Below are 72,089 nucleotides of genomic sequence, written 5' to 3'. Positions count from 1 at the left end.
CATTCAGTTTCTACTAAAGCCTGGTAGCAGGCCAACAACTGTTTCTCAAAAGGAGGGCAATTATCTAATTATCTGCAGAGGATAGCAGGGCTTTGCTCCAAAATCTTGAGGGCTTTTTCTGGGAGTCACCTGCAGGGACCTAGCAAACGCTACAAACATCCTCTGTCTCTACCACTGACACTGTAGGTACCATTGGATCTGCTGGATCATACGTTCCAGTGACAGAGCAGCTTGTTTCGCAGTCTGGACCTGTTGCAGAGCCTTCTTCTGTTCTGAGCCCCATTCAAATCTAGCAACTCTTTGGGTCACTTAGTAAATGGAGCAGAGTAACACACCCAAATGAGAAATGTTGCCTCCAAAATCCAAAGAGGGCTACTAGGCTTTGTAGCCTTTTTAGTAGTAGGATTGGCAGATGTAAAAACTTAACCTTCACCTTAGAAGGGATATCCCAACAGGCCCTATACTCCTGGACCCCTAGAAATTTTACTGAGGCAGAGAACCCCTAAATTTTTGTCATATATATTTCCTACCCTTTGTCACATTAGTGTATTACCAGTAAATCTGAAGTAGTTGCTACTTCTTGCTCCTGGGTCCAATCAGCATAATGTTACCAATAGAATGGATAATGTAGAATCTAATAGAAAGGACACGCAGTCATGATCCCTGCAACCTAAATTATGCATAGGACAAGAGAATTATATGCCCTTGAGGTAAGATAGTGAAGGTATATTGTTGGCCTTGCCAGCTGGAAGCAAACTGATGTTGCTGGTCCTTATTGGCAGGGATAGAGAAAAACACATTTACCAGATAAATAGCTGCATACTAGGTACAGGGGGTGTGTTAATTTGCTCAAGTAATAAAATCAAAGCTAGTATAACAGCTGCAGTTGGAGTCACCTCCCAGTTAAGCTTATGATAATACACTGTCATTCTCCAAGCTCCATCTGTCTCTGCATAAGCTAAATAGGGTAGTTGAGTGGGGATCTGGTGGAAATCACCACCTCTGCATCCTTCAAGTCACTGATGGTGGCACTAGCCTCTGCAGTCCCTGTAGCAATGTGGTATTGCTTTTGGTTTACTATTTTCTACAGAGAAGCAATTCTAGTGGCTTCCACTTGGTCTTTGTCATCATAATACCCCTAGTTCCACAGGTCAAGAAACCAATGTGGGGATTCTCCAGAACTGGGTAAATAGTCACAAGATGTGCTTAGAGACCCACTGGGTCTACTGTGAGATGAATCTGAGCCAAAATTTCACCTGTCACTTCACTTGCATAAGCCTTTACTCTGACTTGTGGACCACAGTGACATTTTAGGTCTTTTGGAATTAGTGTTTAAAGTTTAGAGTCAGTATCCAGTAATCTCTAAAAGGTCTCATTATTTTCTTTTTCCCAATGCACAGTCATCTTGATTGTAAAAAACCTGTAGGTCTTTTAAAGGAAGGCTGAAAAAGGATTAGCGGATTATAATTCTGGTAGTGCACCAGAGTCTTTCCCTTCATTTAAAGGATTATAAGTCTATAAACTGGCTCGAATCTACGAAATGACTGAGGGATTGTGATGCTGTCTTAGACTTTTCTTCACTTGACCTGGCACTTCTTGGCTTACAAAGTAAGAATTCAGTAGGCTTTCTATCTATTCCCCTTCTAGAAATATCAGCAGTTTTTGGTCCCTCCTCTTAAATAACTATATGACCATGTGCTCTCTCTAAGAACTAACTTTCAAATTGAGAAATATGAAAATATAATACCTAGCTTATACCTACATTTTATAGATTAAATAAAATAATAAATCTATAAGCATGATACTCATAATAATGAATGCTAAATGAATGACATTATTTTCATGGCAGTAACATGACAGTAATGGGAACATTCAGAAGCAGAATATATGTTCAAAAAGAATTAAAAGGTTTTATTTCTTTTATAAAATTATATTTCACTCTATCATATATATTATTTAGGAGATTTTAGTCCCCCTATTTACATTTAAAGAATTATTATCTAATATATGTAGCAATAAAAGAAAAGATTTATATGTTCTCTTCTAAGTTATTTTAGTGGTGATGTATTACAACTGGTAGAGTTTTAATTTTGACTCATTGTGTTTATTATTGGGAAGAAAAGTTCTTTTCTTATTTTACTTACATATTTTTATGCAAAAATAGTTACATCAATTTCAAAAGATTGTGTCATTTTATGAAGTTGCAGAAGAACAACTATGTTTTACAGAACAGTTATCATCAAGAAGAAGAAATCATCAAGGTTATTTTAGGGAATCGGTTCACACAATCGTGGGAGTTGGCAAGTGCAAAATCTGCAGTGTAGACTGAGAGCCTAGAGACAAAGGGAAGAGCTGATGCTGCAGCTGGAGTCTAAAGGCAGAATTATGAGTCGGGAGGGTTAATTGCTTCTTTTTCAGCATGCCTCACCCTTATCTTAAAACCTTCAATGAATTTGATGAGGCCCACTCACATTAAGTAGGCTAATCTACTTTACTCAAAGTCTACTGATCTTAATGTTACTCACATCTAAAAAATGCCTTCACAGTGGCATCTAGAATAGTGTTTGACCATGTGAGTTGGTCATCTAGAATAGTGTTTGACCATCAAGTTGACACAGAAAATTCACCATTACAAGAACTACAGTATCATGTGATTCTGAGTGCATGGACTAGTCTATTCTCCAGTAATAAGTTGACTTTTAAGAAATTATAATGCTGATAAAACCTCATTTTTGAAGACCCAACCAGGTTGAGTATATTAAGTAATTACTTGTGCTTGAGCCAAAAATTATTTACAGTTTGGGAATCGAAAGTAGCAACATTTCATACACAAGTATATTTTTATACAATTTTAGAGTGAAAAAATTATTTTTTTCAGCTTTGTTGAAAAATCTAAAGTCACTTTTCAATGAGAACTAAAAATGCAAGAACATACATAACTATAGAAACTAAGCTTTCTCCTTTATCTCCTCACTGCTCCTGACACTCTACACCTCTAACAACAAATTTGACATAGAGTGGCCTTGATTTATTTATTTGTATGCTAGTCTATTCTGCTAAAATATTAGCTTTTGGAGAACAAGAATAAAATCTTACCTTTCTTTATATTCCCGGCATGTGTCAGAGTGCTCAGGGAGCCTTTATCAAATGTTTACTGAATTGAATCATACTTTAAGGTTTGAAAAATGTTTTCATATACTGTTAATATTTATTCCAACCACATTGCATTAGTTTTTATTGCTGTCATTAACAAATAAACACAAATTTTGTGACTTGAAACAAAGCAAATTCATTATCTTATAGTTTTGCAATGTGTCAGCAGGTTTCATTCCTTTTTTCAGACTAGGGGAAAATTTATTTTCTTGCTCATTCAGTTGCTGGAAGAATCCAGTTCCTTTTGGTTGAAGGACTGAGGTCCCCATTTCCTTGCTGGCTTCCAGCTTACAACTGTTCCCAATTTCTACGGACTGTCTGCATTGCTTGGAAAGTTGTTCCCCTCCTCGGTCTCCAAAGCCAGCAATGGTATGTTGAGCTTTTCTCATGCTTTGAATATCTGCTGCCTCTTCTGTCATCAGAACTCTCTGACTTCTCTACCCTCTCAGCTTTAAGAATATCATCAGCTTATGTTGTACTCACAAAGATAAGCCAGGATAATCTCCCTATTTTAAGGTCTGATGTCTTAATTTCATTTACAAAATCCCTTTTGCAAGATATTATGTAAGATATTATATTCACATGTTTCAGAGATTAGAGTGTGAACATCTATGTCATTGTCCAGTCTTCCATATGAAGTATCATCATGATTATCCTTATTTTATAGGTGAAGAAACTGATGGAGGAAGGTGATATGATATACCGCATTCTGCATATGTTAATCACAGAGCATAGATCCGGTGAGGCCATCTTCCATCAAGTAACCTTGATGTAATCTTTCTATTGTACCAAAATATCATTTTGTCAATGCTATGGTTGGAATTTTGTCCCCTTTAAAACTTGTGCTAAAATTTAATTGCCATAGTAATATTATTAAGAGATGGAACATGTAGGTGGTGATTAGAGAGCTCCACACTCATGAGTTGGATTTGTACCATTATAAAAGGGCAAGTTCGGTCCTCTTTCCCTCTCTCTTTCCCCTTTACCTTCTGCCATGAGATGTTGCAACAAGAAGGCCCCCACCAGATGCCTGCTCCTTGACTTTGTGCTTCCCAGCATCCAGAACTGTGAGAAATAAATTTCCATTCTTTAAAAATTACTTCATGTCAGGTATTCTGTTTCACAAATTTTAAGCAACAGAAAGTAAAATAAGACAATCATTTAAAGTAACAGTATGGATTTAGCATTGAAATTAGAGTCATCAAGTAAAAACAAACAAAGCCTATTGTTTGATATGTGAGTTAAAAATTATATGTGTTTTATAATAAATAAATGTCTACACACAAAGTGTATATACTTTCAAAATGAAGGTAAATAACGACTGGAAAGAAATGAAAGAGAGGAGGAAGAATATATACTAATGAGCCTTAATCTTTATTTCATCCTTCGTGGCTAAGCCAGCAGCCTTAAGACCTAAAGCAAAATTTATGTTAGAAAATGAACTGTTTGCAGAGTATAAACAGAGACAAAAGTCCTATTGACTGGAATTACTGTCTAAGACTAGGTAGAAAAGTAAGCACTGAAGCCTATGGCATGTACAGTAGATTTGTACAGATTGGCAATTGCTGCTGTATGTTTACAATGGCCACTTTGCATAACTATCTTCTACATAATGAGACTTGGCCTAGCTACACACCTTAAATTTATATCATATTAAGCTATGTTTTTAAAGAGATAGACAGTTTCTTGACATTCTCTAAAGCATCTAAATTCCATTTTGGGCATGAAAATACCAAATCTAATAGCTATGTTTTGCAGTTAGTGTGTGATTTGCTGCTGTTGCCATTAAAAAGAGGGAAAAACACCATAAGCACACTCACAATGGCTTATCCAAGGAGGTACTTTAAGTACTATACAAAACAAAAACTCATGAATTATTCATTTTAAATGTGGCCATTTCTATAGAAGCAGTGCAGTGTCTAGGTACATCACAAACTCAAAAGAATCACAGAGAACAACACAGGAAAATAATCATATTTCTCTATGTGAAAAGAGAATGTAGCCTTAATTGAATGAAGCCCATCTAAAACTATAATGATTAAATGTTGTAAATGCTAATTTCATATTAAATACAATTGTAACTATATGGTAATAATAAATCAAAACTACCAGCCAATTCACTTTTGCCAAGTGAGCCTAGGGAATGTTTTGTAAAAACAGTAAGAAAAGAAAATTGCTAATTTTAATTGTTTTGTTTTTGATTTTCCATTTTAGCTCAGATTAAAAAATCCAATTAATAGACGTGTAAATTTAAAACTATACACTCAACACTTGATTATGTATATTAATGAGAAATCAAAGCCTTGGCACTCAGAAATAACAGCTAATCCCCCTAACATTTGTGTTTGTCATTGGAATGTGATTATATACAAAAGTGTATAAATAGTCTCTTTCCATGTGATAACAAATCAACTGGTTAAACAGTGAAAAATTTATTTAACTAATAATTGCTTTGTTTACATGATGCCAAACATATTTTTGATATATAAAGAATAATTCTATTGCTTTATCAATTTAAGCCACTAAATATTTTAATGTATTCTAGATAAAGCTATGTCCATATGAAAATGTTTCCATATATAGCCCCTCCGTCTCTAGCTCCTGAAGCTATTAGAATCAGCCTTCTATGACAGGTATAGCACAATGAAGGGGAGAAATCTAGAAATATACATGAAGCAAATAATCTTTCCTCACTGAAGCAGATATGTGTTCATATTTTCATAGGCAAATATGAAATAGGCAAAACTATTAATTGTGGTTGCAAATATTGTTATGGTGGTTGTTTCTATTATAATTTTGTTTTAATTCAAGAGTGGTAATATGAACAGCCATAGGAAGTAGCACAGATAAGATGAGCACAACGTTTTGGGAATTAGGATAGCTGGGGCTTTGTTTCATCTAAAGATAGCCTTTTCACGCTATTGGGCAGATCACTTAACCTCTCTGGATGTTGGATTCCTCATTCTTAAAAAGAGTCTTAAACAAGTCTATTATCTCTAAGAAATTGACTCATTCTGGCAGCCAGTGTGTATACTTTCAGATAACGTCAGATCTGTCTGGTTTCTCTGCTATACCCAGCCTAGTCTATGCCACAAATAGCAGTGCCAACCATCTGGGAGCTAAGAAATAAACTTGCTTTTCATACACGACTTAGAGTATTTCTTTTAACTTCCATGTGCATAATAAACATTACCTAGAGTCTCTCTTTAAAGATGCTGACTTGTGCCGAGTGCGGTGGCTCACAACTGTAATCCTAGCACTTTGGGAGGCCAAGGTGGAAGGATTGCTTGAGGCCAGGAGTTCGAGACCAGTCTGAGGAACATAGTGAGACTCTGTATCTACAAAAAATAGAAAAATTAGCCAGGCATATTTGTGCATTTCTGTAGTCCCAGTTACTCAGGAGGCTGAAGTGGGAGGATCCCTTGAGCCCAGGAATTTGAGGTTGCACTAGGCTATGATGATGCAGCTGCTCTCTACCCTGGGCAACAGAGTGAGACCCTATGTTCAAATAAATGAATGCCAATTTCTATGTTGTAGCCTCGGGGTCTCTGATTCAGTACACATGTGGCAGGGCCTAAAGCCCCTGCATGTTAATCATCCAAAAAGGTTCTGCTGCAGGTGATTCTCAGGCTCCATTTTGAGAAACACTTTTCCACACCTAATGGAAACCATAACTGCCAGGTGAGCATCATCTGCATAGTGAGGCATTAATATTTGCCCTTGGGTTATGGTGATAATTCTAATTGAGTTGCTCATATAGTCCTCACTATTTGGCAGATGCTTTAGTCTGGTTTCCCCAGAAGGGAATATTGAGAGTAGAATTTGTGTGCAAAGTTTCTCAGGAGAAAGCAGTTGGGGGTTGGGAAAGGCAGGACAGATTAAGGCCAAGAAACCAAGCAAGGTGTAATTGCAGGTGTAGAGCAGAAAGCTCTGGAGTTAACATTATAATGCAATTTGCCTCATGTCAAATTAAGGCAGCTGGACATTCAAACTGTGGCATCAATCCCTTTTTGGTTACTATATTCCCTGTGGGGACCTTAGATTCTCTGGGACAATTGGCCCCAGCACCACAAGGGTGCTGAAGATGACTGCAGATTCTAGCTCTTAGGAGAGAAGCATGCACAATTGGGAGTGCAATTTCCAAGGATATCTACTTGGGCAGGGATTTAACAGTTTCTACTTCAGCTGAGTACCTCATATCCTGCTATATCATCCACTCTGTTTAACTATTTCGCTAAGACGCTCACCAGCCTCGAAACCTTGCCCACAGCCGGCACTCACAGTCCGCACGATAGCTTGTGCTGTGCTTTGACGACGAATCCCTTTTGCTCTTGTGTGATGAGGAAGCTTTAAAGCACTGAAAGCTTGTTTTACTTTACAGGCAGCTTTACTTGTAAAGTAAATCAGAATAGGTAACATATACATATATGTTTTCATTACGTTATTTTTAAATGTGCACAATTTTATTTTGATAAATGAAAAATTAGAAAAGTCATATCACGGCTGTCGGCTAAAGTCCACGTGCGCGTTCATCTGTGGCTATCGACCATAGTCAATGCTGGTACCGAAATGGTTAAATACTAACTACTTGCCAGCTAGTTCTCAGTTGGTCTGAGAAGTCTGAAAATAGAAATTGAATGGGCAATTCACTTGGAATTCTTTTTCCTATATATTTTTCTGCTTTGTTTGTGTTTCATAATTCTGACCTAGGTGTGATTTCTCAAACTCTATCACAACATGTCATCACGGTTGCCACAAAACATTCAAAAGTCAAACTATAACATTGCTTCTTGCTTTTAGTCAATCTTCATGAATACTAAACTCCAGTTCTCTGGGCACTGCATTCTAGGGGCACACTATCTTGCTGAACAGTCCCGTTGCATTTTGTCTTGGTCCCTCTTAGTCTACCCTAAGATAACTGCCTATTCAAATAATTCCAGTTCAATGCAATTCAAATAATGAAGATTAACTGAAATCCATGAACTAGCTAACAATTAAGTTTAGGAAAAAGAAGTTTTGTAGCTGCATAATGATTTAAAAAATGTATTTAAGTAACATTTTAACAACACTGAAGTTAGAATGTTATAAAATTTCTTACTTATTTACAAAATTAATTAAATGCACAAAAAAGTCTGTTCTTTAAGTCCTATATACAAATATAAATAATAAAGATAGCAAAAATAATTAATTTAAAAAAATCATGTTAGAAATTATCTCATATGCTTTTAATATCTTGCTATTAGGGCTGTTGAATTGCATCTACATCTAGAAGTAGCTGAAAAATTTTTTTTTCAGTGAAAATGTGTGTACAGACAATTTACTTTTCTGTGTCAGTTTTGTCTGCTATGTACAGTGTGAAGATGTTACCAAATCAAAGTGCTAGAAACACATTTCTCGCAGTTGTACTGCACTTCTAGTAATTAGAAATGAATAGTGCTAACTCTGGATATATTGACCTAAAATATTTATCTGAAGGAAGTTTAGAACAAATTTAAGATTTTTTTCTACATAATAACTAATTTAGAGAATTTGGAAGTAATTGTCTGTTTATGTAACATTTACTGTTTTTTATAAGATACTAATCTTCCTATCAGACAAAATAAAAAACCTTGAAAGCTGTGTTGTGTATGTGGACGTGGGTGTATAGCTGAAATTTTCCTCAATATTCGAGGATACATAGAACCAGACAATGAGTTCCAGCTTCTCTAGACAAAAACTGATTTGGCTAATCTTCACAATTGTTGCAAAACAAGACTTATTTTTACCAGTTATTAAAAAAAAGCTTTTACTAAAATTGCAGTTCGAATATTCCTTTCCCACATATTTGAATGATATTAGGTCAAAATTAACTGTTTGTTAATCTAGCAGTCTAGCACATAACTTTTGGGCATCTCCAAATATTTTTTAAGTAGTATGAGTTGAATGACAACTAGAATTTAGAATTGACAAGTGAACCCTCTAGATTTCAAAACAATACAGGTTGAAATTCAAAGTTTCTATGAATAGAAAACAATCTAGGTACAGAATCTTTCCATGAAAGCAGAAAATGGGGATGGAGGTATTGCGGGGATTCTGCTGATTTTGGAAAGCCAGACTATGTGGCAAGAAGAATCCTATTTGTAAGAGAACAGGGTGGTGATATTTATAGGCTACAAAATATTTGAGGTTTCCTTCAATGTATTTAGTTACTATTGCTATGTTCAGAATTTTAGGCATGATCTAATTGACCATTGTGAATGGAGCACTAGCATTCTTTCATATACTGTTGTGTGGCATGCCTGTCCCTGCCAAACTAAAAGTTAATGGCCTCAGATTCTTTTGCCATATGTATAAGCCAGGGTAAACCACAGGGATTGTATTTTCCTAATATTAATATGTATTTTTTCACTGCTCAAAACTAGCCATAATAGTCATAACCTCTAAGTTTCCCTCTTTTGGATTATACCAATCTTTTGTGCCATATAGCCCTAGCAGTTGAACATTAATAAATCTATTCACACACACACACACACACACACACACACACACACACACGCAAAGTGATTTAATTATTTTAAATCAAAAAGCATGTGAGAGCATACATATTGTGGAATTGTCATTAGTTCTAGTCAATTAGTTGGCTTTAAATAAGAAAAGCACACAAAACCGCAATCGATCCACATTATTTTATAAAGCTGCTTTCATGCATTTGCGTTTACTAAGGTTGCTCTTTAAGGACCAATGTCTTTGGACTAAAATTTTTCAAAAAAAAAATCCTTCAAAATCTAAATTTTATTTTAACTGATTTCATGAAGTGAACTTTTATTATGAGTTTACTTGTTGCTGTTATGTTAACAATACTGTGAAAGTCTAAAATAACAATAAAATAATTTGAGCCACATAGAAATTGATATCTCTCCCAATTGAATAACCAATGGTGTTACAGAAATTAACTTGGCTCTAATATTCATTGAAATCTAGATTTATAAGAGCCATTTAGATATGGCCATGATGATGAAAGCTCATAGAAAGGAAAGGAGAAAAAATCTCCTTCTCCTTCATAGGTAACTTTATGGGTAGAATAAATTCTCCTTAGACCCATCCTACAGGGAAATAATTAAAGAAGCCATTTCACAGCTTGAAAATTGTTCTCTTGATTTCAGCTTCCTCATTAATTCAATGATTCATACATAAGAAATAGAATTTAAATCTAAATCAAAGTTTGTACTTTAAAGGAATTTCAAATGGTCAAAATAATCTTTGGAAATGTGAAGTTTGTGTTATCTTTTGAGGAGTTTTTCTACTTACCACAGAAATATATTTTACATATTATTTGAAATTGATATACCCTTTAATCTGTAAAATGGCTATTTAAGTAAATCATCAGGGTAGACATGACATAGAAAAAAATAATAATAAAATAATGACAACATACGTCAAAGTCTAGAGAATAAGAAAATGTAAATAGAACTTTTGTTTTGCATTATCTTTTTAGATATCTTTGTAAAACATACTCATATTTCAATGCTATGAGATTTATAGCTATTAGAAAAGACAATGCACTCTATGATATAGCTAATATATTTGATGTATTTTAAATATTATAGTTAATGAGTATATATTCATGTCACTTACTCGATAGCATCAGCTCAGTGATGATTAGTTATGCCAAAAATTCATCACAAATGACTTTTGGAAAGAAGCACAAGCTATTGATCCAACATGTATTCAAAAATTTAAAAAAATATAGCATGTTTATAGCAAGTAACAGATGTACATATATATTTTTTAAATCAAGATGATTTTAATTGACAATATGCTCAATGATTCAGCACTGTCATGTGGTTCCCCCTGCAAATGTTTATATTATATAATTTTAGTCCACTCTGAAAATATAGGAATACAATGTTTAGATGGTAGTTTCAGAATATGGAGTTCTCTGCTATATACCTATAGTGGATTAAAGATGACCGTAAATTTGTTATGACTTCTGTTGAGAGGTAGAGTCTATTGCCCTTCCCTAGAACACAGGCTAACCTTTTAACTTGCTTTGATCAAGAGAATGAAACAAAATGACAAAGTGTAACTTCGAGTCTGAGTGTTAAGAGATCTAGGGATTCTGCTTCAGCACTCTTAAAACATTTCCTCTTGGAACCAGTTGTCATGCTGTGAGAAAGCCTCACTCCATGCAAAGGCCATGTGGAGGGGAACTGAGACACTCTTGATGATGGACCCTGCTGAGCTCCTCACAGAGGGCCAGCACCAACTGCTAGTCACAAGGGTGTGCCGTGTTGGATGTCTGAGTCCAGTGGAGCCTCCAGATGACTGTACACCAGCTGAAACAGCACGGAGCATAATAACTACCCAGCTCATTCAAGTCAAACCACAGATTTCTGAGAGATAAAAGATGATTATTTTGTTTTGTCTCTAACAGTTGGTGGTTTGTTACATGGTACTATGTAATGAAAGCAGTTTTGAAGGCTAATAGGCAAAATGGGGTGTGCTTAGAGAAGAAGTCTGAGTCTTTACATCATCTCAAACCTTACAATTTTATTTTCAGCCAGCAAACTTAACCCTATTTAAATTTTGCATCATTCTTGGCTATGACTGGCAGCCCGTCATAAGCTCATACATATTAGTGAGGAATCTGAGATTAGTGCCACTGCTCTCAGCTTGGTGTCAAATATGACACAGGTCCTCCACTTCCCTTTAAGCCCTGTTGCGTTAGGCAGGTCTTTGTGGCCGAGCCTCTGGATGAGTTTCTGATTAGCACTCTACTGCTCTTTTGAGATTTCAGTTCTATTCTGAATATATTAATGTGGCCAGGGCTGGACAGCTTGCCTACCTTTTTTCAGGACTATCCTGTAAGCTAAAATTATTTCCTACATTTGCTTTGACTAAATGGTGGTCTAGTCCAAATGCAGTAAGTGCATGACAATACAAAAGCATGGAGTAAAACATCTGGGAATCCATATGATTCAGAAGAATATGAACAAAAAGATGCCAGTAAAGTAGAATAAGAAAATCATGAGAAAGTAGTGTTATTGAGGTCAACGGGAGATGCATTCATCGGGAAAGGTACTCCACAGGGCCAAATAGTCAAGAAGGTTAAAGATGACAAAGAACAAAAAACAAAAATTGGATCCATTAATGAGAAGAGAATAGTAAAGAAGTCAAGAAAGCAAGAATAAACCAATATTTCAAGACAATTAGCAAGAAAAGGAGAGAACATTAGAAAAATAATATCTGAGATGCACAGATTATCAACATACATAACAATTTCTCAGAAAAGATCAGTTATAAATGATCCAAAAATGCATCTGAGTGTAGAATAATGAATTTTAGATTAGTGCTTTACAACATAAAGTATTTCATTTAAGGAATACAATATTATAAATTCCTAAAAGATATTGGCACTACTAGAACAGAGAACACATGGACTATTTAGAAGCCACATCTGGGTAGTTTTCAATTATTTTCATCTGAAGTTATAGCCAAATTCATCTTAAACAATTTTGTTGTATAATATTATGTGATTTTAAGATGTATTTGGTATAGTCAAAGGAAATGTGTAATTAAAACTTGATTATGATTTCATTAAAAATTATATTTATTTTAAAGAGCTCCATAAACTAATCTATTATATCAATATCATACACAACTGATAGTGATCTTAAAATGTAAATATTCAGTCTTTGCATTCTACCTGAATAGTGTTAGGATGCAGAGTAAATAGAATATTTCATTTATTTTGATACTCCACATAATTCATTAACCAAAAATCACAAAGTTCAAGAGTTTGCAAATAATAGGGCAATGTCACAGTATTTAGTTAGGTTTTTTTTTTTTTCTTTTCTTGGGAGAAAGAACTATATAAAGAAGGGAAAACATATGAAACTGAGCAATACAAAGCAACTTACCCTCAAAAATGGTTTATGAAATTCTTTGTAGGTTGCACTGTCTCTAATTAAAAGTGTCCTCTTGTATAGGTTCATTCTATTAACAGTACTTTAGCTAAATTCAATGTGAGTAGCAGTTTCACTTCATGCAATAAGTGTTTTGATGTGAAACTCCCTATTTTTATAGTCAGACAGTTCCTGTTGACTAAAAATTTCAGCAAGTATTCCAGGAGGTCAAGTCCATGAATGTGAGAGAGAGGTGCAAGGCTTCAGCTACCTATTTTGTTTAAATGTATTTGTAAAATTTAGGAAAATACCTCAAGGGAATTCAGACATTTTTCACTTGTTTGTGATTAAAAACAAATTTAAAAAGTCTTCTTTAACTGAAGACACTTAATTAAAGCTAAAGGAGAAAGCTAACCACTTAACAGCAGGGGTACCATGGATACAAATGCTTCATTAATTGGATAAAAGAGGAGGCAAAAAACCTTTCCAAAAATATTACTATGTGTGTTCTGAACACATTTCATTAAGTGCGTTTTTCAATCGTGATCAGCATAGACCTGGGTGAGACCTCCCATAGTCATAGCTTCAAAACAATTTTAGATAATACATCAAAATGAAGACATGAGATGGAAATCAAAATGAGATATTATATTTTTTGTTATAAAAACAGAGAAAAAGAACCTTATATGTTCATGTGTACAGCATACAGCCAACTATAAAGCAAAGACAATTTATTCTTTCCTTCATTCAATCAATAATTATTTCCAATCTACAATGTCTGGGGACCTAAGGGCTAGGTATAGAGTAGTGAGCTATAAAGGCACACAGGGGGTTCCAATTTCATGAGACAAGTGCCATAACACAGGTAAGAGCAAAACTCTGGGAAGACCAAGGTGACACAATTAACCCAGGCTTAACGTGACAAAGAACACTCTTCTGAGGAAGTTACTTCCATTCTTACACCTAAGGATAAAAAGGAATTAACCCACTGAAGAAAGAGGGAAAAGAATGTTATACCCAGAAAGAGTGGCATACACAGAGGCCAGAATGCAAGGAGAACCTGGGATTTCAGGAAATGCAGGTGATTGTGTGGCTAGACAACACCAGAGCTGGGGGGCAAGGAGTGAAAGTGAGGGCAGAGACTGAAGGTAGAGGCTGGGGCCAGGTAACAATAAGCCTCATAAGCTATGCTACTGAGACTGGATTTTCTTGAAAATTAAAAATATGTGTAGTATATGTCAATAGCTGTAGGTTTTTGGACAATATATTATATTTTTAAAATATCTCTACACAGGTTTACAAACTATATGCAAAACACAACTAATGTGCAAAATTCAATTTTTACATCTAGCTAAAGAAAAAATTGACTGGAAATATTAGCAATGATATCCCTATATGAGGCAATTTGACATCACACATTTCATGCAGTGATTATTTTGAGGGTGATATTACTTACCGTCTTGGGCACAGTCCTATTACTTAACATAATAATATCATTTTTAAAAGGCTAAAATGTATTAATAATAAATGATTTGTACTCCAGAACAAGAATTTCCAAGGAAGATTGGAAGCTAATTTTGTCTAAAGAATCTTACTACAGCTGTGAGAAAAGTTTTAAGGCACAGAATGGCAGAGACTACCTTTTATACAAAAGTGCTTTTAATGATTTGCACTCCTTCCCAAAAAAAATATAATAAAAAGGATTTGGTAATGGTGGTATTATCTAAATTATATACATTGCATATCTAAATGATATCGGCAAAGCACAGTTTTGCCTACTTAGCGAAGAAATAAACAAAACGTGGGAATCCTCATTCACTTATTTTTGAAGAAAAGAATAACAAGAAAATGAAAAGAAACTTTCTTTTTGACTCACTCACCAGGGTGTTTTAGGAAAAGTTCTAATTTAAGCTATAAAAGGGGGAACTATAGCAATAGCAGCTAGTACATTAACTTGATAAAATGAAAGCAGCCAGTATACTGATAATAGCAAAGGAAGAGTATGAAATAATAATAAGCTAATGATAACAGAATGAATTCTTTAAGGCATAAAAGGTTTAACTTCTGGTACACTAATCACTAATGGAGGCAATGATAATTTCCCCTTCTAACAAGATGTGCCATAAATATCACCTGATAAGCCTCGAACTATATTTTAACTTTAGGCGTTGGATGTTTCCCAAAGATACTCAGCCACATAATGCTATGTATCTTTTCAGATCAGCTATTGCACATGTGCCGTGGAAGATATTATAAGATTTGTAGCGAATGCAGTTATCCTTTGGAGATAAGCATCGTGCTTTCAAAGGGAGCAGACTTGCTTCAATGTTCTTCAGTTTATTCTTTTTTAAAAAGTTGTAAATATTTTTCTCTTGTGGACTAGGCCGATACTGATTTTATATATTTTATAACCATTACTTATGACATAATCCAAATCTTAGAGATGTATTACAAATTTTTCCACTTCCCAGTGCTGGTTATTTTGATTGAAATTGAGCATAATCATTGAATGGCCTCTTTCTATAGATATTTCTATTATTGTGTAGGGCTTGGAGGCATTACCTTTTGGATTTTGCCACTTATAGTTCTCTTTTTTTTTCTAATCTTTTTATTCACTGCATCAAGATCACGCAAAGACAGGGGAAATAACAGTTTTCTGTCATGACACCAAGACAAACTACTTTCAGTTTAAATATACTCCTGGCTAGAAAAATACAATAAACTATGGTATCTATGGAAATACAGTAAACATTTCTTGAAGTTAAATTGAGGAATTATACACAGACACGAACAGAGAGCATTTGTGTGAGTGATTGCATTTTTTCCTTTGGGAACAATAAGTGTATTTCAAAATTTTCCAGAACAACTCTCTTATGTTGGGAAACATACTTAATTTCAGCAAATCTATTAAAGACTGGAGAAAAGGGAAATCAATGAAAAATGTAAATCAGTCTATATATGAAGCTTGACCTGAAAATATACTTTGATAAGCAAAGTGCTCTGACTCTTAAGCTTTTATGAGAAAATATCTGAAGTCCAAAATATGACTATAAAAGGGAAGCAATTAATTATCTTATGCATACAAAACTATTCTCATGTTCAAAATATCAGAGTATCTTTTATCTGTTTCTGATACAGATTATTCATCATTTGATTGTTATACCTATCCACTACTATCATCAGTACTTCCTGTGATATTAATGACATAAAAATGTTAAACAGTGATTTCTCTTTTCTTTACAATAGTTGTAATGAATGGTATAACTATTTATGGCAGAAACATCAAAATGTCCCTGACCATAGATAGAAAAAAGGGTGCTAAGAAAAACAGATAATTATATCTGTTGCTGAGAAAAATGATCCTGGTTGGCAAAAGCCAAGTTGCTAATATCAAGACCTTAACATCTGTATAAAGGTGTTTTAAAAAAAGGAAGGACTAGAGAAAAAAACCTAAAAACAATTATATTAAGAAAAATAAATTTAAAAAGACATAAAAAGAAAGCAAGGCAGGAAAGAAAGAAGGAAGGGAAGGTTGGGGGGCGGGAAGGAAAGGCAGACAGGCAGGCTTCTATACCAACCAGACACACTGCTGCTGCAGGTGTGATGGTAAGTTTTACGTGTCAATTTAGCTCAGCTATAGTATCCAGTTATTCAAACACTAATCTAGACATTACTGTGAAGGTATATAGTAGATGTGGCTGAAATCTACAATCAGTTCACTTTAAATAAAGGACATTTCCCTTGATAACATGGGTGAGCCTCATCTAATCAGTTGAAGGCTTTAAGAATAAAAACTAATGTTCCCAGAAAAGAAAGTCTGCCTCAACTCTAAAGCATTAACTCCTGCTTGCCAGCCTGTCATACAAATTTCAAACTTGTTAGTCCCCACAATCACATGATTCAATTCCTAGTTATTAATATTAATACATATAGTTACACACATCCATATGCATATATGTTTATATAGATATGTCATATATGTGTATGTGTCATGTTTATGTATATATGTATATACATACAATTGGTTTTGAACCCTGACTGATATATTTCAAAAGGTAACCCTCAATGCTCTCATGCTATGCTGGAAACACTTCCCCTGCTATCAGGATTTGATGAAAATAATGAGCTTAAAGTTTTACCAAAGAGAGACATTTCTGCTAATATGTAATAACTATCTCTGCATGAAATGTTTTAGTTTTCACAGTTGCACTCTCATTAATTTATTTAGTTTATTTTTCAAAATATCTGCAGAATCCTTGTATAACTACCTGACACCATTATTTTTTACACATTTTTACAAAACATATTGAGGGTCAGATATGCTCTCGGACCTCACAATTTTCTGTCCAGAGATCCGAAAGGTGGAGTTTAAATTGATGACCATTCACAACAGTCTCACAAGTACATGGTAAGAACCAAAATAATTACCATTATTTTCCACCATCTTAGGAGACTGATCTGAATGTGCCTATCCAGTATAATTACAGATTGTTTAAGAATTTGCATAAAAGTATACCACGTTATATAAAAACATGGTGAAATCAGTGCTGAAAATATTTATGTGTGATACATTTATATACATACATATTAAAATGTGAACATTGTGTTAGGATATCACATTCTAATTATCAACTGATATGTGAGCGTTCCAGAAGTTTTAAAGTACTTACAAACTGCTGAGTGGCTAGAGAAGCTGTCATATAGGCGTCTGCACTTGAGTCACACTCAAGAACAGGTAGGACTTGACTAACCACATACAGGATTCAGGGCACCGAATCTGGGGAAAGTGAAAAGAAAGGTTCAGTATTGTTAAAAATGTGGGCATATTAGGGGACCATAAGCAGTCCACTGCTGAGGAGGCCAGAGTAAAAGAAAGCTTCACGTTTTGCCACTTTAAATGAAAGAAATCAAACAAAGGAAACCAAAGCACAACTGTGTGCCCACCCTTCGGGCTCCCAGAGTGATCGCACAGCTGGCACTGAACCCTGCCAATAAAGAAAGGTTTACTCCAAAAACAAGTTGGTATAAATTTCAATAAACAGTAACACTTTAAAATAATTGTCTAATCAATATTAATTCCTCTAGTATCTATTTAACAGCATTAATCACACTGAACTCATTTAGTATTAATGTGAATGTCACAAGTAATTCAATTGGATTTCCACTGTAATTCAACATTAATTACCTTAACTGAGCCATTATTTTACTTTACCCAGTAAACATGAAAATAAAAGCAATAAAATAATGTATTGAAGAATTATAATATAGTGCTATACATTATATCTGTGTATAATAAACTATTTCATTCATTGGAAGTAGTTCATTGAAGGGTTGAGTTTATTAGTAGAATATACACCCTTATACCTGCCCACAAAATTATGACACCTCACTTATCTATATTTGTCAGAAAATGAGTTGTCTTATAAAGAAACTTGTCAAATATTGAGATTTCTCATTTAAGTTCCAACACTTGGTAGCATATTGTTTTAATTAACTCCCTATCTGCAAGCAGAGATATGTATATATTTTCCCGCACTTCATGGTTCAAAGCCACTATGTTTTATGTTATTTATTTATGTTTGTCAGATTTTTTTTTCCAGTTCTCTCATTATCAAGTGATCAGGCCTTATATGCCACTTGCATGTAGGTTTTAATTTAACTGCATTATCCCCACTTTTAATTTTATTCTTCCAATATGCTGAAAGCTAAAAAGAAAGGGGGGGAGGGAAAGGAAGGAAGAAGAAAGCAAGGAAGAAAGGACAAAGGAAGAAAGGAAGAAAGCTTTTTACAAATATGTGTGAAGTATGAATCAGTAGGTCCTGAGTGAAAGAATGAGAGCCTCTGCCAAATATAAATATGAACTCTCATGCATTAATTATATATAACATATTTTAGTCTGAAAATCTTCTTAAAATTCCTCTGACTTTTAGATTGTGTTCTAATATGTTAAGATTTCCATATTCTGATTTCAAGTTAAATTGTTCTTACCTAAATCACAAAATATAAATGCTATATCTTGCAATCAATTATACACTTGTGTTTTATATATAAGTACCCAAGACATCGTATTTTATTCAACTTTGCCTATCCTATAGCACCAAGTACAATGTTTTTCACAACGAACATTTCCTGGGAGAAAAAAAAAAAGAGAGAAACAAGAAAAATTTACTTTTTAATTAATTGATGATGCTACATAAACATGTCAATTGCCTAGTAAATCATTCATTGATATACATTTATATACCACACATTATACCAGCGAACTTATAAAAGTTCAAGGAAAATGTGTATTATGGAAAAACTGTACAAAGATTTTAAATTTTTTTGCACCAAAATAAACTTATACTAGCTTGTTTTAACACATCTGAACAGAACCTGGTTTGAGAAACTAAGAAGGATAAGACATCAATTTGAAAAGAGTCCCTATCAGAGCAACATGAATTCTGCCAAAGTTGAAGCAAGAATAAACAAAAATTTATGGTGAAACTCAGGTAGAAGAATGATGAAATCACTGATGTTTTATGAAAAGTTTACGGGGACAATGCGCAAAAGAAAACAGCAGTTTACAAATGGATAACTCATTTTAAGAAGGGATGAAACAGTGTTGAAGATGAAACCCACAAAGGCAGGCCACCCAAATCAATTTGTGATGAAAAAATTCATCTTGTTCATGGCCTAATTGAAGAGGACTGACAATTAACAGCACAAGCAATATTCAATCCAATAGACCTCTCAGTTGGTTCAGTTTACACAATTCTGACTGAAAAATTAAAGTTGAGCAAACTTACCACTAGATGAGTGGCAAAAGGACTGTGCCCGGATCAGCTGAAGACAAGAGTAGAACTTTCAATGGAAATTTTAAACAAGTGGAATCAAGATCTTGAAGATCTGTTTCAATGAATTGTAACAGGAGATGAAACATGGCTTTACCAGTACAATCCTGAAGACAAAGCACAATCAAAACAAAACAATGGCTACCGAGAGGTGAAAGTGGTTCAGTCAGAGCCAAAGCAGACTGGTCAAGAGGTAAGGTCCTGGAAAACGTTGTTTGGAATGTTCAAGGCATTTTGCTTGTTGACTTTCTGGAGGGTGTAACAGTGATAAGATCTGCTTATTATGAGAATGTTTTGAGAAAGTTAGCCAAACCTTTAGCAGAAAAATATCTGGGATCACCAGATAAACCTTCTCTACCGCTACGATGTTCCTGCTTCTTCCTCTCATCAAACGAAGAGAGTTGGGAGAGTTGCAGTGGGAAACCAGTAGGCCTCCAGCTTACAGTCCTGATTTAGCTCATTCTGATTTCTTTTTATCTTCTAATCATAAAAAAATCTGTAAATGACACCCATTTTTTCTTTAGTTAACAATGTAAAAAAGACTTCATTGACAAGGAACCTCAGTTCTTTAAAGTTGGATTAAATAGCTGGTATTGTTACTTATAAAAGCTTCTTGACCTTGAGCTTATGTTGAGAAATAAAGTTTACATTTTTAATTTATCTTTTAATTCTGTTTTTTCATGAACTTCTTGCAGTCCCATTATGTAATGCCGTATACAACATGATTCTCTAGTTCTTGGAAACAACACTTTTAAAAGATACTTCAGGATGAAATCTTACATGAAGCCTCGATATCTAAAACAAACAAGAATCAGATATTTGATTGAAATGGGGGTCATGGAATCAAGAGCCCTACAGCTAGACTTTTCTTTAATGGTGGCAGCCCATAGGGAACTTCCAAGGAACCTCAAGGTTTAAGAGAAATTGCTTAAAAAACAGGTGGCAGGGATATCAGATTCAAATCTGAGTAAAAACGGAGCTCTATACTTTACTGACTATAGTTTTTTGAGCATGTAACTTAACTTTTTTGAGTCTGAATTTGTTTGACTGTAAAAATGAGACTAAATATTTCTACTGATGAGTGTTACTATGAGAAACAGAATAATAGTTATAAGTACACTATTATTTTGCATGGTTAGTTTGTCATTCATTCAATAAGTATTTATTTAATGTCAACTTTGCTCCAAGAATAATTCTAGGTTTTGGAGATAAAGCAGTGAACAAAGCAGAGTAAGGCCCTAAGAACATGGAGCTTATAGTCTAGCAGTGGAAACAATGGCAGATAATAAATAGACAAATGATACATTGTTTTAGATAGTTCTAAGTATTATATAAGTGAAAACAGAGTATAATACAGAGTTATTTTTGCATGGTATTTAGGTAGGTAGTTCAGGGAAAACATTTCAGATAAAGTGAGGTAGGGAACCATGTAGATGTAAGGGGAAAGATTATTCTTGGTAGAGAGGATGGTGAAAATTCAGGCCCTGAGGTGGAAATATTTTTGATGTGTTGGAGGATCACCTAGGAGGCCAATGTGGTTAGAGAGGATGTAAAGATAAGAGCTGAGGTTATAACACTATCAAAGACCCTGATGAAATAAAACCTAAGCTAGACGATATTAAGACCTTTGATTTGACTTTGAGTTATTTGGGAAGATAGTGGATGATGTTGAGCAGAGATGTGAAGTCGTTTGACTTGCAAGTTGAAAGAGTCACTCGGACTGCTCTATGGGAAAGAGATTGAAGGGCAAGGCAGCAAGCATGAAGGAGCAAGCATGATCCAGGAGGCACAGCTGATAGTGCCTTGGACTTAGGAGATTAGGATGGAACTGAAGAAATGTGTAGTTGGAATTGGTATGTATACATTTTCTTATTACACAACAAGTTATATTTCATGATATAGTAAACACATACATGTACACACACACACACACACACACACACACACACACACCTCGAACCAGGACAAGTTTCTATTTGTATTCTTACTTGTATTGGTGAAGAATTCAAACTCTAGGAAAATGATCCATCTTTCCATTTTCCTCTTTGTAGCATTGTGTTTCCACTGTCATCCTTCCTCATACAAGTGTACTCCTGCTCCAGTATCAGAAGCATAATTGGAATCTCTAAGCCTTCATTGCTTTATTTGTAAAATGCTCAGCATTGCTCTCTAGGTGAGAGTGAATCTAATGAGAGAGTAGAAAGTGCTTTGAAAACTATAAAAGTGTCCACAGTTGTCAGGTGCAATCAATATACTACAACTTGTTACATTGTATTATATTTTATAGGTTATGTAAAACATCTTGTGATTTTTGTGGTCCTTATTACCTGCTAACACCTCCATTTCTACTTATTTAAATTTCAATCTGCTATTCCTTTTTCACTATTTAGCTGTGTATGAAAAATAATATTATTTGAGCATCAGTGTACTTCTATCTCAGGAGAATGTTGTGGGGCAGGCTGTAGATGCATCTGCTGAAGGAGTCCTCTTCAAATCCACAATAACTGTGACATTGCAATGTGATATAACACATTACAGATGAAATAGTTATTGTCTTCCATGCATATATGTACGTTGGAAAATATGTTTCTTCATTGTATTTTATAGTTTGCCAGTGGTGGCTAGACAGTTTTTGTTTTGGTCTGGGGTTGGGGCTATACAACTTTTATAATGATCACCTTTGTATTTCCTACAGTTTCATTCAATTTATATCATTTTCTCTGTTTTTATTGTCATGATCTACTTATTAGTGTTGCTCTTTGACCCCTGAATTCCACCAGGCTTCCCAATATGATGCATATTGCTTATTAAGATGATTCCTATAATCCAGTCAGACACTGTAACAACTTGTTTTTCTGCAGGTAGTGATGGATACTTTTATGTGTTCTCTGAACAATTTGGTCAGCCCTATTTGTAGTTAATGAAAAATTTATGAAACACTAGCCAAGGCAGATTAATGTCATGAAATATTTTTTCCTTTTTTATTGCTTTTGATTTTACTGCAAACCTGCTTGAAAAGGAGGGATCAATTAACATATTTGACTATGTTACTTTTTGGAAAATTTGCAAACATTTTCTAGAGCAATTCATTTATAATGACTTCTACTTTTAGGATCATACCCATTAATAATCTTTTCAGATTTTACATCTGCTTTTGCTTTTCTCACCAAAGAGATTATTCAAATTCATTGAAATATGTATAATATATTAATGTTGTTTTATTTTTAAATAGCATAATTGAGATATAATTCAAATGCCATACACTACACAAATTTAAAATATCCAATTCCATGGTTTTCACTATATTCAGTTAAATAAACATCACCATAATCAATTTAGAACATTTTTATCACCCCAAATCTCTATATTTTTGAATAGTTACTTTCTACTTCTCCCCAATACTAGTTAAACACTTATCTACTTTCTGTCTCTAAAGATTTGTTTCTTCTGGACATTTCTTATAAATGGAATCATACAATGTGTGATCTTTGGTAATGGATTCTTTAACTTAGTTTGAAGTTTCAAGATTCATCTATGTTGTAGTATGTGTCAATACTTCCTTCATTTTTACTGTCATATAATATTTCATTGTGTAAATACACTACATCGTATTTATCCATTCATCAGTTGATAGACATCTGAGATTTCACCTTTTTATTATTATGTATTGATAACTCTGTGTTTAACCCTATGAGAAACTTCTAGATAGTTTTGCAAGTGGCTGCATCATTTTACATTTACATCAGCAGTGTATGATGAGTAGAATTTCTTTACATTTTAGTCAACACTTGTTATCTGTCTTTTAATTTTGGTCATTCTAATGAATGTATCTCATTGTGGTTTTGATTTCCATTTACCAGATGGTTAATGACATTGGGCATCTTTTCATATGCTTATTGGCCCTTTGTATTTTTTTTTTTTTTTGCCATTCCTTAATCATAACATTTTATTGTTTTACATTTTTATGGTAGTAAAATACATGGAACATAAAATTTACCATTTTAATTATTTTTAAGTGTACAGAAAATCAGGATATCTATTCATATGTTCTCCACTTTTAAAAATCATTATTAGTCTTTTTTATAATTTAGTTGTACTTTATATATTCTAGATACAAATACCTTATCATGTATTTTATTAGCAAAATTTTCCTCCCGTTCCATGGGTTGCATTTTTATTTTCTTATTGGTGTCTTTTGAAGCACAGAAGATTTTAATTTTGGTGAAATGACATTCATCTATTTTTTTTTCTTATGTTACTTCTGCTCTTGGTTTCTAAGAAACCATTATCTAATCCAAGGTCACTAAGAATTGCACCTATGTTTTCTTCTAAGAGCCTTAGCTCTTACACTAGGTCTTATAGTTAGCTATTACATTTTTGAGTTAATTTTTGTATGCAATATGAGTTAAGTTTACAACATCATTCTTTTGAAGACAGGTATCCAGTTGTCCCAGAACCATTTGTTGTTATTCATTCCAAAGGAACTTTTATCTTAGTGTAAAGATAACTGGATTTGGGGGAATTTAACAAACAAATTATTATCCTCATTTTATTTAACAAGCATTAATCACTGAGTTTACCTATTTTGTGTTGGATTTTATGCCAGCAATCACTAGGGCTCTTCTCCTCAGGGTGATTGCAGTCTAATTAGTTGTTTTATGGATTATTAGGCCTAAATAAGATAACATTTTTCTATGCCACACATTATTGACCTTTTTCTATATCCTATAACCTAAGTTGATATAAATTTCTCTTTCTAATTCTTTCTTATTGACATGAACTCTTTGCTGTTATAATTTTCTGCTCTCTTCTTTCTTACACACTTCTCATTAAATGTGGTATATTCTAGGTGTTGGAATTGAACTATTCGAATACCTAGGATCCTCTACATGCATGCTTCTTTTTTCTTCCTAACAACTTGAGAAATTATCTTCATCCAAATGTGAATACCACACTATTTATTATTTTACTGTTTTTTATTCTACCTTTTCTCTTTATATTGTTTTCTTAAGAAAACTACCTCTTATTAAATTAATTTTTTAAGGAATAGACAGAAAACATCTTCAATTTTCTATGCCCTCCTAAAAATCTTTGGTGTTCACAAAAACTACTCAGACCATCAAGTACAGTTATTTTTAGTGAGACTGAGAATATAGGAACTGACCTCTACAATATTCCATTATGTATGGCTCCATATATGCCTTTGAGTTGATTAGGACAGGTGTGATACTTGAAACCATAATGAGAAGGTTGAATTTGCAATAAGTATTTTGTTTTATTGTTTTTCACATCATCTTCAAGGTACTCTGGGCACTTGGTGCACTATACAAACAGGAGCAATAACAGTAAAAAGGATGGATCAAGATAGTTCCAGGACACTTGTACAAACTGCTCTCTACCCTGATAACTATATATTTAAATTCAATATTCAACTCCCCCAGATTGGTTTGGCTAATGCCTGCAGTTGTTATGGAAGCATCTTTGTGATTTCCTGAAAACTATAAAAGGCTTTGTCTAGATGAGCAGCTGTTGGTCATAGGGCATATCTAACTCTAACATCAGCTTTCATGAACTCAGAGGAAATCCCTGCTAGATACCTTAAAAGAAAAATCAATTTCTGTTTTAAAATCTAAACCAAAGTAACTAATGTTTGATGTTGCTGTTAAGAATTTTTAATTTTCGTGAAGCCCCTAGGGATTCTTTATGAAAGCCACTCAGAACATAGGTGCAATTTATTGTCTGCATTGAATTAAGTCAAACTCTTTACCTTCATTTGCCTTAAAGAGAAAATACCCTTACAATAATTTATGTTATATTCATTTCTGACCAATTATGTAGTTTGAAATAAATTTTCCCAAATCACAGAGTAGCTTCTGCTTAACTCAAAGAGAGATAGAATCTATGCAAACATTACCAAAATCCAACTATACTAAGTAGGCATTCTGTTGGACTTTTCAAATCTATTGAGCAAGTGGAGAGTGGACTCTTCTAAAAGGAAAAAGGAATACATGTTTGCTCCTCTGTGGCCTTTCATTGGAGGATCAAAAGAACAACACATGGAGTGAGAGTTTTAAGCAAGGCTGCAGCATTCTCGTGTACTTATTCATTCTTGAAGCTATGAAAGTGGAAGAAAATTCAGTAAGGGCGTCCTGCTAGACACATGTAAAACCTGATTCTGAGATTTAAAAAAAAACAAAAACAAAAAACAAAACCTGTAGCAATAACAGGAAGATGAGCTAATAAGAGTTTTCTTGAACTGACTTTACTGTGGTATGAAAACCAGCTCTTCCACCTTCTGCAGCTACAATTGGAAATTAGATTCTCCTTCCATTTAACCATGCACTACAAGAGACCAAAATATGTATGTAAGAATGCACAGTAAGCACACCAAGCCCCTGGGGTTGGAGATTATGAGAGTGAGCTTCGAGGTCTGTAAAAGTTTTGTATTCAATGTCTAATGGCAATATTTATAGGATGTATAACATTGGAAAATCACACTGAAAGTTCTTCCATATCTGTAAAATAGGTATCATAATAATATACATGTTTTAGGATTTGTGTGAATATTAGAGATAATGTATGTATAGTACACAGCATCATGTATAGCATAATGTCAAGTTCACATTAAAATGATATCTTCAATTATAGCTGCTATAATTAATTAATATAGATGTGTTAAAAAATCTCATAGCAAAATTATCAGATTCTTAAGGTAAAAGAGAGAATTAAATACAACTGATTTACCCACTAAAGAGCAAGAAAAACCACTGACTTTTTTCTACCATCTTTCCATGAGTTTATATAAGATCTGTAAGACCTCTGTGACTATGTAAAAAGAAAATGTCTGTCATACTATTATACATTAACTGTTTGAAAAGTTCAAAAGAAAAAGGTCAAAAAGTGTGCCCAATGCAAATGTAATGTTTTCATTTCTAGTTAGTTAATTAGATATACACTAGACTGTTGTAGCCTTCAAGAGCCTTCAAATGCAAAAGGTATGATTGCAAGCTTTCAGAGATTCGGAGAATGGATGATTGACTTTCTTTAACTAGATTTAAATTGTACCTAGCTTCTGCAAGTCAGTCACATGTATTGATTTAATAATTAAATGCCATATTCTCATTCCCTGCTCTACCCATGCATTTTTCCTCAGGCAGTAAATATGAATGTTGAAGAATTTTAGAGTCTAGACTTCAGTGGGTAGTCAAAGTTGGTAAAAGAAATGTATGTCATGCCAAAACAAATCTAAAAGTATTTGCAGTTCTTGTAATTGCAAGTTTAGCAAGTTAGTCCTCCCTGGACTCCTCAAATGTCAAAGAGGTTTCTAAAGGACAAAAGTATGTTTTTTGTTGGCTTCTATTGTCTTAGTAGTTGTTGACATTTTTCTCATAGAGTAATAGATTTTCAAAGCCAGATATTTATATCTTAAAATCCCATTATATCATTTTAAATAAAAGGAATTGAAACCTTGAGAAGCTAGATAAATCACTTTTATTACATATTCATTTGCTCCAAGACCATCATTAAGGTAAAAAAAAAATGCATAGTACTCTTAAAGGATGAAAATCCATTCAGTATACCTTCATAAACCTATTTTTATATATCATATATATTTCTTGGGGATGTATATTAAAATTGTAAATATACATACATGTTTATAAATCTCAAAGGGATATTTACGATATACAATATTATAATATTGCTCAGTATTATGTTATACATTGTACATTATGTATTAAACATTCTACTCTATATATTTTATATAGAGGTGTGTGTATCTGTCTCTCTCTATGTATATTTATATATGTATTTTTTGTGCACATGTAAGTACAAATTCTGCCCTGCTCTGGCATGTGCTTTTGAGGCTGGCAAAGGTCAATTTGTCTTAGGCACATTGTAGTTTCCCAATTGTTATGTGTCTTCTGTGGGGTCAGACATTATTTCCTTCTATGCATAGGGGCATATTGCCTAAAACCATCTCTACCTGAAATCTTACTAATAATGACAGGATAGAGTGTAGGAAAATTTAACCCAAATATTTCCAGACCTGTGATATTTATTAACATATCACATTCTATAAGTATAAATACATACACACTTAAAAAGCAAACAGAACCCCCACTTAATTCTAATCTCTATCCAGTATTATTTACCCAGTTAAAGAAGCCAGAAAAAGTATAGGCATCATTCTAGTCATTCCTTCATCTTTATTCCTTTGATTAATCCTAAAGTGTGCCTTCTTCACCTACTAATAATCACAATATTTCCCAGTTACTAAATAAAAGCATGCAGACATATATTATGGAGGAAAATACACATATGTAGGAGAAGGAACATGTGTCTGTACCGCATCAGGCTGGTCAAAATGACCCATTCCATGTATAAATAAAACACATAAAATACCTATTCATATACATTTTAAACACAAATACAGAGTGTGAATTATATCTGGGTGCTTACATACTAAAAATGATTTAAGTCATGAAAGTTTTGCCTTTATCACCATTTCAATGGAGTCACTGAGTATAATCCTGAAGAATTAGAATCCAAGTTGGTTTGTTTTTTTTTCAGTAGCAAGCACACAGGAAGAGCAAAAAATACTGGGTAACTAGAAGTAGAAGCCAAAAAAGGAAGAAGGAGCCCTGAACCAAGTGGCAACTCATTTTAATGGGAATGGGTCTGGATATCGAATTAGAAGACCAGGATTCAAATCTCAGTTTAGCCACTTACTCACAGTGCAACTTTAGAGAATCCATTCAATGCTAGGCAATGTGCAAACATGACTACAACACACCTTTCAAATAGAGACACACTTTGAATAGATTATTACAATGTCATGATAAAAATGCTTCAAGAGAGAAAATAATAATGTAGAAATATGGAGAAGAAAACAAAACATTCTCTTGAAGAGTTCGATATGACTACACAAAGTGGACAACTTACAGAGTAAGTAGGCATTTACCTGATGGGAAACAGAAGGAACATTCAAGACTGAGAACTACATGCAAAAAGCATGTAGCAGTGTATGAGCGAGATAAGAAAATGAATTTTAGAAGGTCAATGGACCTGGAGGACACTAGTTACAGGGTAGTTGAGACTATGGGCTCAGAGAGTTGGGAAAAGTTGGATTTGGGAAGTCTTTGACTGATATGCATCCAGAGCCTTTGGATTCTATCTTATGGACACACCATGCCATATGAAAGGTCTTTTAGTAGAGAAACTACATGGTTTAATATGTGTTTCAGGAAGACAACCTTCACTAAAGTGTATAAAAACAGCTGCCACTGTAAAATTATATGGGGGGCTTTCAATAGGCCAGACAAGATTATGTGGGACATGTGAGAGACTTGCTTAAAACAGGCACTTAAAAGCCAAATTCCAGGAATGTTTGTGAGGTGGAATCCAGATTCAATAAAAATTTTGAAGTTTGCAGTGATGGGTAAGAGAAAAGGAAGACTCAAATTATTTCAGTTTTTGTTTTCTGTTTTTAACTTGGGATACAGATTGAATGGTGATGGATTTTGAGAAAAATATTGAAAATATGTGAAAATTATGAAATTTGTGTTCTATTTGTTAATTTAAATTTTGACACATTGAATCTGATCCCCAGGTAGAGGTCAAATGTAGATAGTTGGAAGTATAATTTTTGAACTTAAGAGAATGGCCAGGGTGGGTTTAAAGTTTTAGAAGCAATCAGTTTATGAATGGTAGCTAAAGCTCTGACAGAAGGCTAGGATCTCCCAGGAAGAATGCGTAACAAAACATTTAAAGGGGTGAGTTCAAGGGAATACCAGCAGTGAAAGGATAGGCAGAGGCAGAGGAAATCCAACTGGGGTTAATTAGTAGGATAAGAGGCAGAAAGATTTCAGCAGCTCGTTGTAGATAAAAGGCCAAAGAGAAGAGATGTTTCCAGTAGCAGAAAGTAGTCAAACGAAAAGTGTTGCAGAGATCAGTTGAGTTGAAGACTCTAAAGAGATCCTGGGGGAAAAAAAAACAACACCCAGACAGAATAGTGCTGGGGAAAGGCAAAAGGTTCATTATGCTAGAAATGTGTCATTTTATTGGAAATCATGTTAATAGTTCTATATATGTTACGAGTCATATTAAACATAATCTCAGTAATTATGACAAATGTGCTAGGGCTGGAGTATGAAGCACTGAGTCAATTTTCTAGAAGCATCCTTAGTGTCTCAATATGTGCCACAATTCTCATATTAATAAGATAACAAATAAATATAATCTTCCTTACTTTTATATATCATTCTTTGTGTTTCTTTGAAAGGAATGATTACTAATCATTGATTAATGTTGTTATTAGCATTATTATTGGAATATTTAACATTCCAGTAACGTAAACAAAGCAGTGATAAAATGCTAACCACAATGTTACCCACTTCCATGAGATCCTATTTCCACGAAGGACTCAAATATTAGCACTTGGTTTTTCTGTGCAAGCAGGTTTGCTATTGTGGCAGAGATGCGATTTGAAAATCGGTAATAAAAAAATGAGTGTTCCAGATATTTGTGCCATAAAAGAACTTAGAGCTGTGCTCATGCATGAGAAAAGGAAGTCAGAGTATGAACTCCACAATGTAAGAAAAACATCTTATTTCTTTTTACTTACTATTAACTAGTTAAATATATTATCTCTTTGCATGTGTATTTACTGCTACATATTTAATGAAAACATATTGAAAATAATTCCTTCCCTCTAAATCTAATTTTAGAATTATCAAAAATTTAACTTGCTTAAATTTGTCTCACCTTGAAGATGTCTGATTTCATGTACAAATTGGATCAGAGTACAGAAAATACTCTATGTACAGTATATATTAAACCTCCCTAAATATAGCCTATAGCTTTGTTTTCCCCTGATTTGGGAAAATAATATAATAATTCAAAATAGTGATTATTTTCTAATGAATATCCATAAAATACCCTCTGTGTTGCCTCTGGAAACACACCATCCGTGTGCATTGGAAACATGCTAGTTTGTCTGTGGTTTTCTGGGAAGCTTTGAGGTTTTCACTTTGATCTCTCCCCTCACACACTGAGATTTTCTCCTGACTCCACTAGCCCAGACAGAATTTCTCCCCTTGATCTCTAAGGTAATCTTAAGCATACTCTTGACACCGGCATCACTCGGTGGTAAAAGTTTCCCTCTTAACCGTGGCATGTTTACTCTTCGGTTTCTGTGTTGTTCTTTGCTCATCTGGACTCCAAAGTGGCTTCTTTAAACTTTCCAACCCAAGGATAGTTTCCCAGTGATTTAGTTCACATGTTTCCTGCTTTGACTAAAGTATTTTAAGGTTCCATTTTTGTCTCCTCAACTCTTTAAACCTTTTTATACCGGGGAAACTAGACTTTCTCTTTGATCTGTCAAAGAATCTGTAATATCGTTGACCACAGGGTGAACTCTACTCAAAGTGACTCCGTATTTTTGTGGAGCTCTCATTCATCCCTTTTCTTTATTCTGCATCTCCGTCAAGGTACCCTAGACCTCAGATATCAAAGTTGTGGGGGGTTATTTTGACTATTTAACTCACTGCTATCAGAAATTAATCTGTCATCAGTCACTTCCACCTTCTTGTGTAATTAACGTAATGTGTTACCTCAATTAGGGATATTTGTCATTGAGCCTTGTCTTTCAAAGGAGGAAAAAATAGTGGGAGTTTGTTTGACATAGAATATAATAACTTAACAAACTGTTGGCACTTTTGGCTGAGAAAGCTACCCAAATCCTATCAGCCTATAGAATAATTTTCCTTTTGCTATCCATAAAAGGAAACAGGTCATTACAAGGGAAGAAGATATTCATTAATCTACATCTGTGTTAGTCTTTCAGATAACTTGATAAAGGATATGGAACATTTAACCAATAATTCCATGTACTTTAACCACTGCATAGAACTTTTCATAGATACTTTCTGACAACTGTTTCTTCACATTAAATCTGAGTTAAGTGTTTACATTTTCATCGCAAATTTAATAAATAAACTCAAATTCAGAAAGGTTAAAGTTTTCCAAAGGACGTCAGTTAACAGCGATTGAACGTGGAACTGTATTGTAGGTCTTCTGTCTCACTCCTCGTTTGCTTTCTTCACTGTCCCAGCTGCCACGCTTATGATTCCACCATCTCTCAAGAATCTATCATTTTTCTAGTTACTTCCTTTCAACCAATGCTTTGTCTTCACCATGTAAATCTCAGATAGCATTAAATGTGTTTAATATAAATTGCAGATGAAATTCAAACCTAAATATTTTAAATGCAATTCAAAGATAAGTTGAAATAGTTTACTTGGCATTTATCCTAGCCAAGATATAGCTCTGGTCCCAAGAGGTAATGCCAGGCCACAATTATACAAATGCCAATGTTAATTCTCTTAAATTATTATTCCTCCAGCACTGCTATTTGACTACTAATACTGGCTCTCTTGTCACATTTGCCTGCCTTCTGTAGTTCATTTTTGAAGCCATTTCTTTCATTAGCTACAAAATTTTACTTCGATCATCTGAATATTTCAAAGTTGATGGGGATTTCTCTGCCACCAAGGGTTCATTTACAGAATCATTCATTATTATAGTTCCAAACAGGAAGGTACCAAATTTAGAAGATCTCTAAAAGTTGTCATGACTTCCAAGGGATTAAATGTAGAATTTCTACTACTAATGTCTAACCTAGTTATATTCAATTATTTGTTTATTCTAAAAATATTTATCATACTATGTTCTCCCAGTTTCCAAAAAATATCCATTAGAAATTTATTTGTAGATATCTCATTTTTTTCAATTATGGGTCTAATACAAAAATCAATAAGACATATTGCAATGTGAAGTTATAAGTAGGCTTGTGTTTAGTGCAATAAAGAGGAAATCACATGAATGTATAATCCTCTGGTGAAATTATGCTTCTGAAATTGACTTAATTTTATATATGATTAATCTATTCTTTACATTTTTCTTTAGTTTGAATTTAACATGGAAGGATAAAATATGCTGAGCTACATCCAATGCTGAACTTTGAATATATCCCTTGCTCAGACAGATTCATTATAATTCCTCTAACCTTAACCATTGCCCTGAATCCTAAGTTTAGGCCTAGTTTCCACTGACAGTAAATAATTTCATCAGATGAGTAATGATTCTTGATGTATATTGCACTAGTGATCTAATATATATGTTATTATCCAGACCAAGGGGATCTTGGGGTCTCACTATATCCTCCCAAGTAGTATCCACTCCTCCACCCTACCCTACATTCTAGACCAGTTTGTCAGCAGTTCCTGTGTAACGGACACCTTTACAACCAAATTGATGCTTCCAGCTGAATTAATGGTTACATCTACTTAGAATTTTAATAGCAAGCAAGCTTTTCTTTTCTGTCCCTTTCTTAGATATAGGCATATATTTATGAGTACACATATATCTTTATATAAAAACGAAATTTTTCCTGTGTTGTGCACATTAACGGAAGGGAACCTAGGTAGCGACAAAATTTTTACAACCTCAACCAACATCATTTACTGTTTTATTCTAGTATAGATTTTTAAAAAAATAGGCTTTGCAAAGTACTATGGAGATTAGAAAAAGTTCAGAACCCTTCACTTCAAGAAGGCTATGAGTTAGAGGAGGAGGCAGCCACAGAATAAGGAAATATTGCATGACTACAGTTGCCAGTTAATTATATAGACAATTTTGTTTAGGAGCTTGGAAATTACTCGAGGTTTCATGGAGAAGGCTTATAAAGGAGATGGAATTTTAACTGGCTTGAAGGCAACTGTGAAATACAAAATAAAAAATCTGAACTTGGATTTTAAATCTAGTCTCTGTCATTTCATAGCTCTGTGCCTCAGGAAAGAAATTTAGTATGTACAAGCTTTAGTCTCTTAATCTTCAAAATCAACCATTGTTTCAGAGATTCATTTGGAGAATTCATGTGAAATCATCAAGTGCAGTGCCTTGTAGATAGTAGGTACCCAATAATACTGCGTGAGGACGAGTGGAACTAGCATAAGATAGAAAGAAAATTTCAAACAAGGAAAGTGAGGTAAGTAAAATAGTAGCAGTGAAAGAGAACAAAATATATTCAGAGTTTATTAAGCATGCTGGTTTGATTGGCATAGAAAGCCAATATCAAGAAAAGATAAGGGGCCAGATTATGAAACCCTCCCCCAAGGAAATTTAGACTTTGACCTTTGGGCAATGAGAGTGACAAAAATATTTCCACATACACAAACACCCTCAAAGCAGCACTGTGAAAGCTCAATCCAGCAGCAGCAAACAATTTATTTTCCTATGAATTGTGTGTTTATTTAACCTCGGTCTTCAATTATAGCTCTCACAGTGGTCTGATGAGGCAGAATTGCTGAAGTTAGTGCTTATTTATCATTCAGTCAAGAAAACTAAGGACAGCAGGGAGGAGCATTTTATCTGAGTCTTTAAGGAGACATTCCAGCATCTCATAGAAATCACATGCTGTATTTCAAGAGATCTGTGGGGTTAAAAGTTATACTCTGAGAATACAATAATCACAATAGATGAGTTCCTAAAAGCACATTTGAAAATCAAATAGGATACTGTTTTTAAAAGCACTGTAAATCTGTTGTCCATACTAAGAATTGTACTCTCCTAAAATATCCAATAGGTAAGTCAGAGTAAACTGTGGCACCTAGAAGAGTATTGCCGAGATGTCCAGGAAGTTGGGAAATGACTCTTGCAAAGACTATCTTGGGGTTTTATTCAGTAATATGCCCCTGATCTGTTAAGTATTTATGCTCAACAATGACAGCTGCTTTGATGAAGATGTTGAAGAGAGAGAGTGTATGTGTGTGTGTGCACATAGGGGGGATGAGGAGATGAAGATTACAGTGATTACTCTTTATAGCACTATGCCAGTGACAGTGCTGATATTTCTGAGATGAAGCACCATATATTATAATTAAATATCAACCATGATTTCTGATGTCTGCCTTGGTCCTTGAAAGAGTTCATGTCTTTGGCACAGTCACATTCTTAGTTACTTTCCAAAAACTCTAATGAAGAAAGTGAGAAAGATGTGTTAATATTTAATAAGCCTACTGATCGATTGCTATGCCTCCTAAAATGTTCATCTCTTTGACTGGTGGGAAATGAACTTCATTAGGCTTTCTCTGCCACTGCCACCTTATAGTTTCTTGTTAACATTTTCCCTTTGGGGTCCCTGAGAAAAAATGCCCAGCTTCTTTCCATGAATCTCTGCCAGCCGTACTCTCCTGCACTATTTTCCATATTCATTTGCTGAGAAAAGGGGATGTAAATCTCATTTTGTAAGAAAAATATTATCAGCTCTTTGTGATCTAAAGTAAAATTTGTGAAATGGTATTTTTATGATTCATAGAAATAACCAGTAAATTGATTTAATATATGGAAGCTAGTACTATATTTAGTTTCAAGCTATGAATAACAAAAATATTAAACACTTTTTCATATTTTAGCTTCATTTTACATGTTTTATTTGAAAAAGCAAAGAAAATGTAGAACTCTGAAAAAATGCAGAAACTACTAGCAAAAGATTTGTTCATGTAAAATAGTTATTATAAAATTTCATTTATTTAAAAGACTTTTGATAAAGGAGGAAAAGGCAATAGATAGCAACACTTATATAATGCTAGTAGGAAAAGAAAAATAAACATTATGATTAATAAAACAATTATCAATGCAATAATTCAAGACAATGTGGTATATAGTTATTTTAGATGGTATAGTATATGTATAAATAAATGACTCACATAGAAGCAAAACTTAACAGTAAAAAAAAAAGGTTAAATATATAACTTAATATGTACAAGGAACTTGTTAAAGATTTAATGTGCATTATCTCACTTAAGTCTCATAACAAAGAAGTGATATATACTATATACTACTTTTATTCCTATTTTACCAGTGAGAAATCTCAGGCAGAGACTGAATAAAAAACTTTCCTAAGTCCACACTGTTAAAAAATATTTTTAAGTGCCCCAAAGGGGATCTAAACCAAAGCATTCTGCTTCGAGAGCCCCAGCTCCTAAAGAATATATATTCATGCAGACAAGGCCAAAAAGGAATATGGTGGATTTCCCACTTCTGAAAATTTACCCATTTCCAGAGAAAGCAGAAGACATCATCCAAATAGAAAAACTAAATAGCAAAGGAAAGCTTTATTTTAGAATCTGCCAAAATTAAAAACCTTTCTTCTAATTAGATTTCATTTCAATTATTTCAATCTGAACAAGAATGTGATTCAAACTAAGAGGCAGAGAATGGCCAGAAGTCTTTCTAGTTTCTTTATTCCCTCTCTAAAACAATGTCAGTAATATTCAATTATTAAAGAACAGTTTCAAGCCTGGTATTTGCTGATGGTGGAATTTTCTTGGTTTCCAAGCTTTTAAGAACCCTAGCTGATACAGACAAGTTTCCATCACAGCCATGGCTACATAATGTGCAGGGCCAGTAAAAAATGAAACTGTGAGGCTCACTATTCAACTATTAAGAATTGCAAAATGTTTGCAGGAGAGCATTATCCAAACTGAGAGCCCGGTGATTGCATAGTTTGTATAGTTGTGAAGCCTGACTACTTACAGCCAAATTCTGAGGGCTACTCTGTGAACTCTTCAAAGGGGGGAGGTTTTTGACCATTTATATTATGCATCTTTGGCCAGAAATTGTGAATGTTGGTTACATATAATCTTAGTTTTATTCCCTCATTTGAGGTAGATTTAATTGTGGCATTCAATTATAATTTTCCTACTTTATTCAGGACACTGAGGAAAAATTACTTTATATTTTCTGAAAGAAAAAAAAAAAAGAAAACCCTGTGATACCTGAACAATCTTTAAATTGAAAAACCTTGAATAGAGCACATGTTCTTGTTATTTTTCTCTATTTTTAGTGTAGTCTATTTCTGAAAAGGGGATACAGAGACCTTTGGTATACCTAAGCAATAAAAATAATTATAGTTTATCTATTCCACTTTTTTAATAGATGGGGGTCTTGTTTTGTTGCCCAGGCTGGAATTCAGTGATAAGATCGTAGTTCACTGCCTGGAACACCCAGGCTCAAGCAATCCTCCTGCCTCAGCCTCCCGAGTAGCTAGGACTACAGGTGTGTCCACCTTGCCTGGTTTATCTAATTCTTTTTTTAATATAGAAAGGAGAAAACATCATTACATGTTGATTTCATAGTGTATCCTTCCTATATGGCAGAGAGAAAACTGTAGGAGCAAAAATGAAGGCCAATAATAGCAGACCTTTTCTTTCTATACCTCACTCAAAGTTTTCTCTGCCTCTAATTTTACTATCTCACTATTTTCAAAGTAGAATAGCAGGATTGAAAGTAGATAATCCTCACAGGGAAAATAGTGAGCTTGTGAAAATGGAAAGGTATCCACCTACTGCATTAGCACCTAGCATAGGGTCCACACAGAAGCTAGTCAGTAAATATGTATGAATGCAATCATTTTGTTAATAATATGAAATTGACCAAATATAAACTAATGAGAAGATGTTATTGTAAATTAAAATACAGAGGAAAGAGTAAGGAAAGGAAAAGCTGGATTCCTCTTGAGCAGACATATTCATAAACTAGTCTTTATCTAGTAACTACTAGGAACTAAGCATTCACATCCATTGTATCTGTCAGAGTTTACCATATGAGCATGCATACTCTGTACTAATACTTCCAACGAACCCCATTATCAGATTGTCTAACATACCTGGCTCCACCTAGAGTTGTGCTCTCAGGAAATCCTGAATAAAATATTACTGCTACAATACTGTTGAATCTCAATAAACACTTCATTTGCATTTAAAACAAAACCCTAGTAGAAGTTAAGACTATGTGCTAGGAGGAAGGGGTGAAAAAGAATGTTGGATGAAGGGGTGACTTATCTGATATTTACAAAGAAGTACCAACAAAAACCATATTAAAATAGCACCTTTCGTTTTGACCATTATTTGAAGATGAAATATCAAATTAAACCACTGAAACTATGTTTGTGTTTTGAAATCCACATCAGACAATATATATATAGAAACAGTTACCATATTGCTTCAATCCCTTCTTGAATTATGTTTCTGAGGTTTAATTTGTAAGATTTGTGCATTTCTCCTCTCTTAACCTTCTCATTCCTCATGAATAATTTTTTGGTAGAATTCTATGTTTTCTGATTATATAGAGACTTCACTTAGTTGTGTCCTTTGTTGAATGTTGAATATTTAAATACAGGTTTTACTTCAACTGCAAGGTTTTTCTTGTAGCTATAGTTTTTGATTTTGGAAAGAATAAATCTCTTCCTAAATGGCTTATGTTTATCTTTAGAAGCAATTTATAAGAAAAATAAATCTGTCATAATCAGGTCGCCCAAACATAGTGCTAAAAGCATTCTAATATCTAATAAATTCTGTGAAATAAGAAACAATGCTGATTTTGCTCTCAAGCATTACATAATGGTCTTATATTAAAATGTCAATTTTAGTGTTAGCTGACTGCCACATCTTAGAAAAAGAATAATCTGAACTGAAGTAGATTCAGCATACATACTGTCTTATAATAATTTCTTAACAGTTACCTGTGACTTTTAATAATCTTGCCATTGATTAACCATGTCTACTTGAATTAGGTATATCTGCTTTATTGTGCAACTGTCTTACAGGCATCTTTGGAGGCTTTAAGATATACTTGGGATTTGAGATTTTATTATTTTGAGCTTATTTTTTATAATATAGTATAATGCAGCCAGAGGCAGCATTGACATAAAACAATCAAACATTCAGTTATTTTTGAGGAATAAGTTAATTACATACTAATGCTGACTGAGCTTGTGTTTATGTATGTGTTTAATTCTTTTCCAAAGGGTTTATGTATTACCACAAACATATAGTTCGTGTGTGTGTTTTGAAACAATTCAGTACCAAAAATTAACAAGAACAATCTTTTTTCTGTCCCAATTGGCTTTGTCTTCTTCAAGGATTGTTCAGTGCTACAAATAAATTTTATCCATTAAGTAAATTTGCTCGATTATTTTGATAATAACTGGGTGGCAATTAGTATTTCCTGGCTATAATATTAATATTATCTGAATCAGATAGTAATTTTATGCAATGAGTGGCTATTTGGAATACACATCATTTTGCTATTAACTTATTATAAACTGAAAAGGAAGTTTTCATTACCTAAGGCAAAATTGCAAGTAATTTCAAGAATCTTTTAAATTAAAGGATAATGGGAATCCTTTGAGATACTTCTGACAAGGGGCATGTTCTCCCAGGGAGGGTCAGAGTTCAATTCCTGAACTCATCCATCACGTTCTGACTGGCAAGGGCTGAATAGCTGTAAAGACTGCACAGGAGAAAGGGCACCCTTTCTGACCCCCTAAATCACTTTCACACACACAGTTCAATAAATACACACATCCATTCACAAACAGCATACAAAAATAACTACGCACTTTAAAAAGGGCACTTGTGATTAGGAAAGGCAAATTTTAAGATTCTTGGAATCCTGTGAGGTTCATATACTTGAGAGTTTAAGTGCTTATTTTAATTACATAGCAGGAAAACAGCATTTCATACCATTATTTCACTTACAAATAATCAGTTGAAAAACATTTTATTGATGTTATTTTATATGCAAAAATTTTGAGAACCATGAGGGATAACAAAAAAAAAAAATGTTTAAGTCAAGGCCCCTACCCATACTCAGTCAAAACATTTGTCACAAAGGAACCTGTAATCTAATGGTAATTCTTAACTAAATTGGGAATTTTGTATTAATTTAAGGTGGTTCCAACTGTTGTGCTCACTCATTTTTTTTTTTCTTATGATGTAGCTTTCATGGTAAGGAATATAGCTTAGGTAATTTTCCTTTGAAGAACTTTAACACTGTCTACTTAGCCTGTTTCACTTAGTAAAGCATATTGTGTGTAAATTAACTCTATAATTCATGTCTTAACTAAAATGCAGGCTTCATTATAGCAGAGACCAACCTGTCTCCATAGCTGATGTCCAGGACAAGCACACTGTAAGCTCTCATTAACCATTTGCTAAATTAATTAATTAAATAACTACTTCCAAAATCCTGGTCAGGAAGGAAGCCTCTCCATAAAGGAAAGCAACTGGTTGTGTACAAAATGGCATTCCTCTCAGAAGTGCTAAATATTCTTTTCAGACAAAAATCAATGAACATCTTTCCTACATATGAAAGCGGTTTAGGACTATGTAACTTTTTGAAAGACCAAGTACAGTAACTGGGGTTTATGAAATTAAACCTGATTTGTGGTTTAATCAGGTTTATGAAATTAAACCAATCTGGGGTCCACATTTCATCTTCAGTATAAGGGAAAGATTAGACCAAGCTTCCCATGGTCTTGATTGGCATTGACTTTCACTCATTTCATATTCAAAGGGTCTATCATGATGCTGGGCATTGTAGGAGTTTAGCACATTTTTTCTGAAATTAATTTAACCAAATTCACAAGTGCTTTATTGCTCACCAATCTTTTATTTCAGGAGATTGTCTTTAAAAGTTGGAAGATCGGGAGGATTCAAACAAGTGAATGATTGCATTACTTAAAATTTCTTTTAAAAATAGCCCATCAAGAAAATTCAAATATACCATAAAGAAAGCACCATGATCTCAGTTTTTCAATGAACTGAAAATATGAGTTATACAAAAGGCATTATATATAAAGAAGTTTTATTATCTAGGCTCTTCTTGGACAACTTTTTTTAAATTAGTTACTAATTAGGTAGGGAAATTATCACTTAGCATGTGTTGCAATAAAAATATTAAAATTTTAAAAAGATATCAATACTTCTGAAGAGGAAAAAGCCACAATGATAGTGGCTCAACATAAGTTTTCAATGTTTTTTAACTTAACAAAATCTTGATCTTTAGCAAAAATATTTAATTTGCTAACATGATAAAATTTGTAAATTAACTAATGGAATTGGCCTTTGCTACTCTCCAAAATACAATGTTCTTTGGTTGGCCTAAGCCACCAATTGGCTTAATAAAAAATCTTATGTAATAAAATTTTTATTTAGCATACTTCCCAGTCCAGAATTTCAATTATTATCTAGAATATTCTACCTTAAAATCTGTAGAAGAATAATAAGATTCATTATAGGAGAAATAAAGTCAATAGTTTGACTAAAATATGAAATCCTTATGTTTTAAAATATGGAATCATTTGAAGAATCAGCATAGCCTATGTAAAAATCAACAGTTACAAATATTCTTACTCAAATTTCTTCTTTCTTGTACCTTACCAAAGTGGGTAGAAACCTATGTATGTGTGCACATCTCTATACATGCACATCCTACCTTTTCCGACAAGAGGCTGATAAAATAACTTTTCCGTTGAGGGGGTACAGCTTTCATTCAGCTGCAAGGTTATAGCACCCCCTAGCCCCGCCTAACAGAGTGGCAGTCAATTCTGGCAGGAACTGAAGTGTGAAGGAGCTATAATATATGTAAAACCCAGGTATTTTTCAAAAGTATTCTTCATAGAGGGAGGTATTTTATTTTATTTGGTCAAAACTGCTGTATCTATTAGAGTTTAGAATTTCTAGTTCTGACTCTGAATAGTACCAATTGCCATTGAAGTATAGGAAGCTGATTTATTCTAAAGATCACATTGAGCATAAATTTATCAAACAGATTTCCACAGGTCCTCTAAATTTTCCCCCCCAAATCATCAAAGAGCCAGATACTTGGAGTACAAGTATGAAATATAGAACATAGTTGTGACGGTTCTTGGCAAATCTTATGCTAATAGGCAACAGCTCTCTGGGGGAAAAATGTACATTATTGAAAAATATATGTGAATATGACACATATGGCCACCAATCAGATGACATTGTTATTAGTATTATTTTATTCATATATGGTAGATTAAGGAAATAGTTGAAAGATGAAGTATTCAGATGCTCTTGTAATGAATTTAAACTGTTTTGCTTGTCCCATCTTTGAATCTTTAAGCTTTCCTTATTAAGCTACAATGACTATTTCCAGCATTTCATAATAGTGCTGATTGCATAGCACCTGTCAGTAGGAATTCAGCAATATAAACCTTAAATGCTTTGATGGGAATGTAAATAGAATACCAATTTGCCAATGCAGCACTCAAGTCTGTAGTATCTGTGGGGTTCACAGGATTCCAATTAGTCTGACATTTTTTGCAGACTTCAGGAAAAGAACTATTGCAAAACTTGGAAGCAAACAAAAGACAAGTTTCCTCACCTTATTTGGCCCATTTTATGATTTATTCCTGTCTTCACTACTGGGATGCTTGAAAGTCATCATTCTTAATTCTGAGATACTGTAAATCTAGATACTGTAAATCACTTGGTCAATGTACATTAAATTTAATTTAGTCTGACCACTGCTACAATTCAAAGACCAGCAAATTGATTGTGTTACTAAAAGGTGATCACATTGATACTGCCATTTAATGAACTCCATGCTTGTACATTGCTCCTAATGCACACTATTTTAGATCACTTAGTCAACTCCACTTTAATTGAATTTATCATTTGAAACCTTGACTTGATGCTAATGGTCCAAAAATAGCAGAGTCTTTCCAGAGTAGTCCTGTCTACAAAATGCCATATATTGATGTTTTCCTGCAACAAACACTTGTCTTTCTTGTCTTTTTTCAGGGCCAGTTGTCAGTTATTGAGGCTCAATTATAAGAAAACTTGCATTTAGAAAAAGATATTATTGACCTCTGCAAATTGACTGGCAGCATCAAAATTTGAAAGTGGAACTCAGGCAGGCTTAATGGGATATATGCAAATTCTTTCCAAACACAGACCAGAAACTGTCATATGGCTGTTGTTATTTTAAGATACGCATGATCTCCTCTTTCTGTTCTATCTCCTTTTATTTTCACTAAATGGAAGCAGTATGTTTGCAAGACTAGTCTGGCTTAAGAGAAATGACAATAGCATTTGCTGGGTTCCACCATGAGGAATCATTACCAGTGCCAGTTGGTTTCATAAGCCAGCCCCAGGGAAAAAAAAAAATGAAACTGATGTAAGGTGACATTAAAACAGGAAAAAGGAGTAGAGAAAAGACGTGATTTCTGTAGGTTTATAAAATCAAGGCAGCATTGTAGAAATTGGAAACGAGCAGAGAATAGTAACTGATTATGCTTTAATTTTTTTTTAACGAAAGAAGAACCTAATTTAGTGTAGCATTGTAGTTCAAAAATAGCTCCGCATAATTCATAAGGTGCTGTACTTGAGGAGAGCTAAAGTTCCTAATTATGATAATGCCTTTTGATAACTTTTATTGAACATAAGCATTCCCATGATTAAATCTCTTAATAGGCAGCTCTCTTCAGTACTGGCTGCCATAATTTCAAAGCTCTGCTAGACACATTTCTGTACAGAAGCAATATGATGATATCTAACACTACTTGCCAGAAATCAAAAAGAAGAATAAATATGTGGAGAAATAATATAATTTACAACAAGAATTTCCAACTGAAAAATTACCATCTATACAAAATTTTGAGACAAAAAATAAGGGATTTGTCATCATGGGCTATATTCAGATAGCCCAAGTGAAATATAAAATCAAACATATTTTTTGAAATTACCCAACTTTTTCAGCCCACCTCCTTTCTTTTACCTATATGTGTCCTGTTATGTTCACCCTCACAGGACACATTAGCTAATTTTACCTTTCACCTATACCCCCTACAGTTTTTATAGAGAGTTTATTAGAGCCCCAACTTCCAAGTAATTAAAAGTTGTCTATGACCAGTAATGTGTCAAAACCTCGGAAAGACTTATCAAAACATTTAGATTCTTTGCTCCAAAATGAACTTCTGTAAGGAATTTTAAAGGGTCTGAAATTTTACCCTACATGGAAGCTGACAAGTGAATCTGCCCCAATTTCATAAATGCTGGCAGAAAACACAAGACTCTAGGATCAGAGACATAGGATTTTATTATTCATGGCACAGAAAGCAGTATGAGCTTCATGTTCATGTTAATTCCCTTGGTACTCAAGGTCTGCAGGATGACAAATAATGGTCCAGGTGGATTCTTTGTACAAAGTGGGTTTGCATCAAAGCTGAGCAACCAGGAGTTTAGGAAATCCCAGCCTTATAATGGACAGCAAAGAAATCTGCCTAATTTTCACCTAGAGGGAAAAAATTATCTTTATCACACTGGGCAGCACACAAACCTGCCCTTTGCTCTGAGGAACACACTGTACCATCTAAGCTGCTTGTTATACAAGCAGTCACACAAAGACAATCTGGGACAAAAAGAATCAATGCCTCTGTTTGCACAGAAATATGATAGGCTTGTAGAGAAGCATCTTTCATAGAGTACATTTGCTGTTCTATGTCATGCATTATCTTATATTTATTTATTCTTTATCAACATATCCAGCCTCCCCAAGACAGCTATAAGCTCTCATTAGAAAGAACTCATCCTCACACCAATATATGTACATACGTAATGCCTAGGATAGGTCCATAACATCATTTGTGCTCCATATGTATTTAAAAACAATTACTGATGATGAAGATGATGATTGATTTGTGCCAATTGATTGTTGGTAGAAATTATATTAAAACTTTGAAAGATACAGTCCATTTTCTAGAGATATTTCCCTCAAGATGCCAATATCTGGATTTTTACAAAACCATAAAATGTTAGATGGTTGACATTATGTAGAATACAGAACTAAATGGTCCACAAAGTCACAAAGTCTCACTCTTTAATTCTTTTCCCTTTCTTTTTTTTGATGTAATGTGGAAGTCATCTTTGTCCACGAAGCTGACCTGGAAAAACACATGCAAGTTTAGCTAGAAGAATTTTATAGATAATGTATAGATAATGCCCTAGAGAAGAGAAGAAATTTTAAACAAAGGGGAAAATGAGGTTAAAATGAATTCCAAGCCTAAAGTCATGTTCACTTTTTAGCAGTCAATAGATAAGAAATTTGGTTTGCATGCATAGACAGAAACTTAATGCCCAAAGAACTTCACTGATAAAACTGCCTGGAGTACATTTTGTTGATACACATACGAGCTTGAAAGTTTCATTGTCTTTAACATACTGCTGAGGGCTCATATAATGTAAAAAAAAAAAAAAAATCCTGTTAAAATCAAGCTTTTTTAAAAGAACATTAGAGATAAACAAATAATTGGATATATATAATAAAATGATATGGTTCATCCTTAAAAATAATAAATCATTTATCAATTGAATAACAGTTATTTAGTGAAACAAAGCAGGATACACCATTTTATAAATAGCTTTAAATATATCTTCATATTTAAGGTAAATATTAAAAGAATATCAATATACTTTGCAAATATCATGGATTTTACTTTGTATGATAAATGAAAGCTCTGTTACAGTCTAAACCAGGAAAGGGCCAGTTATTATAGAAAATAAAAGAATCATTTGAGATGTAAATATCTGACAAATAAGGTATAGCAGAAAAGGAAATGGAAAGGGGTTTGAAGAAGAAATGAACAGAGTCTAGTTGTTAAGGTAATTAACCTTTTTTCAGGATCATTAAAAAATGTTTTTCCTGCACACTACCAATTTTCTTTCAGGTTATAGAGGTCATTGTTTAGCAGAACAGGAGGGGAAAAAATTGAGAGCTAGTATTCATCTACCTAGTGCAAAGGGGGCACAAAAATATTAACAATCGTGTTGGATTCTTTGTTTCTGAATGTGTCTTCCTATACTGGATTTCTACTTTAAGCCAGGGAGATACAACTACACAAACATCATCCATTGTGATATTAATTATGGTGAAAATTAGCAATATAAAATTTGAATATGTCCCACTATGTTCACAATACTTCATATAAGAAGTAGTATTCTTTTTATCAAACATATAATATATAAATATAATGAAGCACTCTAAACTGATATTGTACAGTTTTCAAGTATCCAAGATATTGATATTCAGATACAGATATTCAAGTATTTCATATATTTAATGAGGAAACAATTCCAATTCACCTCCACCAAGTACTTGCTACTTGGGACCCCCTTAAGCCTTTGTACAGAACCTATCAGATTGCTTCATAAATATTTGTTAACTTACCTTTTCCTCCTGAAACCTCAGAGCTCTTACCAGTAAGTAAAGACTCTACAAGGAAGAAAATCTTCCCACCTTGTAGAATTGTTTTGAATATTCAATGAAGTAGCCTAAAGGACATTGCTGAGCTTAATGCCAGGCATCTATGAGGATTTCCTTTTGTGAAAATATAATTTTCATACTTTCATATTTCACATTTTGTGAAAATATAATGGTAAAATCATGACTCTCATCAAATATAAAATGAACATCTATCAGAGATTTTATTTAGCTCATTAATTAGTCAGGAAACAAGAAAGATGTTAAAACTGATTTAAATAAAATGTCTGACAGAGATTTTTATTCTCTACTGGACAAAATTCATTTGCATTTCTATAGACGAGAAACATTTTCATTGTTATCAGTTTGTTACAACATAGCTTCCATCCCTATAGAGTTGTAAAATAGCCTAGTCAATAAAAGACAATCAAAGGTACACAAGCTCATAGAATCAGATAACCCCCAGAGAGTTCGGTAGACAATGTTCAGCACTCCACTGAAAGGACTCCCAGGAATTTCACTGGCAATTTGCAAGTCAATTTTTTTGACAATCATTTGCCCATTTCCAAGACAACTTTTTTCTGACACTTCCTTTTCCACAAGATTCATTGATTCTAGGACTAAGACTTTATTAATTTTTGCATCCTCAGTACTTAGTGCATGCTTAGTACTCAAAAAAAATTCTGGTTTAATTGATTTTTAAAAGCATTCACATTTATACAGACCTTTATTATATACAGAAAAAGTTTTCCCATGCATTCTATAATCCATTCAATTATCTCACAGAAAGCACTGAAAGAACAGTGGCAGTCACAATCTTATTTTCAATTCAATTTAATAAATATTTAATGAGCATCTACCACATACTCACTAAAAAAGAGAGAGAGAGAAAGCTTACCATAGTGACTTGATTTGTATCTCTTCACTTTTTCTCCTTGATGATATGCTGGACTTTTCTCCTTTATAACCTCCCTTTAACATCATTACCATGGAAACACTTCTGGAGCTATAATTCTGCTTTTTATAGGGAGTTTCTAGTCTGAGTACCAAAAAACAATATAAGAATCATAACTACCTCCTCCTGGTTTATACTGCCATCCTCACAACAGCCTTCCCAACAAGCTTATGAGATATTGTAGATTGCTCCAAGAAATAGCACAAAGCAAAACAAGACAGAGGACAGAGTTGTGAAGTCCTGTATAAAGGACTCCATCTACTCTTTTGCTGTTCAGTCTCAGGGCCACTTTTCTGGCCCACCCTGACTTTTAGTTTTCCTAATGAGTCAACACATTTTTCTATCTCTTGGAGCTTTCACCCTTAAACATTGCTTCAAAGTAGAGAAAGTGCGGTCTCTCTTGCTTCTTCCAAAGATAAGCAAAGATTTTTGGAAGGAAAAGAAACTCCTCCTACTAGTTGCCTAGGACAGACTCAGGCGCTTTGAATACGTGAGGCCTCAATTTGGACTCATTACTTGAAAGAGGGGCTCAGAGAAGCTAAATAATTTATTCATAATTGAAAGAGTGGCAGAGGTAGGACTGAAGCTCAAGATTCAAGGTTTGCACAGAAAGCATAGTGTTAGCAGCTTAGACTTTGGAGTGATAAAAGGACTTCTGTTTGTATCAAGGTCAAGCACTCTCTGTAACTTTGAGCAAGTTACCTAACTTCCCTTAACCACATAGATCTCTTGTAGAAATAGTAATAGTATGTACCTCGTAAGTTAGTTTTCAGAATTAAATTAGATACTGCCTGAAAAGCATGCTATTAGTAATATTTTAACTTTTAATATTATTATCTTTAGCTATTGTAGTTTGTCAGAGCTTTTCCCGCTAATTAATACAAGGATCCTGACAGGTAATAACAAAAATAATGCACATGAAGGAGTTACATAGGTTAAGACATTTTAAGGCATTCTTAAATTCTGTATGGTTATAACTATAAACAAATATGGGTTTTTGCTTTTAAGATTATTTTAAGCAGGAGGTGGAATTCACCAATCATTCTGAGAACTCAGCTGCCTACCCTGTCAGTGGACTGTTAAACTTGGGAGGATCCCAGTTACTTTTTAACCAGTTTTGAAGGCATTGTTTAATAATTCTTAACTGTATTTTTTAATTTTTTGTATTATAAAATGATTATTTAAACATTCACTTTTCTTATGTCTCAAAGAAAAATGAATCTAATCTTTCAACTGAATCTAATCTTTCCCCCATCACAGCTCTCCACCCCAATTCTTTTTTGATTTTCACCTTTCCATTAAGTGATACTTAACTCCATATTTTAGAAAATGCCCCTTCCTGGCCCTGGACCATTCATATGATCACTTGACTCAAGTGCGTAATTTTCATTTTTAAGGAAGTGACCCCCATCTTAGTCGTGACAGCTCTAAAACAAAACAAAACAGAAATCTCTTGTGTACACACTTCACTTCAGAGTTGAAAAATACTGTATATTTCAAACATTTCTTCTTTGTCTGCACTCCTATGGTAATCCTCTGTGCATTTCCTTCCTTAATTGTGCTGAAAGAGGGGACGAGCTCATCTGCGTCTGAGTGTGCTCAGTCCTCGTGGTGCCCCACATCAAAGTAGGATTTCATAGCACTCAGAGTTTCATTCCATAAAAGTCAGTCAGGCCAGAAGTTTACATAGGTTTGAGCAGTAAACTAGTGGCCCTATTAATTTGTTTCAGTTTATCGAGGATTCAAAGTATGCCAGATATTCCTTTTCCACTGTTGATAAATCCTTGTCTCCCAGGAATAATTTTTGACTGATGTTTATGGACCCTCATCTCTTCCTCTATGATGGGCAATTAGTAATCCCTTATTCAGTCCTTCAGATCTACTTGTCATAAACTCATGTAAAAAGGGAAAATTGACCCATGCCTGGCCAAAGACAGAGACTTTGTCCATGTTGTAATTTATAAATCCTCTTTGGAAAAAATTAACATTCTTGATAAAAGGCTTATTAATTTACAATAAATTTTAATGGGAGTATGACCACTTCTGAGAACTCAGCTACCCATTCCCCTAGTGGAATGTTAATCTTGGGAAGAGTCTAATTATCTTTAACCAGTATTGAAGGCATTGCTTAATAATTATTAACTGGGCTTTTTTTTTTTTTTTTTACTTTTATGTAGTATAATAATAATTATCTAACCATTCACTTGTCTTACAGTATGTCTCAAAAAGTAAATCTAATCTTTCAACTGACCTGCTTTAAGTCTTTTCTTCTGCACCAAGATGGTAATAAAATTTTGATGCACATACAACACTAAAGTGTCTGGAAAATGTTTTACCATGTTATTTTTTTTTACATTTTGTTTTGTTTTCCATCCCTTTCCTTACCCCACTGGCTTACAAATTCTTTGATGGCAGAGGATATAAAATTTTTCTTTGACCTTTTAAGTCTTGGTACCTAGCACAACATCTAGCATATAGTAAGGGGTAAATATTTTTGCTGAGTAAATGAAAATCAAACAAAAAGAATGAGAAACGGACAGAGAAGTAGGGCATGAAGCAATATTGAGCAAACTGAGGAAGGAAATAATGTTGGTATCCCAATGTGTTTCTGACTAGCGGGCATGCTATTCTAATAAACAGCCAAAGACATGACGAAATTTCAAAGCACAAAGTACATACCGAAAAAGTATATAAAAAACATTTTGTTGGGTTACAAACATGGGAACATATTGAGGATGGCTATTAAGCCTTGAAAATAATATAAATACTGCTCATGGTTTAGGCCAGAATAGGGAGACCGTAAATACTCTAAGACTTTCTCAAAAACCAGAAGATAAAACTACTACTATAGAGGCAGCACGGGTTTAGAAAAACTGACATATATATTGATTTGAATAAGCACCAACTAGAACATTTGATTTTAATGTAATTTTAACCACCATTGTTATTTGGTGAACCCAGATTTCTCACATTATCTAGATATTCAAAGGAATCCTGAGCCAGATTAGCATGAACAATAAAATGTACAACCAGAGACTTAGGTTGGAAATGTATATAGATGCAGGAAGATGTCAGTGTTCTCCAGAGCTATTTTATAGCAATCTTGAATGCAGTGGTAATAGGCAAGAAAAGCAAGGGAACTACTTTAAGATAATACTGAAATGTGCCTTCCTGCAGTCTGCCTTTACCAAGGTGTGTGGCAGCAACAGAGACACTAGTCAGGCTGGCAACTTGCACCCAGAAGAAACAGTTTTTTGTTTTCTTTTTTTTTTTAACAAGCTGTACTACAAGGAGATATGGTTGTTATTAACTATAGGTCATTTAGATAGAAGCCAGAAGACACAGATGATGTTCAGATTTTTGTTATGTTCAGTGTGGAATAGCAAACACCTATGCTATTTTTTTTTTTTTTTAATTTTAGCACCAAACCAAGCCAAACCAATCAAAACAAAACAAAACCATGATGGGCCATTTGACATAACTGTAGATAATTCCATATTAGTACTTTATGCTTGGCACTGTTATAAATGTTTCATAATTCATTTAGTTCTCAAAACAAATCTTTGTGGTAGATTCTGTCATTATCCCTATTTTGTAGATGAGGTAGCTGAGGGGTTACATAACATTAGGAATCATATAATATTCCCAAAGTCACACAGTTAGCAAAGTAAGCAGCCAGGTGGCCTAGGCTATAATTTATGTGCTCTTAACATATAACACACACACACACACACACACACACACACACACACACATATATATATATATATATATATATATAACATATTCTTGCCCCTCTATTTTACTTAATGATCTTCTTCCGTGGAATCTTTATTTTACTATTTCATGTAACTTTGCAATATTTCTCTGAGTTTTATAAAAAGAGATTTTTCTCAGAAATCATGGTCAACTTGTTAAGATCTGGGAATCTGCTCTGTGATTTAGGGTAAGAACAGTAACTGTTAGAAGTCTTTGCTCTCATCTATTTAATGATAATGACAATATTCCCTTCTTTGTTGAGTTACTATAACAAAATTAAAATGAAAATTGTCTAATATTGTCCTTGATACATGGTATATCTATGGTCATGTCTAGGTTTACATTTATATGTAGATTTAATCATAGATATATAAGTATACTGATAAAAATGGATGCCTGTTATTATTGAAATGTTATAATTATTACAGTAGAAATGAGGAAAGTGAGGATCAATCATTAAGTTACCTTTGTTAGTCACAAACCCCTTTGACACAAAAATAGAAAAACAAAATTTTTTATAGATATTCTGAACCCTAATACACTAGGGTTATAATTAGGAAGGCCCAAAAGACAAAGTATTGGAATTAAAAAGAGTCCAATACCTATAAATAGATAGATAAGAAACAAATCTATCTTCATTCTTTATTATATATCTTTTAAATTTTCAGAAGTTTCTTTCTTTACTCATCTACTCTTACATCCTAAAACTGCTTTAGCACATTGCCAAAACTTTGTTATATGTCTCATCTATCCACAGGTTCTGCCTCTTTGTACTTTTTCTCTATCTCCTTCTTTCATTATGTGGATCTCTTTATCAGGTTCATCTACCTAGCTATTCTCTCATAAAGCACACACCAATATTTTTTGTTCTATCCTACAGTATGCTCTGTAATAAATTTGACAGCTCCTACAGAAGATCAAGCACTTCTCCAGACACATTTATTTACATTGTCTTGTGCGAAAATGTTTTGCATTTCCTTATTATTCAAATTTTCCGAGTTTAGGGCAATCTGAGACAATATCCATTGTTCATGTTTGCTCAACTGCTAGTTTTCAACAAGTTAAAATATTTAAAACCATAAAATATAACTATGGTCTCTGGTGGACTCTTGTATTCTTGGTAGATCTTTTCTCTTATTCATGTTCATCCACTTACACAATTGAACTCAAATGTCCTCTTGCTCAACCTCTGTAAGTATGCATTGGCCAAGATTCTCTCAAACTTATTTAATCTCATTATGTATAAAACTGGTTTATATGTCTGAAACACACATTGTACCAAATAGTAACTATTAATACATTGCAGCATATTAAAAATTAATTTTTAAGTTAAAAACAAAAACCTAGAGCAACAGCAAAACTAAGATTTGTTGCTCCCAGGCTAGAGTCTAATTCAGCTGCAACAGCAAGATTGGATGAATGTTTTCTAAAAACACGAACTCCCACAAGGTACAAAAAAGCTTCTGTAAGTGTGGGTGAGCTCTGTTCATTGACTAAAAAATTCTTTGCATTTCAAGGAGTAGTGAGCTATAGCCCTGAATCATGAATACAGAAATTTCCCAAGTTGCTTGTGATAAACTCATTTCTGGTGTCATACCCACTACTTGACACCAAATAAAACTTTTCTTTCATATCAGAGTTAAACTGTAAATAATATCTTGCTTAGTCTTCTGCATAACAGGCTAGGAAGTCTAGCTGAGTCTATGAGATGTCTTATAATCTCTGTGTTCGGCTATTGTCGCAAGCTACTGTGCTCTAGGGGTTCATGCTGTCAGCAAAGGAAAAAAAAAAAACTACATTTGAATTACATTATTGGATTCGATCAGGGGACTATATTTTGTCTGCCCAGAAACTGACACATATTGAAAAGGTACAATTTACATATATAGAAGCTCTAGCAAACTATACATTTTTACTATGGCTGTCAGTGTAAGTCTATATATCTGAAAGTAATGTCTCCACAAAACAATAGGTCAAAATAGGTAGTTTCAGGCAGAGACATGTGAATTTCCTGAAGTGTTGACTGCTAAGTTGTTATTTGTTAATGGGATCCTTATTACTTTAAAAATTTCACATATTAAACAAACAATTCTTTATCTTCAACCTATATTTTCCATTATACATACTAAGGAGAAAATTTTTGGTACATACTACTAAGGAGATACATACATACATACTAAGGAGAAAATTTTTGAAATGTCTATTAGGCTTGTACTGTGAAAATGTATTTCTGGTCATTTCCAATCTCTGACTTCTAACACAATATCCAATGTTTCATAATTCTAATTGCTAGAAAATGTTGGATTTGGTAGAACCTATGTAAGTGTATAATAGATAGGCAGTTAGTAGCAATGTTCTTTAAGAACCTAGGAATTTGAAAATTTAAAAAAAATTGATTTTAAGTCCTGGCTTCAATGTTTATGAACCACAGGATCTTGAAAAAAATAGGTTCTCAGAGTCGAAATTTTTGCATAGCTTATATGGAGCAAATGAAACACTATATGAGAAAGAATTTTATAAATTATGATACAAGTGTTGGTAATTGTTATCACTACATCTTGTGGAAAAATGCTTAGAAAGTTTGATTTCTAGGCCTTACTTAACATATATAAGAAAAAGACAGATGGAATTATCCATTTGACTCTCATATATTGAGTGTTTTCTGTCATATTAAGTACTTTTATTTTGTATGTTTTTAAAGACTTTTAGAAGATAACATAAGAGCAAATGTGTTAAACCCTGAAGATTCTGTTATTCAAAGTGTCAGCAGTTCATAGTCACACTAACAACCCAATAACAAGGCTAAGGAAGTGTTTTATTCTTCATGTAAGTATTTGACTTCATTTCAACTTGACCCAATTCACTTGACACTATTTAAACTCCAGGTGGCTAGTTAGTTGTGTAATTACAGTTCCATGGTTTCAGTTTAATACTTTGGACTCAATTTAGTTGTACAAAGAGAATGCAAGATCACCACATAGATTAGTTCTGTAAAGACTTTTGATCCTTTTGTATTTTAATAAATTTTCCAAATGCTATTATTCTTTCTCTTAAAGACTTGATTCCTGAAAGCTTTTGCTCTTTACAAGCTTAATATCTGCTGAAGAAAGCTGCAGAAAATGTTCAATAATGGAAATGCTAAGCCTTCATTTTCATAATCAACATAAGCTTTGAGTCTTTATCAAACCTTTATCAACTGTTCATTACATTCTATCCTTTAAGCTCATGCTGACTTCACTATTGAACTCTTCGTTATAAAGTTTATATTAATATTTCTTTGTTTTGCTTTAGCAAACATTTTGTGTGCATGTGTATTTTGACTTTGGGAAGAATTATTATTTTTATTTTTTACTATTATATGGATTTTAGTGGTGCTCCATGTTAATAATAGTTTTCAATTCAACAATATTCACACATAACAAGGAAAGGATGAAGTCCATAATTCATATTCCAGTTAGGTTAGAATTTGTCTATAGTTAAATTTACTTCAAAAAGCACTTAGCAGTGGTTGTTTTCCAAATGACTTTTAAGTATTTATTCTTCATTTATCTCCACCTTAGTTTATATAAATGAAAGTTACCTTCTTGAGATTTAGTATTTTTAGCACTTCAAGTTATTAGTAACAAAAATGATAAAAATTCTTTGAATTAAAATATCTTTGTGTTCATACATTTCTTCATCCACCTAATTGTTACAACATTCACTTATTTGGGAGTCTACTCTGCACTAGGAACCACACTGGGCACTACACATGAAAAAGATAGGGCTGAGCAAGACATACCCTATACCTTGCCCTTACAGGACTCATGGTTTAGTGAGCAAGATAAGTTATTAATATGCCAAAGTAAGGGCCTTAAAGAATATGACATGTGAAAAAACTGACAAATCTGTGACTTTCTCTGGCTCAAAGATTAGGGGGAAATTTCATGGGGAATGATATTTGAGCTGAATTATGAATACATAAGACCACCAGACCAAAAATATTTTTTAAAATGTAAAAAAAAGGAAATAAATAAAAGGAGAAAAGGTCATTCCAGGCAAGAATATGTTGCTGCCCTTTGAATAGTATCGGCCTTGGCTCTTCCCTAGTGTAAAGGAATTAGCATGTTCCCGTTTTGTTGCGTGTAAGTCTTTGGAAATCATTTCTGTAGAGCTGGTGTCTCACAGGAGCTTGAGCCCAAGGCAAAAGCATGGCTTTATATTCAGAATTTTCCAGCTTCATAGATGCATAGTTTGAAGAATTATTTTATCTGTTTAAGGTGGTTGAGAAACTAGAAGAAGAAAAGTGATCATTAATAGTTTTAAATAATTTAGAATGTATTTATTATTTGTAAAGTTATGTTATGGATTCACCTTATATGCAATGCCATAAGTTATTGTCAATCAAAATAATTTGTTTTTTACTTTTGTGTGTGTGGTATAGTATTTTAAACAGGAGTGTTATACACTATTTCTTTTTTGTGTTTGTGGGATACCAAAATTCAATCTAGTACCCATATGATGAACTGTCATTACCTAATATCTCATGTATGTAGTAATTACACAGTTTTAGCTTTGCATCTCTGCACCTGCAAAACTTACTCTTAAACTGATGTTAAGGTACTAAGAGTATATCTTGAACTTTGATGACCTTGCTCCAGGTTTTCTACCAGTTGCATATTCTCAGCAATTCTTTTTTCTAATGTGAGCTTTACTTCTAGTTTTTCAGAAGTGTCAGAAAATCTTGTTTGAGTATATAAAGTATAATTTTAATGGAGTTGCCTTTTGGTCATGGTTTGTAGTCTATGTTTCCATATGTGTGCCAATAATAAGGGTATTTCCATCTATGAGCACTGTCCTAGCTTGGTTCAGTGTGACGAGTGCTCAGCAATATCTGTCAGGGTTGTATTTCAATGATATCCTGACTGCTAACCTGAGCAGACTATGCTAGAATACACAAAGTCCCAAGGACACTTGCCTTACATACTTGTGCTAAAGGCACATCTTGCTCATCTGCACATCCTATCATTTCATAGTCAATTCATTTTTTTTTTCTTTCCAACTTTTCTAACATTTTAATGTAGTATTTCTAATGATATGAATGAAAATAGATCTGCAGTGATGAAGTAGCTGATATGTAGAACTGCTCAAGTAAAGTTTCCCCAGAACAGATTGTTTTCCCTCCTTTTAACGAAATCAATAGCCCAGCTGAACGTACAGCCTTTTATATCCCCAAAAGATATAGCAGTTTTTAAGGCATTGCCATATACAGAGGAGTGTTCTCTAGTTTGATATCATGGCTTCTTTCAGAATATGCCCTGATATGCAGCACCCCATCCTTGAGACCACCAGAAAATGATGAGAGAAAGAGGAAGTTGACCTCCTTTGTTTATGGACCTTCTCTGTCTCACCATGGAATGCTCTAAAATTACTGGCATTCACTGATGAATATAAAGGTACAAAATTAATATGTAAATTATACCTAAAGAAGACAATCCTGATTTATAAGTTCACTCCTCAGTGTTAGGTACTTTTATGATTATATTGCAACAGCAGAATCCTATAAAGAATAAGTCTCACTATCCTTTTTACACTTGTGGAAGGACGGATGCTAATTCAGGTTCAGCTACTTGCCCATGTTCTTACTGTGACAGAACCAGAATTCAAACAGTCTGTGCTCTCTCCAGAAAAGCATCACTCTCTCGGTTGGGAAATCCTATAACTAGACTATTATAATAATGGATTAGAAAATGATTCTATGTTCAAAATCAATGAGGAAACTGTGTGTGGTGAAGAATGTCAGGCAAAAAAAAAAAAGATACTAGATGAAGAAAAATTTCAATAAAACTGCTTGTTCAAGGACATTTTCCCACTGAAATGTAATATATATATCTGATGTCAAAATTCTTAGAAGAGCAAGACATTTATTTTAATTTAGCCAAAATGTAATGAGCACCTATGATATGCCTCTAACATTGTGATAGATGATGAGACCCATTGAATCCAAAGTGAAATCATGGTAAGCTATGGAGGCTTTGCCTTCAGACCCAAGCCCCTGGGGAAAGGAAATTGCACCTTAGGTCTCTGAAACAGAGGAATAAAGCCACAGCACCATTGAATTCTATAAATAAAGACCATAAAATTCTTGCTTCTCTCTGACTTTTTTAAAAAACATCCACAGACATTATCTTTGCATCTTTATGACTGTAACAAGGCCTACCCAAATATGGTTCTACTGACCAAAATTTCTTAACTTTTAGTGCTATTTGCTGAATGGAAAGGTTCATGGAATAGCATATTTTTTTATATTAATAAGTTAGAATTGCCAGTAATTTTTCTAAATCTTCCTTTTTGACAAAATATATAAATTGTTTGATGTAGCACATTCTCCATCTATACAGTCTGTGTGCCATACTCAAGGCCATTATCTTTGTCATCCAGACTAGTATATATTTTTATTCATTTATCCCCTGATAAACAAGAGTTGAACAAATATATTCTACACTATAGAATTAAATACCTCTGACTCCTCTGCTTCATACTTTACATTCATATGATGAGTAAATTATTTTGATGCTACTTTCAAAATCTATGCAGAAACTAATCTTTACTTCCATCTATACCACCCTGGCATAAGTTGTCACCATATATTGTCTGAACAATTTCTAGTAACTTTCCAATCAACTTGCCGACTTTTACTTTTGTCTCCCGTAACAGTCTATTCTCAACCAAATAGCCTACAATCTTCAGATCACTTCTAGTCCACTTTCATCTACTTCCTGTTTTATTTAAAGTTAAATGCTAGCTCTTTCCCAAGGCCTACAATTTGTGTAGCATCTGTTCTCCTCCTATATCCTATATTTTGGACCCCATCTTCAGCCACTCTTCCCCTCTCTCATTCTACTTTAACCACAGTGACCTCCTTACAGTGTCTCTAACATAGCTAGCATAATCCTACCTTAAGTCTTGTCACTTTCCCTTTCCTCTCCTGCAACACTCTTCTCCCAAGTATTGAGATAGCTTATTCCACCAATTTATTTATACTGATAGTCAAATGTCACCTTATCAGAGAGTCTTCCATGACAGTGCTACATAAAATGCCACCTCTTATTCTTCCTTTAATTCCCTGACACCTTCTTTTCTCTTCTTCGTAACACTTAACCCCACCTGGAATATTATGTAGTTATTATTATTTACTTATTTCTTGTCCATCATTCTCCATTAGAATAGAAGATTGTTGAGGATAGAGACATCTATTTTCTTCACTGCTGTTTTTCTCACATTTACAGAACCTAAAATACTACATGACATATATATTAATGTAATATTTAACATTAAAATAGGGTTAAGAGATGCATTATATGTAGACTTCAAAATATGAATAATGATGCACATTTTTAATGTAAATAAGGATATTTATCTAAAAGTGCTTCACCTTTCCCAATAAAGGGCAGTTTCCAAATAAAAGTCAAAAGTCTGATGCAAAAATCATCTTTCAAGCTAAGAAGTTTCTTTCAATAGGTCTTTCATCACTTCCCTATATAACTGAATTTTGCAGTTCAATCTATTTAGGATGAGAATCCTTTATTTGTTGGGACATGCTGTTTGAGCATTGAAAAGTATTAATATTATAGGTTTGGTTAATACAAATAAAAATTGTTTTATTATCTAAATAAGCTCTCTTTACAAAATATCCAACTTTTTAGAAACTTTAAAGGAAGACATTGGTTGTATATGTCCTGGTTAGCTCTCTGCATACACATTCTTATAGATGTTTATTCAACCATTTCACATGAATAAAGATTAACACATAAAGTAAAACATCTACTCTATCACCCATGAGTCAGGATATCCAAGTTATTACCCTCTCAACTCAATTGTAATAAGATTCAAATTTGGGTTAATTTTTATTTTTTAGAAACTCTCTAGAAGTTTAGAAACAAATAGAATGTAGGCTTCTCTCAAGTTTCCAGAATATTAATAAAAACATTCTGTTGCCATAAAGCTGTAGGTATATTTTGAACTGATTTTATATCAATCTTTTATTTTGAATGCTCATAACTTTGACTTTGGCACAGGCTACAAGAAATACACTTTATAAGTCTCTTGCTCCCAAGTCTCTAAATTGCACATTCTGAAAAACTGGCTATTTCTGCACAGAACACAGAGATTGAATGCAAGGCTATAATTCACTTTCAGGTTTTCTGCTGATGACATAAACCACCAGAGCTTGTTGGTTTATGAACAGCAACAGGACACAGAGATTGAATTATGGCATGTGTCAGTGATGAGAGATAAAGAATTGGCATCCACAACCCAAACATAATAGTTTCATTCCATTTAAATTTGAGACATAGAAAAACAAAGATTTTTAAACATTTAAGGAAGAGTTCATCTCTGAAAATTTTTATAGTTTATAAAAAGATAACTAGCAAGAACATTTTGAGAAAATATTACATCTATGCTCAAGAGAATATAAAATATAGAGATGATGCAAGAAAGTCCATAGGAAGATCTGGCATTTTATGTAATTGAGATGTTTCTGGATTTGCTGAGAAAATTACCATTTCTTCCTTCTGGAAGTAGCACCTTACAAAGCATTATATTAGCTCATTCATTGCCCTGGCTTCTGAAAGTGCTATACTTATTAACAGTGTAAGAAGATTTTTCTTTTTTATTCCTCCATGCCTTTTGAGAGGAAGAGGAGAGCCAGAATAAGTAAAAGATACAACACGCTATTTTACAAAGGTAGCCAGTAAAGTCCATTCTTAGAGCATTCTTTATTTTTCCAGTTCCCACAATAGTACAGGCACCAAGTTTAACAGTCAGCTGAGCCACTAAACTATGCCAAAAAAGACACTGATCTGTAAGCAAAGAGAGTGTCCCAGTTGGGTTCCTCTAGAGGCAACTGTTGTTGAGGTAACAATGTTATCCTGAGGTAAACGTTGTAGGGTGGGTATGTTATTGTGGAGTTACTGGGAAAATGGGCAGGTGAGAAAAGAAGTGTTAAAAAAAAAAGAAAGGCAGCTACTAAGTGGCAGGTTATTAAACTTTAGTGGTTATGGGAGCTTAATCCTACAGGGAAACTCTGGGCAATGGTGTAAAGCATCCTTTCATGAAAGGGGTGACGGGCCTGGCTTAGTATACACCTTACAGTCATTGGTTGAATATTGCTTAGGGTGGAGGCAGGCTGTGTTGATGTAGAAAAAGCCTGCACCCCTAGAAGAAAGATACTGGCAATTAGAAGTCAAGGTTACAGGGCTACAGACGTCACTGTAGGTGTGTGCTATGAAGAGAATGGTTAGGGACATTGCTACTGAGGCTGGGAGCCAGGAGGGCTTGATTTCTAGTCCCAGCTTTTCCACTTCCCAGTAATGTAATTGTGAGCAAGCCCCAGTTTCCCTGCTTTTCTGCAATAGAAATGGTTCAGGCAAATCACTGTTAAGGACCTACCCTTTGTTATATTTTATAGACTTTGAATTTTTCCATGTTATCAAATTATTAAATTTCTTAGGACCAAGCATATATGCTTGAGGATCCAAGCCCTGGCTTGGAATCTACCACATGACATTGCTGGGGCTCAGAACAAGGTATGGCACTTTGGCATGCTGAGTACTTTCAACTGAAGGACATCATAATGACCTTGGAAGCAAGGTGTCTCTGACCTTCTCCTGCCCTCCTGCCTCCTGTTCCTTTTGTTCCCCTGAAGAGACTCATAGGAACAGGAATTCTTCTTCCCTAAATTGGGTCATAGAAACTAAAATTCCTCTCTGGCAAAGCAAGCAATAAAAGCTATAAAGGTCACCCTTTTCCCATTCCTTTCTTCTTTGAAGATCTTAATTCCAGAGGAGTCCTGCCCTATACAGGAGGCAAGGACTGCTGCACAGAAAGGCCGAAAAGAATTTTAATAGAAAGGCCTTCCTAAGTTCCCACCCTCAATTACCATTAGATCATACCCTTTTTTTCAAATCACATTTGTATATGACTGTCTATTCCTCATCCAATCTAAGCAAAAATAAATAAATAAAAAAGAATAGGTTTCCCTGGGTCTTGCTCTTCATTTTTGAAGGCTCCCATGTTGCATAAAACTTTGATTAAATGACTGTGTTATGCTTTCTCTTATTAACCTGCCATGACTCTTTTGATGGGTGAAGAAAAGTATCACAACTTCCTGCCTCTAACTCTTCCCGCACCTCACACACCCTTCTCATACCTGCCTCCCCACATGGGTAAATGGCACCAACATCTACCCACCTCTTTAAGATTCTGATTTCTTCCCACCTCACAGCCAATCCATTAAAGGTCATCTTGGTCCTGCCCCTAGAAGGGATTCATGCATCATCAGACCTAGGAGAAAACAGAAAAAGAGACAGTAGCCCAAAGAACTAAGAAATATTACCTCCATCTGAAATATAAATGCATATCTTAAGTAGTTCCCATCTGTAATAGTTTCTTAGAAATCTTTTATGTTTAAATTAATTCTTGCCTATAAATAGATCATTATAAGAGCTGTGTCAATTTTTACTATTCCCATTTTATAGATGAAGTAACTGAGGCGGTGAAAGACTAAGTGCTTTGTCAAAAGCTGCATAAAAGGTAAGCTGCCAATTCAGGACAGAAAACTCTATGTGGTATTTGGGGGTGACCATAATCTCTCCTGGAGTACTATAGAAACATGGAACTCTGAGCAGTGTCATGAAACCAGGAAGTCAATAAACCAATGAAAACATATGGAAAGTCAAAATAAAGAGAAAGGATAGCTTGCAGTGTAATTTCATTTTGTTTATATAATTAACACAGAGATGATTTAACATATTTATTCTTTTAAAAACTGTTTACTTTTTATAAATCCAAAGAGATGTTGTCAAGCAACAAAAATACAGAAAAGAGAAATAGGTAAGAAAAGTCACACAAACATTGATAAAGGTTTTTCAAGCACTTAATATGTAAGAAGGAACTCTAACTCAGAAACAAGGATGTCACGTTTATCAAACAAACACAATCCTTTATTTGAGAGAATTACTATTACTGATTTTAGGAAAATGAGATTATCCAGTTTCTGACACTCTGATTCTATGTACAGCAATCAATGTTATGAATTATTACTCTTTTCTTCAACAAATATTAATACTTAAAATCATAAAACTTAATACGTATCTGTGCATTATCGCTAGTCCTTACAGTCACTCTGTCAGGTTGGTACTCATTAAACTCATTTTGCAGATTAGAGATAGAAAATTTAAAAATGGTACTTTTTTCATTTCATCACACTCCTTTATTTCCCATACACTTTTACCTAGAGAAAATGTGTCCTCTAGTGAGACTGAGTAGCTAGAGAGAGGTGTGCCTCTTAGAGAAAGAGAGTAGCCAGGTAGTTCTAGTCACAAATTAGTACATTTACATTCTTTCTTTTTATATATCTTTTAGGTGTTTTGTGAAGAGTTGCCTGGATTCAAAATGAAGTCAAGACATAGACTTGAACAAATTGCAACCTAAGACCACAAATGCTGTGAAGGCATCAGTGATAGCAGCCATCCTTTGCTGAATGGCATCCCTAGGATCCTGTACATTGTTTCAAGCTGTAACCCTTCCAATGCTGGAGTTTTGTTTTGTTTTGTTTTGGTTTCATACTAGACAATAAGGCACCCAAGGAAAAGATAAGGTGCAGTTGAGACCATATAAGACATAAGGGTTAAAGTAACCTTCATGTGAAAGGAATTCTTGGCTTGTCTATTAAACATCAAAGCACTGAGACCCAAAGGAAATGTTATGGGGAGGATTACCAGACAAAATGCAAGACACCAGTTACATTTTAATTTCAGATGAGCAATGAATACTTTTTAATATAAATATGTATCAAATATTACATGACAACAGTCCTATGAATGTCCACTATTACCATTGTGCTTGGGATATACATATATTCAAAAAGTATTAATTGTCTATTTGTAATTAAAATTCAGCCAGGCAACCTGACTTTTTATTTGTTAAATCTGGTAGCTTTAGGAATGGAGAATGGGCTAAAAACACATTTGTATGGAAGTGTGTAGGTGAACAGTTCAGTGGATAGATATGAAGCCGGGTTTCTGGTGGAAATCCAAGAATCACTATAATTTAAATTTTCAAAGCTGATAAAAGGCAATAGTATAAAAAGCGATGTTTCAGAGCATCTTTTGGCTTTAGGGACTTACATTTGAATTCAGGCTTCTCTAATGCACATGCACTTGTGTGACCTTAGGCAAGTCACTTACCCTCTCTGAATTTTGCTCTCTTCATCTCTAAAAATGGCTATGATAAGCCCTTGGTGTTTTGCAAGAATTAAATGACATAATGCACAAAAATAAAATTTATCATATCACTGGACAAAACATCTGCAACATCAGGATATTATTGTTCATGGCTATTTTATTTTTTAGCATATCAGAGGAAAAAACAACAGTTAAAAACATGGCAATAAAGCACATTGTTGAAAACTGCAGGTAAAACAACACACTAAATATCAAATCCTTGATACATTAAAAAAAGCCATCCAAGAGGAAAGAAGTTGAGGGTTGGTAGATACAGAGAAATTTTTACTGGGAAAAATTTCCCTGTTTTTTATCTTTTGCCCTGCATGCATTGTTTATTGCACATGTTGAACAGGAGACCAACTGTCTAACAGTCCCCATTGAACCTCCAGACCAGGCTCTCTCACAACCACAACTGAGGTTAGTTTCATTTTGGAGACCTCTGAGGAGCACAGGAAAGCACAGGAGAGGTTCAGGGAGAGCATGGGCTGCAGCTTCTCAGATACTTAAGTGCTTGAAATAGAAACAGAGAAACCAGAATAGCTATATACTGAGCTCATCTGCCCCATCATTGTATTTGTCACAAGGAGAGTCAGTTCATTTTTGGTAGCTTCTTTCCTAAGAGTGTCATCCTCCCCTCAGTGACATATCAGCTTCTCAGAATTTCATCAACAATGAAATAGCCAGAATTGACCATATAACTTTCACTCCCAAAGAAGAAGCATTCTATGATATTGACAGCAGCCACAGGTTAATTAAGAATTCTACTCATGATGATGTCAAGAATGCTGACATATTTTCAATACCAACTGTCATTATTCAAGCCAAAAGCAGAACAGATGTTTGTTCAATAATACCTAGATACGCCATAGATTTGTGCACGATGCTTAATATCAACTCTAAACATAAACTTTAGTATTGGAATAATATGCTTCTTAGATCACTGCTATTGTTCTCAGATACAACTACATTCCTTGGATAATAAAAAAAGAATTTTGTTACTTAATCAATGAGTGTTGCATTAAATTATGAATAACTACACCTTCATTTGATTGTAGCTAAAAAACAAGGAGAAATATAAAATGCAATCAGTTTACTAAGGTGGAAGCCACTCAATACTGGAATGTTGGAGACTCGCCTTTTAGTCAAGATTCTGCTTTAATAACAGATATAAAAATATCTGGCCTTCAGGTATTTCATAATAATTTCCAGTGTATGAAGAATCTAAGTAAAATTTTGAGTGTTTTGGGCAAGTAAACATGTTTTGAAAGTAGATAGAAATTGGTCTCATTCTTGGCTATGGCAATCACCTGTTTTATGTTTTACGTTGCTTAGCCACTTGGAGTCTTATTTTTCTCTTTAGAAAAGTGAGTACTTTAAGAGCATATAGTTGAGTAAGTTTTTGTGAGAACCATAGATAAAACATTGACTGTGGTAATAGCATATAGCATGGGCTTAAGAAGAAGTGTTCCAAGTCCTCTCTTTGTTCTCCTTTTTTGTGTTTCTCTCCCATAGCATCTTTGACCAAAGTTTATGATTTAGCATTCATGTTTGGTGTTATTACTTTATTTAGATTTAGCAATAGGGAGGAATTCGTGTATATTTATATCCCTATGTAATTTACTTTTTATTTTGAAATATCAATTGTATACTTATGAGGAGAACAAAAACTACCTTGTGAGTAATAATATTATATACATAGGATAAAGAACCCAGATAAAATAGAAAACTAAGTAATAGTTTACTGAAATTATAAGTTAGAAACAATCACTTGCCCATTTAGGAGAGTTAAGTAAAAAGACAGCTATTTCTGCCTGGTAGTTCAGAGATAATATCTTTGCCTTGGTGTATGAAACTCGAAGGTTTTGTAGATTTGAAGATGGTGGAAAGGTTATCATACACAGGGAAAAGTGTAGCGGAGACACTGAGTTTGAAAATAGTGTAGCTAGAAATGCACAGGAATATGCAAACTCTCCATTTGGCTGTAGTATAAAATACACGAAAAGGAAGTATGGTAGGTAAATCTGGAAAAACAGCTTGGCAAGAGCTTTTGAAGAGCCTTTAAAGGATGAAAGGAGTTGGAAATGTTTTCAGTTAGCAACGTGGAATCATCGAAGATTTTTCAACTGGGAGTGGGGAAGTGCATGATCAGAATTTGTGTTAGCATTATTAGTCTGGCAATATCAAATTATATACATTTGGGCAGAAACAGACTGGAGGCTGAGAAAGATTTTTAAAATGGGTATTTGTAAGTTAGAATAGACAATAGTAAGTCCATACACTTGAGCAGTAGAATTCACAATGCTGTCTCATTTAGCTAAAATTGCAGGCTTCCATGGTGGGAATGTGGACTGCTGGGAATATTCCATTTACCAAGTAGACAGTAGAACTGTGGTTATTAGAGGATGGGAAGAGAAGGCAGGAGGGGAGGATAGGGAGAAATTGGTTAGTGGATACAAAATTACAGCTAGATAGGAGAAATAAGTTCTAGTATTCCACTATATACCACTATAGGCTGACTATAGTTAATAATGACTTATTGTATATTTTAAAATAGCTAGAGGAGAGGATTTTTGAATGTTCCCAGTACAAAGAAATGATCAATTGTTTAAGGTGATGAATATACTAATAGTCCTGATTGGATCATTACACATTGTATACATGTATCAAAATATCATTCCGTACCCCATACATATGTACAATTATCCATGCCAGTTAAAAATTTTAAAAATTAAAAAACAAAGATGCTATAGATGAATAAGAAACTTAAAAACTCTTTAAGAAAAAACAATGTGTCTTAATTAGTTTGGGTTGCTATAACAAAGTATCATAGACTGACTGGGTGTCTTATATGAAAAACAAGTTTATTTCTCATAGTCCTGGAGGTTGGAAGTTTGAGATCAGGTATTCTTGCATAGCAGAAAGAGAGCTAGAGAGCTCTCTGATTAGGGCACTAATCCCACTCATGAGGGCTCCACACTCATGATCTAATTACCTTGCAAGATTCCACCTCCTAATGCCATCACATTGGGAGTTAGGACTTTAACATGAATTTTGAGGATACACAAACCTTTAGTCTAAAAAATGAGAAATTTTAAAAATGAAATATGAGATATTTATTGCCATTCCTTAAGCACTCTGCATGCCTTAATTACCCCCCAAGAACCATTTTCTTTCATATCTTTAGGCATTTTATTGTTATTTTTTCTTCTTGTAATGTCTTTTTCTACTTCCTCTTTTGCTGAAATCCTACTTATTCTCTCAGAAACAACTCAAATATTTCTCCCTTATGGAAGCTTTCTATGACTCTATATAATTATTCTATTTATCTTTTAATTTTTTGTGAATATCTACCAAATACTAGGTGCCATTGTAAATGTAGTACCTATTCCTCATTCTCAAGGAGCTTGTGGTATACCAGAGAAGTTGGATAAGTACAAAACTATTACAGGTACTCGTTCACTCATTGACAAGTTGATTCTGTATTGAGTTACTACCATGAGCCAGGTACTATTCTTTTTTTTCTCCCTTTTTTTTTTTTTTTTAGTGCTTGGGGAGAGATGTAAAAGGTACTATTCTTTTAAATACTAGAAATATAGCAATAAATAAGGGAGATAAGATTCTTGACCCAATAAACTTTATATATTATTGTAGCTTTGGGCTGTTAGTAGCTGGCATAGAGATTTTTTAAGAAGTCAGGTAAATAAAACTATATCATTTGGTAGTGGATGTTCATATAATAGTATAAGTTCAAATTCCTTGAGTAGAATGTGTATTCTGGTTTATACAAGATGGTTAAGAAAGACATTTAGGTGGATGTGCTAAGATCTAAGTAATACAATGGAAGAAGCCATTTTAGAATGAATAGAAAAGGTGTACAGGACAAGGAAGTCCCCAATACAAAGGCCTCTAGGTAGACTAGTTGAGTATATTTATTTATTTATTTTTTTTAATTTTTTTTTTTGAGACAGAGTCTCGCTTTGTTGCCCAGGCTAGAGCGAGTGCCATGGCATCAGCCTAGCTCACAGCAACCTCAAACTCTTGGGCTCAAGCGATCCTCCTGCCTCAGCCTCCCGAGTAGCTGGGACTACAGGCATGTGCCACCATGCCCGGCTAATTTTTTTTTCTATATATATTAGTTGGCCAATTAATTTCTTTCTATTTATAGTAGAGATGGGGTCTCGCTCTTGCTCAGGCTGGTTTCGAACTCCTGACCTCGAGCAATCCTCCCGCCTCGGCCTCCCAGAGAGCTAGGATTACAGGCGTGAGCCACCGCGCCCGGCCAAGTTGAGTATATTTAAAGGAAAAGAGTGCAGTTAGATTTGGACAGTGAGAGAAGGAAGAGAGGGTTTTGATAGGAGAGCACAGAAGTAGGGATGGGCCAGTTCATGTAAGGCCTTGGTAGAGAGTTTGGATTGTTCTCCTAAGTGTAAAGAAACGTCATTGAAAGGTTTAAGTAACCAAATAGGATGCTTATGTCCTTAATGATTGCTCAGGATGCTGTGTGGAGGACCAACATTAGAAGGAAAGAGTAAAAACTGGGAGATTATTTAGAAGGCAATTGCAGTAGTCCAGACAAAACATAATAATGTGGTTTGGACTTGGGTGGAGGCAGTGACAATGGAGAGAAGAGGAAAAGTTGTAGAAATATTTTAGAGGTTGTAATTTGAGAAATATTAGAGAGGAATCAAGGAATTTTGCTTAGACTGTGTGTATGATGCTATCACCATAGGAAGGGAGAAATGGTAATGAGACAGATTTTAGGGATATTTGATAATTATTTGGGGGCTTAGATTATCTTGATACTTCTGTTAAAGAGCTGAGTGGCAATGTCAAATTGGAAGTTAGAGATGTAAGATTGGTAGGGGAGCAATAAGGACTAGAGATATAAATTCGATGGATATAAGTTACTAAATGCATTTGTAACCAGGGGGTTAGCTAAGATTAACAATCTATAATGCAAATAGAGAGAAGAAGCCTTATGACTAAAACTTGCTTAAAGCCAAATACTTAAAAGTTGAATCAAAGAGGAGCATAAAACAGTCTGAAATGGAGTCTGAGACAGAACTAATACTGAGGAAGGAAAACCATAAAGTTTGGCACTGCAGAGACTATTGATTGACATTGACAAGAAATTGCTTCATTGGAGAAGTGGGAAGAAAGGACTATATAGAATGAGCTGATTATTTGAATTTAAGGTAAGGGAAAGTATGCTAGAGGAGCAAAAACAATTATATAGTACAATACCATTTTTATGAAATCAGTGTAGTCTTTGTTGTGGCACTTAACTATGTTATAATTAAATTAATTTTGGTAGAAAAACAAGATGGTAAGAGGTTACTAAGAAGTGGGTAATAAGAAAAAGGAGGCCATAAGTATAAACTATTTCTTCAAAGAATTTGGTTGTGAGAGAAGTAAGATTATTCTAGTTTGAGAGACTGGCAGAATAGAGGAAAAGTAGTATTAGAACTGCAAGCATTTTAGCCTACTATGTGTACAGGTATAGGAACTCTGACAGCTCCATTGTCAAACAGCATAATTTCTTGCCTGATCAGCTGTAACAAATTCTTGCCTGCTCTTTTTGCATCCATTCTTGCTACTGCTCAATCAATTTTCTAAAGTGCAGCCATAATTATCTTCAAAGTGTTCAAATCTGATAGAGTCATTTGTCTTATCACCCTTACATAAGGATCAAGTCCAAAGTCATTCACGTAGTAGATTGGACATTGCTAATCTTTTAGATTATTAAGGCCTTAGTGTCTACTTCTTCTCCTTGAGAGCAATTTTTCTGACTCATGGAATAAGTTATGTCTCCCACCTTTATATGTCTCAAGACTCCATGTGTTTTTTCATTTCTATTATTGTTATGATCATTGCATATTTTTTTTATCTCTTTAATTTCCCATCTTAAATAACAAATGGTAAACTAAATAAGAGCAGGGACCATGTCTATCTCACACAGGCAGATAACAAAGTACTTAGATCTTGGTACCTAGATAATAACATGCTCAATAAATATTTGTTCAATGAATGAATGACTAATCCCATGTACAAGGATCAGTTTATAGTGTAAGAAGGGGAAGTGTGAAGGTCAAAGCAGAGTTGGGATGATGTAAGAGCCAGGGCACAAGGGAATAAAGTGAATAAATATGAGGTAAGAGCACAAAAAATGTAATTTTCGTTTCAAGAAGATAATTCTACCTGACTCAGACCATATGGGTAGCTCCTATTTACGCTTTAAGACCCACATGGGGAGGCTTTTCATGATCCTTTGCTCCTCATTCCCATCCAAATATAAGTAGTCACTTTAATTATAATGATGTTGTTAAATAGTTTAAAAATTATATTGATGAATTATTGCATTGTATTATAAATTATCCTTGAATTGCTTATGAATACCTTCATGATAAAGACTGTAACTTACTCAACTCTGTATCTTCATTATTTTGCATAGGCCTCAAGTATAGTGAGAATTTAATTATGTATGGAGAGAATAGCGTGACTATTTTTACTAAAAAATCACAACAACAAGACTGTATGTTGAAAATGGGGAGGGCAAGTCCAAGGTTAAGTACTTGAAGAGGGTAGGATCAGTTTCTAATAGTAGTTCTTTGAATATGGTTAGTAATCAACTAGAGATTAGTAAAAGCATTAATGAGCAGCAGAGGATGAAGCTGGGGTTGGATATCACGAATATAAAATAAAATAAACTGGTCTAATTTTATTCATTAATACTTCATTGAACACATATAATTCATAACATTAAGTTAGATACCAAACATCAAAAGATAATATAATTTCTATTGTTTCTTCCTAGTTCCCTCTTCACAGTCTCCCTGAGAAGTTTTACCCTACATTCCTGCCTGGTTTCTATCCAACAGGTAGAAATTCCTCCTTATCAAGCACAGATTCCATAGTTAGTCATTCCAATCATGATTTTCATAGCAACAGAGACTCCCTTATCCTAAACAATTCTTACCAACCTGATGATGGCATATATTTATGAAACCCTACTAACTGCTATTTCTCCTATTGATGCTGGGTTTATGGGTAGACATTATGAAACTATCTATCCAATCTGGAGGCCAGATCCTAAGCCTGGATTTTATGACATTAAAGTGGACTACTGTCCTGATCATGGGACACCTGTCTGAGATAAAATCTGGTAGATTTATCATCAGTCCCTAATGATCATGCCAGCCTCCTAAAATTGGATTTCTTGAATATCAATATTGGAGTAAATTTTTCTATACCCCATTGAAGATAGAGATTTGAGCTCCTGTCTTAAAGCCATGTAGTTTCATCATGTCTACCCACAAACAGTAGGAGAAAAGTAATTAGTAGGGTTTCATAAATATATATCATACTCAGGTTGATAAGAATTGCTTAGGCTAAGGGAATCTCTGCTGCTAAGAAAATTATGATTGGAATGGCTGGCCATGGGGTCTGTGCTTGGTAAGGAAACATGGGAGGTGGAATGCTAGATAAGCAGAGAAGGATAAAAAGAGGAAATACTGAGCAGGTCCAATAGAAGTCAGAAAATAGCATGGAATGTTATGGCTCAAAAGGGAATTTTTAAACAGACCTTTAAATTTTTAGGCTTCATGTTTAACTCTGATTTTAAAAAAAGTTGTTGAAACATGGCAGAGTCGCCAATGTGTTATCTCATTGAGGAAACCAGAAATGGTCTAAAATAAAATAGCTTCAAGGAGAGCTTTTGGGCAATCATTATGTGTGACAATAATGGAAACAAAGTAGAATATATTCACAGATTTCAGCTTTGATGGGAAATGACAAGTACAGATGGACACAAAAATAGTTGCTCTGCAGCTTTGAATCTAAACTTACTGTTTAGCTTTCTTTAAAAAAAATGTTTAGATCAAATATACCATTTTCAAAAATCTACAGAGCAGTGGAAGGGATATATTATAGAGCTGGAAAATGGCCTCAGAAACAATCAAGCCATTTATTACTAGAGTCAAAAGATTTGGGGAGATGTTTTTGGAAGAGTGTAAGCTTTCATTATGTTTCCTATCTGAAGTTTATATACAATTTTTGTTAAATGGATAACGACAGTATATGAGCAATCTGTGATATCAAACTTTCAGTGAAGATAAGTTAAGGAGAGATAAATATTTGAGTAACAACTTAGCCTCTGGACAGGTAGGGTGTGTTACTGCTTAAGTATCTTCTTACAGAATGCTAATATAAGAATTAATGTGCCAGAAGGGCACATTGATATCTCAACTTTTCTGTGTTTTTTTTTAAACCTGTAACTTCCTGTACAGTCAACATGATAGGACAAAAAGCATTTTGGACATGAATTTAATGCTGTAAACAGTGATTTAGTGGTCACTTGGAGTTTTAAAAACCTTTCTATTTGAACAAAATAAAGAAAAAAAGGAAGAATTCAGCCATGTTTGTCAGATATAAACAGAACAACCCCACATTCAGGTCATGCTGGATGTTCTGAACAGGAAGGAAGGAAAGTAGAGCATCATTTTAGTTCATGGACTAAAATCTCTATTTTCAATGGGGGATAGAAAAATTTAGTTCAATATTGATATTCAAAAAGTACAATTATAGAAGACTGCCATGGCTAACAGGGAATGATAATAAATCTACCAGATTTTAGCTCAGACAGGCTTTCATAGATCAGGACAGCAGTCCACTTTAATGTCATGGGATCCAGGCACAGGATCTGGCCTCCAGTCCTATCCTGTGGGTAGAAACTAGACAGCGCTATAGGGTCAAACTTCTCGAGGAAACTGTGAAGCAGGAACTAGGAAAAAAGGCAATGAATCAATGTAAGCACATACAGCAGATATTAAATAGAAAATTTACAAGATGATGCCTACATAAGTACCCAGTGAGTGATATCCACGAAAGGCAGACAAAACATTAGTGGTAAAGAAAGGATATTATTACAGATTATAATAATAGAAGAAGGATAGGTGGGAAGCAGAATTCACACATAGTAACAATCATGCATCTACCATGTGATATTCATTGTTGTAACATTTCACTCTATGCTATTTTGCAATACTTCTAACTCTGGAAGAAAGAAAACCATAATTCTCATCTACCTAAGGGGAAAAGGGAGGTG

Source organism: Microcebus murinus, chromosome 2 (assembly GCF_040939455.1).
Source record: "Microcebus murinus isolate Inina chromosome 2, M.murinus_Inina_mat1.0, whole genome shotgun sequence".
Taxonomy (NCBI): domain Eukaryota; kingdom Metazoa; phylum Chordata; class Mammalia; order Primates; family Cheirogaleidae; genus Microcebus; species Microcebus murinus.
The sequence above is the reverse complement of the archived record's forward strand: the minus strand, read 5'-3'. Positions refer to the sequence as shown.